The 72089-nt window shown below is 37.9% G+C and overlaps 2 protein-coding genes across 5 annotated transcripts; both read right to left on the reverse strand.

Annotated features, from left to right (window-relative positions):
• Positions 1 to 4197: 4197 nt before the first annotated feature.
• LOC103453063 (uncharacterized) lies at positions 4198 to 6905 on the reverse strand. Of its 2 annotated transcripts, none has more exons than XM_008392596.4 (6): positions 6555 to 6905; positions 5772 to 6008; positions 5470 to 5581; positions 5213 to 5387; positions 4883 to 5120; positions 4198 to 4742 (listed from the first exon to the last, which is right to left on the reverse strand). In XM_008392596.4, the coding sequence occupies exons 1-6, from the start codon at positions 6727 to 6729 to the stop codon at positions 4444 to 4446; spliced, it is 1236 nt and encodes a 411-aa protein (XP_008390818.3). In that variant the 5' UTR covers positions 6730 to 6905; the 3' UTR covers positions 4198 to 4443. The 2 variants fall into 2 exon arrangements, with proteins under 2 accessions (XP_008390818.3, XP_070666670.1); XM_070810569.1 differs by having other exon boundaries at positions 6499 to 6827.
• A 21390-nt stretch (positions 6906 to 28295) lies between these two features.
• On the reverse strand, positions 28296 to 32766 carry LOC103453064 (DUF21 domain-containing protein At4g14240-like). 3 transcript variants are annotated; one of them, XR_531816.3, is made up of 14 exons: positions 32265 to 32766; positions 32075 to 32151; positions 31775 to 31858; positions 31551 to 31664; positions 31333 to 31416; positions 31121 to 31192; positions 30634 to 30701; positions 30215 to 30302; positions 29990 to 30063; positions 29512 to 29893; positions 29363 to 29409; positions 29179 to 29275; positions 28609 to 28757; positions 28296 to 28510 (listed from the first exon to the last, which is right to left on the reverse strand). XR_531816.3 is itself a non-coding variant. In XM_008392598.4 (13 exons), exons 1-13 carry the CDS (start codon positions 32503 to 32505, stop codon positions 28742 to 28744), a joined length of 1440 nt encoding a protein of 479 aa, XP_008390820.1. In that variant the 5' UTR covers positions 32506 to 32766; the 3' UTR covers positions 28296 to 28741. The 3 variants fall into 3 exon arrangements, 2 of the variants coding, with proteins under 2 accessions (XP_008390820.1, XP_008390819.1); XM_008392598.4 differs by having other exon boundaries at positions 28296 to 28753; XM_008392597.4 differs by having other exon boundaries at positions 28296 to 28757.
• Between the last annotated feature and the right edge of the window lie 39323 nt (positions 32767 to 72089).

Here is a 72089-nt window from a genome sequence, read left to right on the forward strand (position 1 = left end):
AAGCTCTCACCAGCTGTTGCAGATGGAGACAACGATGTAGTTGTAGACGACAAGTCTTATTTATGAGGTTTGAGTGAGGAAAAATAGGTAAATCCGAATTTTATACCCAAAATCGTTGTGGGTTTTTGTCAAACAATCGTTTTAGTTTAGCTAATTTGAATCAATCACGATTCTGTGCGGATTTATTGAATTTTTTTCTTCTTCTGATTATCATTCGATTTTAGTTTGAAACGTATCCGAAAAGTAGGATACTCGTATCTCAACATTATCATACGCATATCTCATCAAAAAACAATGTATCCCTTCACTTCGATACGTATCCATGCATATCCTCTGCATATCTGTATCCATGCGTGTCAGATATGGATACGTTGGCTTTCCCCCGTGTCCATGCATTGTAGATAATAGGTAATCCAATCATCCTCACACCCTTTAGTTTCTTCTTGGTAGAACAAGGAATATGCCAATGCGGTGGACCTCGACTAGATGGCCTGGGCCTGAAGGACATGCCTTGTGGCTTATTTAGTCAGACATGAAATAGAATCGACTAGAGCGCGTGATTCTGCTTCTGAGCCACTTTTACTGTAAAAAAAAAAAGACCCGAAAATGTTGTATAAGTGTTTCTATCGCCGTCCACTATTTTTGCCACAAGTACAAGAACAAGAAAGATTATGACTTACTTATTCGGGGATAACTCTTTAAAGAAAAGTTCTAGTTCGATCCACTATACTCCTGTCAGCAGGATCCGCCTGTGATCCCGTGTGTTAGGTTTCCTCAGTACAGATTAGTGGAAGAATACGGTGAGTGATTAGTCGGTGAGACGGAGTTCAATGGAAAAAATAATGATGGGTTGTTATGGTTTCAATTCCATGACTCAACAGAAGGAAATCTTCAAACCTAAAGAACTCGGCAAGGTCGGAATGTACGTCTGCAGTATCACTACCTATGCCCTAAGTTGTCTTGGCCACGCTTGAGAGGCCGTCAGTTTTGGCATCCTGTTTGTACCTAAAATCAAACTATTGGCCCATGCAATTAGGTTCATAGAGTGAGCATAGCTCCGCATCGTCGGATGGATAGGTGAATTCAAGTTATTTCCAATCGAAAACAATAACAACAAAGTTCAAATTAACTTGGGTTTGCTGGCAGTGGACGTGTAGGTTGAAACAGCTTGGAGTAGGATATCAGCACGTGGGATTTGATGATCACCTAAAGGAAAATAATGGTCTTGGATAATGATGAGATAAGAAACCTAGGTAGGCTAGGCTTTTTTGCATGGTGATGGATGTTGTCAAATGGGTTTGAAGTGATAAGAATTGATGATGGGGTGGGGTCACAATGCATGTCGTGTGAAAGGGTACTTTGAGATTTCAAAGTTCTCTTGTAAAAGTCTATGGGCATAAGGAGACTAGGGAGATTTTTGCCGAAATATGTCAAAGATAATATTAGTTATTTTGATATTGTTTTTCGGAGTATATTTGGAGAAGGTCTCCATTGGATTGGCAATCAAGGAGACTCGACTATAAATACAAAGTTGCAAACAATGTGAAAAGCTCTCCAAATCAACACACAAAATTGTCATGCGCAAACTCTTACTTTATGTGAAACTTTTTAAACATTTTGAGATTTTTATTTTCTTTTTTTCCCGCCTACATACCTTTAGTTTGGATAAACAGCATTGTTTGGCGACTGACTGATTATCTATCCAAGTCTCATTCAGCAAGGATGGTCATCTATCTATCCAAGTCTCGATCAGCGAGGATGGTCATCTCATTAGCCTTCTCAACAAAGTGAGGTGTTACCAGGTTATGACATTCGGCACATTGAAAGCCGAATTTGATATTGAATTTCGCAGAACTAGCAGCTTTGTCTTCAGGCTCTAGAACCCAAAGGCTGAGACGTGTTCACTCCCGATGCCACATTAACATTCATTCACTCCTGACCGAAGAACGTAGTTAGCTTATTCACGTAGGCTAATTAGTTTTTAGGGTTAACACATCTTCAACGCATACTTAGCATTTGGGTAACAAGGTTACATAGGTTTGAAATTTCACTTATGTCGATGACAAGATAATTTGCGAAGCGAATAAACTCGGGGAGGATCCATTGATTTTAAGTAGTCGTTATTGCCAAGAATATCTTAATGACATGTATAATCTGTAGTGCCTCCTATTGAGACATCTAAACTAGTCACTAGTTTGTTATAACAGTAAATAGTTAGTTGTGGTAATTATGTAATTAGTTGTAGAATATAAGGGTATTGATGTAATGAGTCTGTGGCTATATATATACCTGTGTACTATCATAATTATTCATTCAATGAAAATATCTTTTCAACAGAAAGAATTACAGTTTCTATGTGGTAATTTGTTCTCAAAAGTCATACTCCTGTCATGGTGCTTGTGTATGTTGATGACATATTAGTTATTGACCCTGATTCTTCCCTTTGTACTCTATTCATCCAAAAACTCAGTGCTGTTTTTCCAGTCAAAGATTTGAGTCCATTGCACTACTTCTTGGGATTAGAGATTCAATTCCACATGTATCTTCCTACATCAAACCAAGTATTTACTGGATCTTCTCAGAAAAACCAATATGGATGGTGCTAAGCCTTGTTGCACTCCATTTGGCTTTAAGAAACTAGATCACACAGGTCATCTTTTGTCCAATCCAACTAAGTATCAGTCTATTGTTGGTGGTTTACAATATTTGATATGGATGCACCCAGATCTTTCTTTTGCAGTGAATCAAATCCGTTAGTTCATGCATGCTCCTCGAGACCAACACATGCAAGCTGCAAAACGGGTTCTTCGTTATCTCAAGGGCACTGTGTCTGAAGAACTATGGTTCAAAAAGGGTGCTACTAATCTCACAGCTTTCTCAAACGCTGACTGGGCTAGCTGTCCTTTTGATCGACGTTCCACTAGTGGTTACAATGTATTTCTGGGATCTAATATTATTAGTTGGAGTGCCAAGAAACAATCCAATGTGGCACAGTCATCCATTGAAGCAGAATACCGTTCTCTAGCACACACTGTAGCTGAACTGACTTGGATATGCAAAATCTTTTGTGACATTGGTTTCCCACTCTCTCAGGTTCCTACCCTATGGTGCGACAACATTTCAGCAATCTCCCTTGCTTCCAATCCGGTGTTTCATGCTAGAACCAAACATGTGGAGATATATTATCATTATATTCGAGAATTGGTCTAGGCCAATCTCATCAAGTTTAACTTTGTTTGCAGTCAAGATCAATTAGCTGACATTTACACCAAATCTCTTTCCAAAAGTCGATTCAGCTATCTCAAATCCAAGCTTCCTCTTGGTTCCTCAATTGATCCCAAGCTCAGTTTGAGGGGGTGTATTGAGACATCTAAACCAGTCACTAGTTTGTTATAACACTAAATAGTTAGTTGTGGTAATTGTGTAATTAGTTGTAGAAGATAAGGGTACTGATGTAATGAGACTGGCTATATATATACCTGTGTACGGTCATAATTATTCATTCGATGAAAATATCTTTTCAACAGAAAGAATTACAGTTTCTATACCTCCGACCACCGCATCAACCGCACGTTTCCCGTCACATAGAACAGATCAAGGATATGACCGCAAAGATAATCTGGGTTTGGAGTTCCATATCCATGGAGGTAGTATCGAGTTATTTGAAGGGACTCGAGCAGCAGCAGAAGCAGAAGCAGAGGCAACAATATTTATCGTCGTCGATTCAGTCACTTCTGGAAATAAAGATTGTAGTTAAGCTTGTTCTGACTTCTGAGCATTGTGGGTTTGCTATCGTCCCATACTTACTCTGAGAAGGTGAAGGCGTTGAAGAGAGCGGGGCTGGCAGAAGACGATTGCTGAGCCAGATTAAAGAGAGAACAGAAGCAAGGAAAGGAGGAAATTTTGCAAAAGGTGATAAGATCAGAGCTGAATTGGCTGAAAAGGGCATCGCACTCATGGGCTTGGGGATGGGGACAACCACCTGGAGGCCTTTTGATCCAGTAAAAACAACAGAAGCAGCAGTTGGTGCTTCCTGGGCTGCGTTGGCGCCCCCCGCCCTGCAATCTTCTCTGCAGTCGTAATCTCCTTCTTCTCCATATGGGTCGTATCTAAATAATCCAACTTCTTTTCTTTTTCACCTGATTGTCAACACATAACTCAACAGGAAATGATGTAATCATTTTAAATATATAGTGATTTACCTAAACTACTTTTAAATTTATTGAAATTTTTGTTCAAATGTGCAAAAAACATGCCTTAAATCCTGAAATTTCTATCACACATCGATCGATATTGAGCCGAGCTCAAGTTTACTGCAGACTCCCAACCATGACTATTTCTAAAAGATAATAAGGTAATTACATGATTAAATTTATACTCCACAGGCAAACACCAAAAATACTGACAGTTCTTGAAACCTCAGAAACAAAGTGAAGGAGGCACCTAGAACTCACGATCAGGGATCAGTATAGGAGCAATGAGGGACCAAACATATAGTGCAGCAGTAACCCATTCTGTGCAGATTCTGACCCAAACCGATGTCCACCCAACGTCAATGAGATCTGAGCTCTCCGATGAGCTGGTCCAACCCGAAAGCAGCATGGCTGAATACATGCTAGCCAAGGCAAATATCAGGTGGAAAAACGTATAGGAATAACCAACAGGTTTCACTTCTTTGTCATTTTTCTCTTTCCCTTCCTCCAACTCTTTGCCGTCAAGAAGAGGTGTCTTTTCAGCTGCACCTGTGCCACAACATTCAACAAGTTTGGAAGAACTTAAATACGTTATGAACAAGAAGCATGACAGTAGCTTTCATGAATTGTAAATTCATCTTTTATTACTTTTGACTGAATATAAAGGATTGCAAAAATCGATTGAGTACCTCCCCTGGGTGAAGACGGTGGTGATAGAAAATTTGTTGATGATCCAGCACGAAGGGCAGAGTACAAAACTGAAAGAACAGTCATTGCCATCCCAAGAAGAAGGGTACTCAGGGAGACTGCTTTCGAATGGTGAAGACCATTGCAAGCATAGCCATGAGGTTCACTGGAAAGAGCCGTGTAGCACACATAAGCACTATAAACAGATATCACCGAAGCAGGGAGGAGGCTGCCATTCACCTGTTTGAGATTTCCAGGCAAAATCATCATGTAGATAATTTTTAATAAAAACCTGATTGACAAACGAATGAAGTTTACCCTTTTATCCTTACCTTCGGGTGTAACGCAATAACTGCAAATCCAAATGCGAGAATCATTGTCATGACAATGAAGAAGATATTGAGGCCACAATCTTCACCAGAAGGGTTGAACCAAATGAACAGAACGCCTGAGAACGCAAATGCTGCAAGGTAGCATACAATTGATACGATAAGCAGTGCAATATACCTGAAACATACACATCCATAGAATGAGAGAACTCAAATTAAACAAGTGAAGGGGAAATTAATGTATTTCTACTTAAACCAACCATTTTTGCTCATCTTTTTCCACCCATGCATCATTCCATGAGTGAGTACAGTCTAACAATATAATGACTTGAACCAGTAAAAATAAGCCTGCCCCAAATTTTGATACGACACCTGCAAGCCCAGCGAAAAGAATAAAGTTTTACGACTAAAGCAGAGAAATGGTGGGAAGACAATCATTCTTGAGAATTCAGATTCATGAAAAACTAAGACGGGCTTGAAACATTCTTTATTGCACCAGGATAATGAAATGAAGCAGAAAATGCTAACAGCTCAAACTGAATTCTTTCAAGAAAAAACTAACCATAGATTGTAATGACAATGTCTGGCATGAAAAACATGAGAACGACAAGCAAAAGCCATACCACCATCTTGGCAATCCATCCACCATGATGCCAGGAATCTCGTCTGTCATTTTGGTCCTTTACTCCAATCATTATAAGCGCAAATGCTGCGAAAAACAAGAAATTCCCCATGCTCACACGAAGAACCGCTTCTGTTTGATACCACTCCTTGGTGTGAGTCTCAGAAGAGCTTATCCCTGTAAAGACGAAAACAAAAGGATATCAAAAATCAAATCCACAACAGTCGAAAACAATACTTTGAGAAGTTAAACAAGCTTCCTGCAGAATCTCAGTTATACACTGACTAGTCAATAAGACCATCCATAAACAAAATTAGGCTGAATTCCTATGATAGCAATTCCAATTTTCTATGCTCATGATAGAACTATTAAAAATGCAATTACGCAACCGATTACAATTAATCTAATTCAACCCAAAACGTCAAGACAATTACATAATTCACATATTTCGTATTAATTCATCATCGTAGAAAGTGATAATAACCCATCATTTCTTTACATTTGGGGCAATCAACTGCAAAATCCAAGAACTTGACAGTAACTACAACATGCAATTATGCATCCCATTACTAATCTAATAAAAAAAAAAAAAAACACAGTTCATAAATTCAGAGTCGAATTCAATTCCAACACAAAAAACTGCAAAATCTGACGATTTCTCACATACCCAATTAAATTCCGCCCCAAGAACGAAAAGGGTTGTTGGAAAAACGGAAAACTCACATGGGATCTTCTCCAAGAGAGGAGCACCAACTTCTCTGAGAATCCAAGACACGATCAGGGAAAGCCCGAAGAGACCGCAGTAAGCAAGCCTAGCCGATTTGCTGGAAATCCCAGAGGCCACAGAGCCACACAGGCCGCAGGTGGAAGCAGCGCAGCAAGACAAGCAGCACGACATCTCTCTCTGTACCGGCGTTGTTGATTATTCCGGGAAACTGGCAATCACAGGGAAGGAAGGAAGGAAGGAAGGCGTTGAAATGTTGGTGTGGGAGGAGTGACTGGTAGCTGAGAGCTCTGGTGTGATTTCTGGACCAGGCGTGACGTGTTCTGTATTTTTGCGTCGACATTGAATCACGTACTTGCATACGTAATTTGAAAGGTGAATTTACCATTTACCATTTACCATTTACCATTTACCGTTTACCAAGGTGGAAGATAGGTAAATTAGTGGAGTTGATAATTTACGTAGATTAATGAACCCTTCTGTTTTCCTCGTTTAATTTGGGCTAACAAGCCTCATTCTGCTTTTGTTAGCCCAAACTTGGTTTAGTCCAGGCCCAAAGACTTACTAAACCACATCCGGGTTGGCCCTGAAACAAGGGTAGGTGGTTTTTTTTAGATATTCTTTGGATGCGGTCCCTAATTATTAATATTCTTTGATTGAAACTTTATTAGTTTTTAATTTTTTATCGAAGTTTCTGAAATTAATGTTATAATGTATTTCTATGTAGGTTATTATATTTTTTAAAATTAAAATTTGAAATTTATAGTTGTTTGTATTAATGAGATTTTAAATAAAAAAATTTCTTAATTTGTGGATTAAAATTATTAAAATATAAATATATTGTGTGTGTGTGTGTATACATATATATATGTGTGTGTGTGTGTGTGTGTACGTATGTATGTATATAAACATGGGTACATTCATCAAAATTAACAAACAAAAAAAAATAGATATTAGGCTTAATAACATTAGTAAATTTCTTTGATTAAACTTGACATGGATACATTCTCAAATGAAGAGAAAGAATGTACCATATAAGTTTAAAAATGGATTAAAAAAAATGAATAGATTTTATATAAAAAGGGTACATTTTACTACAACAAATTGGTATATTTAAGAATGGGTATACTTTAAGATTAAAAAATTGAAAAAAATTACATGAATGGATACATATAAGATTAAAAAATTGGAAACATTTTTATAAAAAATTAAGAGGTACAAACTTTTTTTTTTTTTTTTTTTTTGAAATGTTTTGAATTGAAAATTAGCTAGGAGTTTAATAAAGGTGTGAGTATTAAAATCTTAAATCAATTATTAATTTTTTATTTTAAAAATTATATAACTGAAACGTAAATTCATTATTACATTAATGCTAGGGACCGTGATCAAAATCTAAAAACTAATAAGGTTTCAATCAAAGAACATTAGTAACTAAGGATTGGATACTAATTTTTCTTTTTTTTTATATTATTTTTGTTAGTACAAATGATATTCTGCACTAATTTATTTTAATTGGATAGAGAATGGTTTGTACCCGGGACAAAGTGACTTGCAAAGGAATGTGAGTTTCACACACCATATTTAGAGTCTCACACACTTCTTGTTTATTTTAGATGATAGGATTGAATAAATCAACCAAAATCAATAAACAAAATTAAACGGGAGTGTGCAATTTAACTATATCATTCATTTGTGTTATATGTATGTTTATTCATTTATACTATATTCTCTGATATAAAAAAAAATTACATTATAACACATAAATTAATAGCATTCCATGTTGATATGTTTATTGCGATAAAAAAAAAAAACTTCTCTTCCTTTTCCACCCCTCCTTTTGTGTAACGTGGACATGGTCGACCACTGGTGAACCAATCTCCCACTTCTATGGCTCTATCAGTCCATTAGATAGGTGGTATAGATGATGGTTGATTAAGATGGTACACAAGACCCTATACCTCACAGATGTAAAAATATTTATAATCTATTTAGTGAATGCCAAATAGGACTAAGTATGATGATTTTTGTGAATAACTCAAGTAAAATCTAAAAGCTTAATAATTACGTCCAAAAACTAGTATGAATCTATACTATGAACAAACTTATACTGTTAGGCAGCCTGAATCACTTGGAAAAGCACTTCGGACTAGCAAATGAGCTTCTCCGACTAGTATAGCAGCTTGATTCTGAATAAAAACACTTCAGTTGGGATATACAAGGTTCGAATCCACATCTTGGTTAATAATTTCGCAGACCAAATTCGCTTCGAGGTTAGAACTGTTGACTATCACTGACTAAGACGAAATGCCAACTCAGCTTAGTCTGTTGAGATATATGGTTATGCGGTTAAGATAAAAGTTTAGCTTGTAAGAAAAGAAACATCAGCTATATAAGCTGCTATTCTCTGTAATAATGGTTACGAAGTATTTTTCACTCATACAATACAAGATTACCTTTTTCCTTTGTTTTCTCTCTACCTCCATAGCCTTCTTGTTCTTTAAGCTTACTACTATAACTTTATGTATTCTTGTTCTATATTGTTAACATGGTATCAGAGCCATGGATTGATCTTTGGTGATCCTTTTCCGTTGTGGGTGAATGATTTTTCGTACAAGCTTGGATGTTCGAATGCGTTTTCTGGGTTTCAAGATTCAAGTTCTCAGGTTTTGTTTTCGATTACTAGTTTTCATTCCAGCATATCAACTGTTTTTGATAATGTCTATGTGAGAATTTTCATGGGAATTTCGGAAGTGTCAAGGCCGATAGCCGTATACTTCAGATTTGTTAAGACTTCAAGGCCGAATGCCATATTTGAGAATCTTTAAGGCCAATTGCCATTTCTCAGTTGCTATGAAATTGTTGATTGTATTTCCCTAAGGCCGATTGCCGGGATTTTATGTTGTCTTAAAGGTTGTCTGTTAATTAGGTTTTCTGTGATATTGTATCTTGTGCTCCTTCAAGGCCAAAAGCCGGAGTATAAAGTTGTTTGAAAATGGTCTTTCTTGCATGGTTGCTTTGTGACGAGTTGAATTCTTGGTGGGTGATATTTGGTTGTTTGTGAGTTTTGATTCAATTCTTGAAGTTCTTGTGATAATGGCTGAGACTACGGTAAAGATTGAAGGGTTATTAGGAATGCTAACAGTAAAGCTAGGTGATGATAATTTTGTTAAGTGGGGTTATCAGTTTCAATCAGTACTAATAGGATATGATCTATTTGATTTCTTCAATGGTGAATCTGTTTGTCCACCAAAATTTGTGATTGATACAGAATCGGGAGTTACAAAAGAAATTACTTTGGCTTATAAAGAATGGGTTAAAAAGTATTTAGCATTGCTCAGTTTATTGATTCTTACGTTAACTGATGATGCTATGGATCATGTAATTGGATGTAAAACATCTCGTGAGGCTTGGACAGTTTTGCAAGAAAGATATGGGTCAGTTTCAAGAGTTCGAATTAATCAGTTGAAAACTGAGTTTCACACTGCACAGAAAGGTAGGGAAACTGTGGATAAGTTCTTGTTAAGATTGAAAACCATAAGGAAGCAGTTGGTGTCTGCAGGAGAGAAAATTACGGACAATGATTACATAATTGCAGTGTTGACTGGTTTGCCAACTGAGTTTGAAATGATCAAAACTGTAATTTTGGCAAGGGAAACACCAATTTCTATGAAAGATTTTAGGGTACAATTGTTGAGTGCAGAAGGAACAATTGATGCAAGGATTCAATCTGTAACATCCTCTATGTCTGCAATGTATGTCAATGGTGTAAATTCTGATAATCAAAGGTTCCAAGGTGGTTTTGAACAGGGAGAAAGTTCGAATGCTTAAAGATTTCAAGAAGATCAGTTCAGTCATGGTTTTCAAGGAGGATCTGGTTTTATGGAACATGGGAATAGAGGTCTCCATCCTCAATAGAGAGCTAATAATTACAATAACAGAAAGTTTTCCGGTGGTAATAACTTTTCTGGTGGGAGTAATAACTCACAATCTTATTCTGGTGGAAATAATGTGGGAAATAGAAGTGGAGGAAATGGACGAAATTTCTCTCGCAATAATAATTACTCTACTAGAGGTCATTCTTACTCTATTGGAGGGAATTCTTCTGGTGAGAATAATAGGAATTCATTCTCTGGTAATGGTTCAAACATGGGTAAATGGAATGGCAACACTAGTTTCAAGGCTGGTGTTTCTCCTGAATGTCAGATTTGCTCTAGGAGAGGGCATACAGCTCCTAATTGCTACTATAGGTCTGAAAATGGAAATTCTCAATCATCTGGGATTACAATGTGTCAAATTTGTGGAAAAATGGGGCATATTGCTCTGGAATGCTACCATAGGAACAATTATGCATATCAAGGGAGTCCACCACCAACATCTCTTGCTGCAATGACTGCACAAACACAAATTGATCAGAATGAATGTACTTCGGTAGATAATGGTCATGGTTTTGATATCAATGATCAGTGGATAATTGACACAGGTGCAACACATCATATGACAGCCAATATCAATAATCTCAATCAAGCTATACCGTATCTTGGTAATGAACATATAACTGTTGGTAATGGTGAAGGATTAAAAGTTTCTCATATTGGTTCTAGTACACTGTCTACTTTTAAACATCCTTTGTTACTAAAGAGTGTGTTATATGTTCCTCGGATTACTGTGAATTTACTTTCTGTTAAACAGTTATGCAAAGATAATGGATGTTGGTTTATATGTGATGCTGAGGTATTTTTTATACAGGACAAGGCAACAAGGGTGATCCTGTACCAAGGCAAGAGTGATGGTGGGGGACTGTTCACTATACCAGTCAATGTCTTTTATAATTCCTTTGCTGCAAGGTTGAATAAGTGTGCTGCTTTTCTTGGAAAGAAGGTTCAAGTTTCAGCTTGGCATAAAAGATTAGGACATCCTGCAGAAGATATCCTGGCACTTATGTTGAAGAATTCACAGATTTCAATTAGTTCATATTCCTGTCCTTCTCTTTGTGTATCTTGTATTCATGGAAAAATGACTAAACAATCTTTCCCTGTAAAGCAAGTTAGGGCTACACATTTGTTTGAAAAGATTCATTCTGATATATGGGGTCCATCTCCAAAGTTGTCCATCGAAGGATGTAGGTACTACATAAGCTTTGTAAATGAATTCTTAAGGTTCTTGTGGATTTTTCCAATGAATAATAAATCAGAGGCATTTCAGATATTTGTCAAGTTTTACTCTTTTATTTTGAATTAGTTCAATGTATCTATCAAGTGCTTACAAACAGATGGAGGGGGAGAATGTATGAGTAAACAGTTGTGAGTTTCCTTGGAGATAAAGGAATTGTTCATATGGTGTCATGTCCATATACCCCTCAGTAAAATGGTCTTGCTGAGAGAAAGCACAGACATGTGGTTGAGACAGCCATAACTCTGATGTCTGATGCAAATTTAAATTCTACATTCTGGTATCATGCATGTTCACATGCTGCATTTTTAATTAACAAAATGCCATGTAGAACACTGCAAATGAAATCACCGTATCAAGTCTTATTTGGTCAAAATCCAGAGATACATCATCTAAGAGTTTTTGGATCAGCTGTATATCCATTGTTAAGGCCCTATAATGAGAGCAAACTGCAGCAGAGATCTGCTCAATGTGTTTCTTGGTTTTGTAATGGGATACAAAGGTGTAGTATGTTACAATCTGAATACAAAGAAATTGATATTGTCCACACATGTTATACACGATGAAGAGATATTTCCATGTAAAAATATGGGAATTCCAACCACAACAAGACAACAGCAATCCGGTAATGTTTCTCAAGTTCCAATTGTAATACAGTTGCCTCATATTGGCTCTGCAATTCAAAATGCAGATCTACACTCCTCAAGACATCTAAGTCATGAATTTTCTGGACACAATGACACACTATCTTCAGGAAACTCATTGAATTCTGGTAGTACAAATCCGGTTGTTTTAGCACAAAATGAATTAGTATCTGCCACTAATAATTCTATGGAATCAGTACACTCTGGAATTGCAAATCTCAGTCCCCATCAACACCATCACAATCAATTTGGTACAGAAGTTATATCACAATCACCTTTGTTTCCTGTCCATCAAAGTTCTCAATTGGAGGTAATTCTTCCTCACATCTCATCATCATCTCATCATTCATTATCTAGAAATTCTAGTGATCCTCAAACTGTGACATCAGTTCATCCAATGGTGACAAGATTAAGGAGTGGTGCTATAGAGAGGAGACATTATGTTGGTTTCTTAGCTAGTTTTCCTGAACTTCACACATTACAATTGAGTGATGAGGATTTATTTCATGGAGGATATTCTTTTATTTCAGAAGTTTCAGATGCAACTGAGCCTTCATGTTTCAGGAAAGCTGTTTCAATTCCTCAGTGGCAATGTGCAATGCAAGAGGAATATGACTCACTGAGAGCTCAAGGTACGTGGATTTTAGTTCCAGCACCTGAAGATAGATCTATTGTTGGTAGCAAGTGGGTTTACAAAGTTAAAAAGAACCCAGATGGAAGTGTGTCAAGGTACAAGGCCAGATTAGTTGCACAAGGTTTTTCTCAGGAGCATGGAGTTGATTAAACTGAAACCTTCAGTCCAGTAGTGAGGCACACCACAGTGAGAATTATACTTGCTATTGCTGCAATGAATCATTAGGAATTGAGACAATTAGATGTCAAGAACGCATTTTTGCATGGAGATTTGCAGAAGGAGGTGTATATGAAACAACCACAGGGCTTTGTTGATAGTTCTCATCCAACACATGTATGAAAATTGTTAAAGTCTCTCTATGGTTTGAAACAAGCTCCAAGAGCTTGGAATTCAAAATTTACAAGTTATCTTTTAATCATGGGACTTCTGCATCACTCTCAGATTCAAGCTTATTCATGAAAATAGAAGATGGTGAGACTATTATACTACTGTTGTATGTAGATGATATAATTCTAACTGGATCCAATTCTGTCAAAATCCAGAAAACAATTGAAGAACTCTCTGCTGTGTTTGACTTGAAGGATTTGGGAAGACTTACATATTTTTTGGGTTTACAGATTCAATATAGGCAGAATGGTGACATTTTTGTGAATCAAGCTAAGTATGTAAAGGATTTAATTCACAAGGCAGGTTTGGATTCTTGTAAATCAGCAACAACTCCTTGCAAACCTCATCATCAATTACTTGCTTCAGAAGGAACAATGTTATCAGATCCGAGTATGTACAGAAGTATTGTAGGATCACTACAATATCTGACCTTTACTAGGCCTGATATTGCTTTCTCTGTCAACTCAGTGAAGGATGATTTTGTGAAAACATGTTCATTTGAGCAACATCATATAGCATGCAATTAACAATTAAAGGCAGAATCATGCTTGCATGCACTCAAATACAAAACATTACCCATGAAATTCAAAGCCTAGTAGATTGGTGAACCAAGACTCAACTCAAAACAAAGTGAGTTGAGAAATTATACCTTTGTAGATTCCTCTTTGAATAAGCAAAGGCCAATCACCCAAAGAGAAGGCATTCATTCCTTGCATCTTAGATCTATGGATTTGGATGGATGAAATGGTTCTCCAAGTTCCCAAAATTGAGAACCTCTAAGTCTCCACACCAAGGTAAGATTGATGAAGAAATGAGTGACCTTGGAGGAGAAAGATTACTAGCTAATCCCCTCCAAGGGGGCCTCTTTAGAGAGAAAGGAGAGCTTTGTGTTCTCTCCAATTTCTTAAAAAGAAACCCTTAATGAATTTTGGCTATAAAGTTCTTTATATAGTCACTTCTTTAAGTGACCTAAAGAACCAAAAACCCTAATTCATATCAAATGGCCGGCCACAAAAGGGATTTGGGCTTTTGGGCCCTTGTGAATCTTTATTCATTAAATTGTCATACAACTTAAGTCAATGAGCTTGACGTTCGAAGCCCATTGGGCCTTAAGGTCCAAAACTATCCCGAGGTCTTTAATGAACTTGTTCGTTTGATTAATTAACATATTAATTAATCCTTGCCATAAACAATTAAACCATTTAATTATTCTTACTCATATCCATTGTTTCTTCAATCTCCACCTTACACGGTGTACGATCCATTAGGTTCCTTTTAGCAAGGCAGTGGGCGATTAAAACCATTTCAAATCGATTGTGAATTGAAACTTACTTTCAATTCTCCCTTTAGTGATTATACACGTTTAGGACTTCCACAAACCATGAGTGACACCTAGCAGCATATCATGGTTACCCAAGCTAATCAGAAGAGGTGGAGAACCTATTCAGTTTAGGATTACAAATGCAATACGGTCTTTCTCTAATACAATACTCTTGACCACATTGTTTGGTTTGATAGTTTATTCATGTCTACTATCCAATGTGATTCGTGTGCTTATATGATTACCTTGAATGTGATTTGGAACGACTTCCTAAATCTCATTCATACTCTGGCCAGAGATTCTTAATCATATCATAGAGTATTCTCCCTCAAACAGTTTGAAGGTTAGAGATCCCTTGTTGCGCATTCACTTGCCTTCATGGCTAAGTGGCTTAACCCCAACTATGCCGTGGACACCCTCCTTTTGGAGTGACTTTTGACATAATCAAAGATCAAGGACTTAACCACAAGACAACTATGATGCCTCAGGTCAAATGACTACTTTGCATTATCCCAACCATGAGTTCTCATGTGACATGAATATGAGAACTCTTCGTTGATCGTGTTCAGTGAACTCATTCTCTATTGAGCACCTACGTACTTGTCTTGATGTCACACACACCAATGACTCGAGACTAGTCACTCTCCCTGAGAGAAGACACAGCACGTACTGATCTTAACGGACTGTCAATGCCCAATTGGCAATCCTATGATCAGGAACGTTTAGGATATGTATACGAAAGAATGGTCTCATGAATCTAACTTCTTTAGATTGCATTCTCCCAATCACATATTCCTTGGACTTATCGTTTAAGCATATAACATTTATATGAGACGGCTTAAAACAATAATCTTTGCCCTTTATATTTAAACTACATTAGTTTAACTTGTGAAATGTCCGTAAAGTATCATCATATGATTGGTTTTAGGGCACATTTCCAACAATCTCCCACTTGCACTAGAGCCAATCAGCTTGGTCATCAGTGATGATACCTCTTCTGTAGTCATTTCATAAATGGTTGAATAGTAGGCCTAGACAATGGATATCTATATGTTATCCATAGAAGCAACCTTGAGAATAACGACGTCACCATTATACATGATTCTTAATCATGTGGTTCAGTCTCTCATTTGAGTTCGGATCTTGATGAGACCTTGATTCCCTGGCTTGAGCTATCACCCCATTAGTGTCGTAGTGTCGGTACACTAGAGACACTTTATGGTTGGAACCGAATTGAGAGTTCATAAATGAACTTTCCCATCCAAACAACAATGTTGTAAGCTTCTATATGGCAATATATATTTTGCATTCATAATGGAACATACTAAAGTCATTACTTTTAATGTTTCCATCCAAATATCTCTTTAGTCATAATAAAGAGATATCTGATTATCTCTTCATTCATAATGAAGAAACATCCAATGATGGATTAGATTCATAATCTAATACATTTACGCTTCCTTTACGTTACTCTAATTCTTCCTCATTCTTTGAGGAATCTATCCTTTAGTATTTCTTAAATACTTAAGGACTCACTTGACAGTTGCCATGGTTCTGATCCTGGGCTTGCACTGATATCGTCTTGTACCGTTCTAGGTACAACTCATATCAATGTTTTTCATACAATATGAAATGCATAAATCACCTTTATGCGTATGCATAAAGGATTCTATTTACGCATTATTTCTTTGGGAGTCAAAGAGTACGTTCTCTTTGAGAAGAGCAACTTCTTAGTCTCACTAGAGTTGTCCTTCTAATTGAAGTTTATCATCATATGAGAAACTTCCTAGCATCTATTGTCTATTATTAGGGATTGATATAATCCAATTATATCATGAAATATATCATTATAGATTTCCATCCCATGTATATAGACTATATCTCCCATATACATTCTATCTTCATATAATGTTTTAAAGTCATAACTTTAACGAAGAAGAATTCTTTTCATTTCCAAAATTAATATATCAAATATATATTTAAATTTTAGGAGCATGATTAACTCCCACTAATCTTTTGTAAACCTAGTAAACAAAAGATTCATTTACATCTTTATGAGAAATCAAATGATTTGATCCTTTTCTCATAAGATACTCATAGCTCCCACTAGCTTGCTTAGATTCATGATGGATGGATCTCTACAACTTACATGTCTTGTGATTCATAGTTTTAGACATATATTATTAAGACCATCTTAATAATGGTTTTGGAAACCCATATTATGTCCAAACATTGAATCACCATTTAGTTGTAGCTAGCTATCCTCGAATTAATTGAAACCAAGACTACGTCAAAGATGGTTTCTTCAAAGTCAACCATTCTTTTTTATTGTAGTTACCTTAAGCTACCAATTAGCTTATGAAGGTTTCATTATTTCGGGTCAAATGGTATTTTACCATTTCCTTGAGTATATATCATATATACACTCAATGTAGTCATAAGGATTTTCATTCTTATTTCTTCGAATTAAGAGGTGCAAATTTATGACATAGTCACAAAGTTCAAACCATTCAACTGAGACGGTTTATAAATCCTTCTTGACTACCTTGGAGCTTGTGGTATAGGAACTAGGTTGTTATATTTGTTGATTATCATCTTGTCTCTCAAAGAACCCATTCTTTGAGTTCTATCTCTCGTTCATTTGCTCTTAGGCAAATCACATTGTAGGATTACAATGAACTACCCAACAAAACAACATTTGTTAGTTGGTTTATAGAAGCGATATCCAAAAGTTAATTTAAGGATATCCCACAAGATTGTTATCAAACAAATATTGCTTATTAGCACACAACCCAAATCTTAACATGATTAAGATTTGTCTTTCTTTCCAACTACATCCTATGGAGTCATGAAAATTTTTGGAAGATCTTCTAATTGACAATCATATTGTCTTAGAAGTATATATCTTATATATGGGTAATTGATAATATCCAATGAACTAAATCTTATTCAAGTTCGTTCTTCTCCTTATGGAGAAATCCATTATCATATGATGCTTCTTTCCTTGATATCTTTCAAGAAAACTATTCTAAAGTGTTACCATTCCTTGGATCAAATCTAAGGATGTAAATACTTTAGACGTCTTACTCATCAACTTACATTTCTTGAATTCTTTGAAACCTTTTGCAAAGTATTCGGACTTGTGTTTATTCAAAATAAACTATAGTCCAACCGAGAGTGATCTTCGGTGAATGTCATACAACATGAGTAGTATTATGTTTGTAGACAAGTGCCACTAACATCTAAGTGAATTAACCTCAACAACTTTGTGATTCTTTCTTCTTTCCAAAAGAATAAAGATTCGAACATTTCGCCTCTATACAATTTTAACAAGAAGGTATTGGATCCGGATCTAACGATCCAAAGCATCCATCTATGACCAACTCGTAATTTATGTTTTAGAGGTATCACAACTCAGTTGGGATTAGTCACTACCTTGCAACCTTTTGGGTTTTAAGCATCGTTATATTCTAAACAGTTAACACTACCATATCATCTCTACTATAGAGACAATCAATTAGATTACTATAATCCAATCATTGATTTAATAAAGAACAATGTTTTGTCAAACAAAACATTCATCCATCTCTACTATAGTGACGGAATTAAGTTCCTTAAAATTGGAATGTAAAGACAATCTTTGGTTTTTCCAATTTCTTTGGTAGTTCATATGAGGAAGTAAGTACTATCTGCTTTCGCAAAGATCTATATTTTATTCACGTTCCGAATGTGAAGCACCTTTTTCTTCTCTCATATATCTTCTACTTCTTATTAGTCACACTTTTACAACGATTGTAAAACATAGTTACTAATACGGAATCAAGCATTCAAGTAGAAGAATCAACTGTTTTGAACTATTCAAGAACAATTTACAACACATTCGAAAGGTGTGTTCTTGACACTTGCAAGACATTTCTTGCAAATACCCCTTCCAATGTCCATCCTTTCATAAAGAAAGATTGTTCCCTTGGAGTTAATTTTATCTTCTTTATTTGACTTCTCCTTTGACTACAATAGTCATGGTCCCTAAACTCCCACTATCTCTCTTGAAACTTATTTCAATTGTGTTATACACATCAAACGATTTGGAGAGCGTGTGGTTATTGTTCACTATATAGTTTACAATAAACTTAGTGAACCATTTGGATAGGGACACAAAGGTGAAGTCCTTGCCTAGTTTCCGTTTCTAGAAGTGGTTTAACACTTCAACACTCAATGATTCAAAATCATCATAAGTCCATGTTGATGGACTATTTTTGTCAACCAACCATTATGTTCTAAACATAATTACAAACTTTCAAGAGTTGTTCAAGACAACTCTCATTTCTTTATACAACAATTTGTAAGTGAAGAATCATGGCATATAAAGTGTCCATGCCCTTGTGCTTACTTCTAAAGTTCCTTGTTCATTTAACAAAGAAACAAGCACTAATGTTTGCATTGACTAAGGGTTGTTCAAAGCAACTCTTATTTCTTCATACAACGATTTGTAAGTGAAGAATTATGACATTAAAAGTGTTGTCCTCCTTATGATAGACTTATCTAACATTTTCTTCCAATGGTACATTATCAATAGGAAGATTGTGAGGATGAGACTACTTAGGTATATATGCAATCCATTTAAGACAATCTTTGGGATTGTTGTATCAAGTCCGGAAACTAAAGCATTCGGCTTTTATTTGTCAAGTGTTGGATAGCGTTTGCAAATATATTGGTAAATTAATACATAACGAATATAAATCGATTGATTTTAAGCCATTTGATCTGGGTCTTTAAATCAAATAGCACCACCCACTATTTTTGGCAAATTCCATATCCCTCATTGGAATTCGAGAGTTTTGGAGGAAACTCTTAGTAGGGTATGGGAGACTCACTACTACCAAGCCCACCTCACAATGATATGATGTTGGCTAGCATTAATAATAATGAGAGAGTACGCTTACTTATTTGCATCTCTTGCAAGTACCCATCTTATTTGGCCTCTAGAGAATGTCACCTCACAATGATATGATGTTGGCTCCATTGCACTTAGTTAAGTCATTCCCACCATGCAAGTTCGGGTAGGGGTTCAAGAACAACCTCACAATGATATGATGTTGATCATTCTCGTTGCCTACGCTTCACAACATCAAGTATGCATATAGACTCCTCCTGAGTGTAAGCATGCACTTTGTACTCCCCCATGATAGGGTGAAGCCGGTGTACGAGTCACAAACGATCGGAGCCTACCACGGTGGAAGGCCACGAAAGAGTGTTCAAAGCACTCTCACGCTTATCAACTTAATAATGGTTTGGTTGAGGGTTTTTAGGTCTCATCACATATAAATATTCATTTTAATCTTTATTAAAACAATTTTGGTCCTATTACAACTATTGGTCCATTTGATTGTTTTAGTTGTATATAATACTCCCACTATGCTTATAAAACGGTTTTTAAAGCAAGAGTATATGATAGTACTAACATAAACTTTGCATTCATTTGATGGACTATATAGTTGCCTTAGGGCCTTAGGATGACTATGAACCTTTGTTTAGATTCAACACGAGCCTAGTGTTGAATCTCGGTCTAGGGATGATGATTGATTTTAGTTACGCGTTTAATCACATTAAGGCGTGTTGTTCCTAGGGGCGTTGGACCCAACTACTCTAATTTCATGCATATCAAATAAAACAAGAAAATGAGTACTTTAAAGTAAAGAAGAGCTTATGCTCTTTTACAACAATTGATCAAAATAAATTACTTTAAAGTAAAGAAGAGCTTATGCTCTTTTACAACATTTGATCAAATCAAATTACAACCAAAATCTAATCTACACATTCCCATGGTTCAAACAAATTTGAAACGGCCTTTCACATAGCTCAATTATCGTAGGCTTAGGTTCATAATCACCCTTTAATTAATTAACACTTTAACTAATTAAATTGAATGCAACATTTTCATTTGGTTTTTGTATCCATAAAATTGATTTAAATGGAGCTAAATGAAATGAAAATCCAATTCTCATTTAAAGAGACAAAACCATTTTGTTCTCAACCTAATTTGGGCCAAAATGCAATAACCTCAACCTTTGGGCTATGTTGCAAAACTTAAACTTTTGAGCTCACTTTGTAAAAACACAAAAGTTCACTACTTCATGTAATTACAACTAGAACCCAAAAATTTCAACAAATTCAAAAACTTCATTAAAGGAACAAAACAATTTGTCCTTTAATGATTTTGGGCCTTTACGTAAATACGTAAACTTTTGGGTCAAAGTGCAAAAACACAAAAGTATCAAAACTTTATGTAATTGCATAAAAGCCCCAAAATTACCCTATTTTAATAGGGTGGCCGGTTTTAGGAGAGAGGGAGGGAAAAATTGAAGCCACAAAATTTGGAAATTTTTTTTAACTAAGTCATAAAGCCTTGCAAGTGGTTTGTGACATAAATTCATGCAAGTGGTGTGTGTGTAAGAGAAGAACTTCTTACACACCCATCACCATTTCTATCACCTTACACAATTTCAATCACATTAAAACATTTGATAAAGCACAAAACAAAGACTTTATGAAATAAATCAAAACTTTGAATCAAAACACCAAACTTTTTGTTCTTGGCTAAAATGTCAAGAACAATGAAGAACATTCATGAAAAACCCATAAGAGCTCCATGAACATTTTTCATCCAAAGAAATCCCAAAACCACTCAAACTTAAGGGAAATAACATATAACCATACTAGGGTACATAGGGGTTCCAAAAGTCACTTGAAAACACTTTTAACAAGTCAAACAAGAACCCAAAAATCCACCCTTTGGATTTGGCCGAATTTTCCCAAAAGCATGGCACCAAATTTTAGCTCCAATATTCATGCTCATAAGAACTACATCTACAACATTTGAGATGGCAAATTTTCTAACAAAATTTACATTCAAAGAAACAAGAATAAAGCTTGTAACATATTACAACTTTTAAATCACAAATTATGAACTACAAAACCCAAAAGGATTCACCAACTACTAGACCTAGGCTCTGATAACACTTGAATGATGATTTTGTGAAAACATGTTCATTTGAGCAACATCATATAGCATGCAATTAACAATTAAAGGCGGAATCATGCTTGCATGCACTAAAAAACAAAACATTACCCATGAAATTTAAAGCCTAGTAGATTGGTGAACCAAGACTCAACTCAAAACAAAGTGAGTTGAGAAATTATACCTTTGTAGATTCCTCTTTGCATAAGCAAAGGCTAATCACCCAAAGAGAGGGCCTTCATTCCTTGCATCTTAGATCTATGGATTTGGATGGATGAAATGGTTCTCCAAGTTCCCAAAATTGAGAACCTCTAAGTCTCCACACCAAGGTAAGATTGATGAAGAAATGAGTGACCTTGGAGGAGAAAGATTACTAGCTAATCCCCTCCAAGGGGGCCGGCCTCTTTAGAGAGAAAGGAGAGCTTTGTGTTCTCTCCAATTTCTTAAAAAGAAACCCTTAATGAATTTTGGCTATAAAGTTCTTTATATAGTCACTTCTTTAAGTGACCTAAAGAACCAAAAACCCTAATTCATATCAAATGGCCGGCCACAAAAGGGATTTGGGCTTTTGGGCCCTTGTGAATCTTTATTCATTAAATTGTCATACAACTTAAGTCAATGGGCTTGACGTTCGAAGCCCATTGGGCCTTAAGGTCCAAAACTATCCCGAGGTCTTTAACGAACTTGTTCGTTTGATTAATTAACATATTAATTAATCCTTGCCATAAACAATTAAACCATTTAATTATTCTTACTCATATCCATTGTTTCTTCAATCTCCACCTTACACGGTGTACGATCCATTAGGTTCCTTTTAGCAAGGCAGTGGGCGATTAAAACCATTTCAAATCGATTGTGAATTGAAACTTACTTTCAATTCTCCCTTTAGTGATTATACACGTTTAGGACTTCCACAAACCATGAGTGACACCTAGCAGCATATCATGGTTACCCAAGCTAATCAGAAGAGGTGGAGAACCTATTCAGTTTAGGATTACAAATGCAATACGGTCTTTCTCTAATACAATACTCTTGACCACATTGTTTGGTTTGATAGTTTATTCATGTCTACTATCCAATGTGATTCGTGTGCTTATATGATTACCTTGAATGTGATTTGGAACGACTTCCTAAATTTCATTCATACTCTGGCCAGAGCTTAATCATATCATAGAGTATTCTCCCTCAAACAATTTGATGGTTAGAGATCCCTTGTTGCACATTCACTTGCCTCCATGGCTAAGTGGTTTAACCCCAACTATGACGTGGACACCCTCCTTTTGGAGTGACTTTTGACATAATCAAAGATCAAGGACTTAACCACAAGACAACTATGATGCCTCAGGTCAAAAGACTACTTTGCATTATCCCAACCATGAGTTCTCATGTGACATGAATATGAGAACTCTTAGTTGATCGTGTTCAGTGAACTCATTCTCTATTGAGCACTTACGTACTTGTCTTGATGTCACACACACCAATGACTCGAGACTAGTCACTCTCCCTGAGAGAAGACACAGCACGTACTGATCTTAACGGACTGTCAATGCCCAATTGGCAATCCTATGATCAAGAATGTTTAGGATATGTATACGAAAGAATGGTCTCATGAATCTAACTTCTTTAGATTGCATTCTCCCAATCACATATTCCTTGGACTTATCGTTTAAGCATATAACATTTATATGAGACGGCTTAAAACAATAATCTTTGCCCTTTATATTTAAACTACATTAGTTTAACTTGTGAAATGTCCGTAAAGTATCATCATATGATTGGTTTTAGGGCACATTTCCAACACTCAGTTTGCCAATTTATGACAGCACCAACAGATGTACACTTTGGGGCAATAAAAAGGATTTTGAGATATCTCCAAGGAACAATAAATCATGGTATCGTATATTCAGCACAGTCAGAATCCAACTTAACAGCATTTTCTGATTCAGACTGGGCTGCTGACTTGAACACCAAAAGATCTGTGACAGGTTATGTAGTGTTTATTGGGAACAATCATGTGTCTTGGCAATCAAAGAAACAGTCTTCAGTTTCAAGGAGTTCTACTGAAGCTGAATATAAAGCACTTGCTCATACTGCAGATGACATTGCTTGGGTGAGACAAATTCTAAAAGATGTCCAGTTTCATGTTCATTTTCCACCAATCATACATTGTGATAATATGTGAGCCATATCATTGAGTGCTAATCCAGTCTTTCATTCAAGGATTAAGCATCTTGATACTGACTATCACTTTGTGAGGGAGAGAGTACAAAAGGGTGATTTGGAGGTGCTTTACATACCTACTGAAGAACAGACTGCAGATGTCTTAACCAAAGGTCTACACAGCCCTTCATTTCTTCAGCATTACTTCAATCTTAAGCTGGGGAACCCCAGTTAAGATTGAGGGGGGATGTTGACTATCACTGACTAAGACGAAATGCCAACTCAGCATGCCAACTCAGCTTAGTCTGTTGAGATACATGGTTATGCGGTTAAGATAAAAGTTTAGCTTGTAAGAAAAGAAACATCAGCTATATAAGCTGCTATTCTCTCTAATAATGGTTACGAAGTATTTTTCACTCATACAATACAAGATTACCTTTTTCCTTTGTTCTCTCTACCTCCATAGCCTTCTTGTTCTTTAAGCTTACTACTATAACTTTCTATATTCTTGTTCTATATTGTTAACAAGAACAATACTTCATTTGAGCAACAAACTCCTTATCACGTTATGAGATTAGTAAACTGATAACACCATGTAGCCATATTATAGTCACTCTTATGATTACACAACCAATCTTATGATTAAACCATTAAACGCACACACAAACACAAACACACACCCCCCAAATCAGTTTATGATTTGAAACCGTTAATGGTTACCTTTGCCAAAATAGAAGCTGCTGGCTACATATGCTCCACAAACTCTCTCTCAACTCTAATTGAAAAGTCACCCAAATATGGGCTAAACCCTACCAGCTTTTGGTGTAGAAATAGAAACCGTTTTCTCTCTGACAGTCCAACGCATGCAGCTCTTTGCTCGTTATGTTTGCTGAAAGGGAATGTTGTGATTGTGGTGTCTCAGTTAGTCACAGTCTCAACTCAAAGATCAACCCACTTCACTTCACTTCCCAAACATCCCAGCAAATTAATGCAACAAAAGAAAGCACTCCCCAGTCCCCACCAACTTGGAATTTTCCAATCTTTCTAATTATCTCCTAACTAAAGTAGTTCAATGACATTTTGATAGTGTCCCAAAGTTGCTAACACGCACTCGTGCCTCATCTCTAAGCATGCACGACTCTCATTGAGCTAAGTTTATAGGGCCATTCTGATTTGTATCTATGTTAGCTGGATAACAGTGCATCATTTTCTCATAGGTCCACACGGATTTAAGTGTTTGATATAAGATCTTATCGTTTGATGCTTCCTTCATAAGATAAGGTTTGTCAACGTTTTCATTGCTAATCTTTTTCATGTCAATAAGACATGATTTGACTCGTGAAGTGGGAAATGCGATTGTGATGTTCTTGGGGGCCTTGGAAGAGAGAGCACTATATGCTACACTCTTTGAAGCCACCGCGGAGTTTCATGTCAATAATTCAATGCAATATGTATTTTGACTTTTGCAACAATAGTATATCATTAACTCAAAACACTTTGATATATATAGCATCCCAAGTTTCGTAGGAAAATCTCTCTCCTTTTGGAGAAGCCAAAACTTGGTCAGATGGAAAATTTTTGAGTGTGATGATCATACCGTACGCGTCGCATGTGATATTATTAATAAAAACGCTAATTACATAAGTGGATTGAAAACATCGCGATATTGTGAGGTTCACACAAGAACTTTCTAACAGCAAAGTAATAATGGGGTACTTAATTGCAATATGAATCTCAAGTGTTTTACCTAGAACTAGTTTAAACAAGAGGGTCAGTGATTAATGGCAGGAAAAAAAATTATCCGATGAGGACTTTTAGTGAAGAGAGAGACGGACTCCCCTACCCTCCAGCGGTCTTCGAAAAAATCTTGAATGTGACAATCACATCATACGCTTCATGTGATATGACGTGATATGACTAATTAACGTACATGTTATAATTAGTATGAATGGATGGCATAATTGATATTTCATAGACTTAAGAGTAGGATTAATAAAAACACTAATTAATCACGGTGGATTGAAAACATCGTGATGTCGTGACTTTCACGCAAACTTCTATAGCAAACTGATAACATATGGGGTCTCTAATTGCAACATGAATTCCAACTGTTGTGCTTAATTAGACAAGTTAGAACAAGATGGACAACCATTAATGGCAGGCAAAATTTATCCGATGAGGACTTTTAAGGTACATGGAGAAAGAGATACAGTGCTAGTGCACATGGCATTGAGGTGTTTTGAAGGTACAGGTGGACCCTGTGACTAAGCATTTTGGAAGGGTTTGATAGCTAGTTTATAAGAAGTAGATATTAGAATATATTACAAGACAAGTCCTTGAGATGTTATGCCAATAAATTAGGGTTTAGAATTGAAGGAAAGGTCATTGTTTGTTCTTGAAAGTAGCAAACCTGTAGAGAATGGTCATGGGGAGCATGGGCAGGAGACTTGCCAAATGGAAAAGAATGGTGAGGCAGCAAAGAGGGAAGCTCTATATTACTAGGGTTTGCATTTCTATGCTTCTTGGTTGGCACAAGTACGCTTAATCGTTCGAGCCATGCATTGCATGCAGTCCCATAATGTATGCGTAGAATTAGTAATTACGTTCTATATCGTTAGGTTTTGAAGTGAAGCAGCATGCATATTAGGTTGCGAGAGATTCTCATGTGTAATCAGGGATATATTTCAGTATTCTTATATTTCTCATCACGTGATATGATTTTTCGATGAGAGTATAGGAAGAGAAAAATAAGGGATATATCTTCGTTAGCATGGTAGAATTTCTTAATTAATAAGAGGTTTTATTGTGTCACTAACGTACTCTATGCAATGTTTATAGTGAGCTCAATCTATCAAGAATAATATTTTTGTGTAAGTGCAAATTTTAAGTGGTAATTGTTTTAAGTATGTAATTAAATTTTGTGTTTCCTAAAACAATACAAGATGGGAACATGATCTAACAAGATGAATTTTGTGGTGTTGAGCAACTATATAAAATTACAAATCATTAGAAATCCATCCGTGAAGTATTTATACATGTACCTACTCAAGCAAGCCGTCCTATATATTCTTATTTATATACATGTATAAATCTTGTAAATAAATTTTAAGGAATCATCCAAAAGCTCCCTGAAATTCTGGAAGAGAAATTAGATTAATTTGTTAGGCCATCTATATCCTTCGTACAGCGGGACAAATTGATTACAGCTCTATGATAATGGCGACAGAGGTGGCCTTGAGATTAGGATAAAAAAGCTCCAATCCTTGTCAAGTTTTTCAGGTGATTGAACAGGGAGACAAAGCTGATGTGTCTGCTTTGTCAACTTTGTATTCACTGGGACCCCACTCCATGTAAACCCATTTAACGGCCGACACTTGGCACCCTACCATGTACTGATTCACCAGATCTTTTCTGCGTGCCTCTCTATAAAATGCAAAGCTATGGCTGGCTCAACTTAGTCCATGCTACAACCTTGAAAATATTCATATCAGCCAAAACACAAGCATTCCTCTCTTTCTCTCGCTCTCTTTGCCTGAAATAGTCTCTACAGTTGTCGTCTAACATGAAAGGAGAGTTGGGCGGCTCCGCTCGAATGCCGAAGCACCGGCCGTGGGAGAAATGCTTAAGGTTGATGAGGGAGCGGCGGACGCGGTTTTATATCATGTGGAGGTGCACTGTCATACTTCTATGCTGGGACGAGTGACTGAGAAGAGACCGTTTTTAATATGAAGGGGTTAAGGTGTAGATAGTTGAGGGACGTTAATGAAGTTGTGTTCTTGTGATATGTTGAATTTTCTATTGAAATTCGATCCAAACGGTTAACAAGAAAATGTATAGTTACTTGTGGCTGGGATGAGTTTAGATACGATACCCAGTAAATAAACGATAATGCCACTTGCAAAATTAAATGATAATGCTACATGTACCGTGTTTACTAAACGCTTTTAGACTACACATATTTAGTAGATGTGACATTTCCTTTATCTGCAAACATTCCTAAAATATCATGTCAAGAATAGCTTAATTATTGTGAACGTAACTCCACTGATGCAATCTTTAAGATCACCGACTCTTCTTTGACTTATCGTTTGACTTGGGAGTCAAATGTTAATTGTTGTGCCATTAAAACTCCACTACAAATTTGATACCGAAAGAGCTTGTTTAGGATCATGGCCATTGACTGCGGACCACGCAAGCCGTAACATTATAACATTGTAAATTCAAGAGGGCAACGAGAATTTATTACTACGCTTGAAGTCTCGTGTTCGATTCCCCTCTCCCTCAATATCGCTTGTGTAAAAAAATATTGAATGAATCCTCGGCTAGCATGCATGTTCGTTCTTTGTCTTCAAATAATCTTTTCGTTTAAGGTCAAACTAGAACACAATAGAAACTGAAAGTCGAGAATCGAACAAACTGTCTTCACTCATTTACTTCTTATTGTACAGACTTGAATATTTCTGTAAACTAGCAAAGTAGAAAGAATCCTGCGTACAAAACCTAGTATAATTAACACTTGGAAAACAGCACTTGTTATTGACTATTTTCCATATACCGTCGTTTACGAAACAAAAAGAAGTGCCAGCCAAAGAGACAGCTCGAACCTATCGATATAACATGAACTGAAAAACGAGTTTAAATAATTAAAAAGGTACCAAACTTATAATCATATCCTCCTATCCAATCTAATGGAGAACAAAATGAAAAACAAATAGATAACCTTTGTAGATGCAAGTCAAAGCCACTTCCCTGAGGAGCAACCGGATCAGGAAATAACAAATGAGCTAGATGAATCATCTCTTATTTTCAACAAGTGCCGACCATCAGCAGACTTCTTCAGGGTTAGTCCTTGCTTACTTTTTGGCCTACCTAGGGCATCATCACAATAAGAACGAGAATACATTAGTCAGCTTCGACAACTAGACATAAATTGAACATTAAAAAAAGACTGAATGTTAAGAGGTAAATCAACCTCCCAAGCCCAGTCGTTTGAAACAATCACCAAAGTTAGCAGTCCATAACAAGCAAACATTCCAACGAGGATACAAGCCAGCCACCAAGCGAAATTATAAACAGGAAGCTTTTTCGTGTTATATCCCCAGACATAAATGCGGCAGCTACTAATATATCGTATACGTAAGTTTTTTGTTCCCAATACTTCCTTGTGGAATTAATTGCAGCACTATTATCATATTATCAAAGAAAGAATTCTAAAGTTTTAGCAATTTGGTTGCACAATACCCCCCTTCCTAGACCCCTTTGAAAATAACAGATTGAACAGGGGAAATACATTTTGTCCAGTGGCAGGTCCCTTGTTCACATTTAACCTCCGAAGCGATGGAGCCCGTGCCACTGATGAAGCAGCTGCAGCTGCAGCGACACGTATTCTGCAAAGAAGAAGATCAATCCACTTTTAAATAAGCACTTTTGTACATAATGGCAACCATCTATTTGCTTTTGTCACTCTATGATACCTTTTATGTACATCAACATATTCATCTGTTTCATCCACAATCTCCTCCTGCATTTTTCAAGAAAATCATCACTACAGTATCAAGTCTGCTGCCAAATGAACAATTTTCATTAACTGAAAGCACAAGAATATCAATTGCGTGTACATTACCTGCAGGAGTTCTTCAAATACATCTTCCAGAGTGATAATCCCAATGACTTCACCCTCCTCAATATCCTCTGATACCTGGGGCAATCCATTTGTTGCTCCATCACTATGGGATGAAAAAGTTTCCTTGTGTCTATGACTATGGGGCCTCGGAAGCCTGGGTATATCAACAACAACACCGTCCGGCTTTCCATCCTGCTTGGATAGCAAAGGAGTAGTCAGTTGGGAGTCTGTGCCAGTGTCTCCGTTCCCTTCATCTTTCTTGCCGTCAATGGTTGGTAGAGGAGCCTTACTTTTCGTTTTAGGCTTCACCACAGCAGCCATATGACTGCTGCCCTTTTGAAACTCGTTCAGTATATCATACAGTGGCATATCTGCAGGAACTCTGGGAATATGACCCACACATGAAAACCGAATATACCATACTCAGTACTGGAATTGAAGAATAAATAATAGCATATTTAAGGAAGTTGAATCACACCGTGGAATTCTACGAATGGAAACAGCACTAACTGGGGTCTCCGTTTCAGGTCGTACAGTGAGAAGACTTTTCACCTAATCCCCAAATGAACGTCAAGATTTTTTTTTTTGGGGGGGGGGGGGTTTAAATAAAAACATGAGAACTACCAGTTACAGATGTGGTGAATTTGAAAGCCAGAACGGATGCATAATATGAAACTCCAAAGATTTAAGTTCTAAAACCCACCAGCAGAAGTCCAATAATATTCTTTGGGTTCCCAGAATAGACAGGAACTCGACTATGTCCCCGAGCAAGAACTTTCCCCATTGCTTCCCTGAGAGGGAAGAATGAAAATATAATTAGATACACTAGACACTTACAATCTACAATTTTTGCTGCAAATAAATTTACAAAATAACAAGATAGTAGAAAGAGAACAATGGTTGATGGGTTATCTTTCTGAAAGTTAATAGAACATCATGAAAAGTTCTTAGTTGGAAGGTTGGCTTCTAATTCTATTCATTTAGTACACTCCTTAGTTAAGATGATTTTAATTGTTCTTGACCAAGGATGTTGGCCGCATAACATAAATGTGATTCTTACAAGAACCAAAGGGACAGTTAATTGAGAAGGCGAAACATGAATTTTTAAGGACCGAAGCTTACCAGTCCAATTTTGAATTGACATCTAAGGAAAATGTTGATTCAATAGGCGTCATAGCCTCCTCAGCTGTCTGTTGATAAATGAGAACAAAAAAAAAAAAAAAAAAAAGGTTGAATTTGATTTCTCATTGCACGATATCTTTCAAGATTTATATCAATTAAGAGCAAGAATGAAATAGAAAAACAAAATACAAAGCAAGCTCCTAAAAATTTTCTGCTGAAGACCATCAACACTCCAATATCATGAGTTTTATCTACATGATTAAGATTTTACTAATTGCTACTTGTTCTACTCAAATTAAGGGTAAACTTAACATTGTCAGCTTATATTAGAAAATTCATAAGCAAGTACAGATAACAATAAACATCTCAGTAGCAAATCCTATTCATTTTGTATACATTGAAGGGGTAATATTCTAGAAATCACAATAACAAGGAAACCACAACAGTTGAGCATCCAAAAGAAAGGCAGTTTCACTACGATGTGTACCTTTTCAGTTAAATCAAGTGCTCCACTAATTATCGTCGTCTCATCATGTGTAAGCTCACCTCCCTTGCCCTCCTATACGTGAGATTAACAGAAGGCAACTTTTTAAAAGAGCAAATCAAGAATAATATTACCATATATTACTGTTTTGGTTTCCTTGCACAATCAAATAGTTTTACCCAAGTTACATATTGATTCTGAATTATTCACTTTACCTCCTGGCTGTGGATGTTAACAAGGGCTTTTAACTGAGCTCGCCTAAATAATGCTTCATTATGCCCAAGAACACAGTCCAAGATCTGGAACACGTAAGTTTCTTAGTGTCAACAAGTAGATGCCATATCAAGGTGCATCACCGATAATTTGCTATGTACATGACAAGGTGCAGAAATGATATTAAAAAGAACTTTCAATTTCTAGCCAGAGACTGTACCTTGCCAATTGGATAAGCAATTGGATAGCAAACCACCATTAAAATCCTCACAAGCCACACAAAGTTCGAACCTACAGCAAGTCCGTATCTAGTACATATTGCTTGTGGAATAACCTGTAAGATCATAATAAACAACCAAATCAATTCCAATTCAAGCTAATCATGCCGAGTGTAAATGTCAAAACCAAAGAGCTAAATCATCGGAAAATTAGGATACAACACACCTCTCCGAAAAACAGGACAAAGGTCACAGAGAGAATTATAGCAACATACTGATTGAAAAGTTTATCCAAATATATCGGAAGCGCCTGCAGATTGCAAACATCAAAGTTAATAGCTGACATTGAATGTTCAAACTTTAAATGCTAAATGAGAACTTTCAATTGGATACACATTCGGCATTGAATAACACCGATATTCTTACACCAGATTCAATTTAATTTTCGCAAAACCAAATCCGATATGAAAGAAAACGCATTGACAACGAAAACCGCTGCAATTCTTAAAATTGGAGTGCCACTCACCTCCATAGCAGCCGCATTACACAGTAGCAAAGTGACGAGAAGCTGATGCTGCTTCTGAACCACCGGTAATATAACAGCTGAAAGAAAAAACACAAAAATTTCAGAAAAATACAGAAAAATTCGGCGAACTACGAGCTAGACGAAACAGAAATTCAGGAATCGGCGAGAACCGATATGGAGGCGAACGAACCTGCTTGTTTCTTCTCGGTGGGGGAGCCGCTGCGCTGCAGAATCTCGAGCTCGACGAGGCCGAGGGACATGAGGCCTAGGGTTAGGCCGGACATTATACCGGCGAAGATGACGAAGAAACAGGAGAGGCCGGCGTAAATGAACCACCAGGCGGATCCGAAGGGGATGGCGCCCATCCCCGATTCGAGGCCCGAGTTGCGAGTCAGCATCCGAGTCATCATGATCGCATTTATCGGATGCATCGCTGCTGCTGCTTATGCTTCTTCTTCTTCGTGATCGTGGAAGTCAAGTCAGCGTCTTCCAGAACGATAGAAGCTGAGTCTGAGAGGTTGTCGGAGGAGCTGCGGAGTGTCGTACTTTATTTGAGTGAACACGTGGTAGAATCATCTGAGGATTTTGCTAGAATCCGTGTCCGGGAACAGATTTTCTGTACTTTTATTAGTAAAAGGGTTTTTTGTGCTTCTTTTTAATTTACAAATCCGGATCCTCGCCAGATCCTCGAGGATCCTCAAGAGCTGTAAATGATATTTATTTATCGTATATTGTACGATTAAAAATTATTTTAAATACTTTTAGATAAAATTAAAAACAAATAATATTTGATAAAAATTGATCGCACGATGTACGATAAATAGATACGATTCACGAATTCTCAAAATTCTCACAAACCAGATCCGGATAGGATCATGTTGGATAATTTACCACCTTCTTACCCTTTTTACCTTTTTGAGTTCTTTTTTTTTATTATTTTATATCAGCTCTTATCTTTATTGTATGGATAACGGTAAGGAAATTAAATTTATAAATCAAATGATGTGACGGTAGATGATTAAATTATTAACTAAGTGTTGATTAATGTGTTTGTGATCTTATTGGTGACATATCATTTAATTTACAAATTTTGTTCAAAAATTTGATATTCTTAGCATTATCCTTATTTTATTAGGTGAGTTTTGATTTGAAGAAAAGCAAGCAAATATTAGAAATTAAAAAAGTGTCTAAAAATAAAATAGAATGTGTGGAAATTAATATTTCGAATATAAGAAAGAAGTGAAAATTAACCTTTTTACATCGTGAATAAAAGTAGCAAGGTTTTGGTGTCCTTAACAAAATTTCACTCCTCCTAAAAAAAACACAATTTCACTCCAACTGTGACATGTGAATTTGTATTTTAAATAATATATCCAAAAAATTGTGCATATCGACCTTTTAGTCCACTCTTATTGTACATTAACGTAAAATAATAAAACACATAACTTGTATTTTCAATAACCCTAAAAAAATTTCTCCAATACCATCTCCCATTTTATTTATCATTTTAATTATTGTTGGAATGAAGGAAAGAGAGAGATGGGATTGGCCACCACTACGATTAATCCCTATGCGTTTAAAAAAAAAAATGATGTTTAGACTTGTCTAGACACCCACCTAGGCACTCGCCTAGGTCGCGACTTTCATTTGGGCAGAAAATAAATAACTTCCATTTTGCATTTTATTTTTTCAATAAATTATAAGAGACTTAATAGATACCTAGATGAATACTAATTATATGCTTATTTTTAACATTTTCAATATGTTCTAGTACTTTATAATTTATATATCATTTTATTTTGCAACTTGTGTATCTGAATACAGTTATTTATAAGTATACATTTATTTAATGTTCTATAATAAATTTAAAACTTAAAAACCTCCTAAACTCCCTCCCAGACCCCGGTTAGACAACTAGGCGTTAAATCTTTGTTTGCTTTCTAACTAGCGCCTAACACATTTTAGAACTTTGTGTAACGGTAAGTTTCACCCATGATTTTTTGCCATAGTTAGTCTAGATCCAATTAGGTTTTACCTCCACTTATTTCTTTAAGTCATGACTGCAAGAGCCTGGCAGGAATCATGTTAATTCTAGCCCCAAGCTCAAATTAATCCTTAGCGCTTACGTTAATTGTAAGGGAGAGTGGCATGACAGATTTTTTGCGACTGGGGTCTGCCACAACCGTCTTTCAACGACTAGTCCAACGGACAAATTACAGGTGGATATATAAATCTTGGTGATTTGGCAGCTCAATGGGCTCTTTCTATTATAATAATTATTATGTTAGCAGCTCAGCAGGATATGCAGGTGATTTGGATGAAGTTATATATACTGAAAATGAGAGTTTTCCCCTCAAAACTTATTTTCTCTCACATAAAATCCATCCCTTTTTTTTTTAAAGACTTAAACCCCATTTACTAGAGTCCAACTAAGCAAATTTCCTTGACAAGCTTGGTATGTCAGTTTTTATAATTCTCGTGGTCTTAAAATACTCATAGAGTGTAACGTGAGTTAGGTTTAACTTAGGATTAATAATAAATTTCGCATTTTATTTTTTCAATGCAATTAAATGTCAATTAACCTATTATTTGATTAGGCTTTCTTTTCTCAAATTTTTTTACCAACAATTGTTTTATCATGAAACTAACTTACCTTATTAGCATGCAATATATAATATAAATTAAATCTTATTATCAAGGGAGTTGTAGTGGACAATATATGTCTTTTATGTAGTTCCTCTTTGGAGTCAACGCTACATGTTTTCAATGATTGTCCATTTGCTCTTGCGGTGTATGTTGCATCTCAATTAAATCTTGGGGTAAGGCTTCCGGTGAATGCTTCTATGTGTGATTGGTTGTCATTATGTGTGGATCAATTATCCTTAAGTCAGTTAGCTTTGCTGTTCATGGTTATGCATGGTATCTAGTGTGCTAGGAACACTCTGCTTTGGGAGAACAAAGTGGTGAACCCGGCCTTAGTTTCTCACCTCTCGAAGCTGTAGTTGACGGAGTTTGTTAAAGCCAAACCTGTCTAGCTTCCCGTCCACCTCAGGTGCTGTCGAATTGGAATCCCCCTCCGGCTGGGTGGGTAAAGATCAACATTGATGGCTTTTTTCTTCCTGGGTCTAATGTGGGACGTGTTAGAGGGGTATTTCATGACGAAGCCAGTAGCTATGCTGGAGATTTCATTCGCCAAATTCCCTCTGCATCGAGTCCTACCATGGTGGAGTTTCTGGCAGTTCGCGAGGGGATTCGTTGGGCTACGGAAAGGAACTTGGATCGAGTTATCGTGGAGTATGATTCATCGCAGGTGGTTCAAGCTGTTGGGAGCCGATTCCAGGGGTCTTCTTCCATGGATCTTCTGGTGGATGATATATGTGCTAGTTTGCAAGCCTTTGTGGATTGCCAAATTGAGTTTTGTTGGTTTGAGGAGCCTCCAGATTCGATTGTGGAGGCTTTCGTCGATGTTGATTGACTCATGATTATTCAATAAATGCTGTCATTTTTCTTCAAAAAAAAAATTATGGTGTTTTACGTTGAAACATGGACAAATAATTTGTGTCAAAAAAATTATACAAAATAATCGTTATATTTTTTTTATGGAAAATAATTTACCTATCTATATGTTAATACCCACTTGGAATATAAGTACTGTAAAATTAATTTATCTACCCCATAGGCGTGATATTGTAAAGAAAAAAGGTATATGATTACTTTGAATATTATAAGTAATTATATGACAGTATTATTTGTATAGGTAAATTAATAAGCAGATCAATGAATTAGTATGTACTACAAAAATGCAGATAAATTAGCTTGTAACAAAAGAATGTAGTTAAATTAGTGAATTTTTAAAACATAGGTAAATAGTTTGTATCAAAAGAATGTAGGTCAATTAGTGAATTTTTAAAATATAGGTAAATAGTTTGTAATGCGTGGTTTTAAAATAGGAGCTCCTTGCTCATTGCTAGCATAATTGAAGGTGAGTAATAATAATATTTATGACATATTTAGGTCATTGTGGCATAAGTTGTAAATATTTTATAGGGAACTTTAACGAAAAGCATCCGGTACTGTTCACTTTAACGAAAAATCACATTTTTACACTAAAAAGTCAATCCTGCTACTATTCACTTTACCCTTTATTTTGTCCTTATCATTAAAACTCAAAGTTTTCAAACCCTTTTCATTAGTTTTCCTTATTTTATAAGGATAGGTCATTTATTTGCCAACATGGCGGACTATTTGATTTTTGGGTTTTATTTGGATGTTTAATATGAGGTGGATTTTTGTCTAGACAATATATGACTCAACCAGAAGGTATTGTCAAAGCAAGAAAAGAAAATATGGTTTATAGATTAAAAAAGTTTTCATGGGCTAAAGCATTCTCCTAGGCAGTGGTACAGGCGTTTCGACTCATACATGAAGATTAATTTTAGAAGATGCTTATATGATTACAACGTTTACTACCATGTGTTCAAGGATTGTATACGTATACTGGTGCTACTTTATGTAAATGACATGTTGATTGCATGTGACGATATGTCTAGAATCAAGAGTTAAAGATGCAATTGAGTAAGAAATTTTACGTGAAGGATCTAGAAGCTGCTTAAAAGATCCTTGGAATGCAAATTAAAAAGGATAGAGATGTTAGACTTAATAATATTAAAACACCATATAACTAACCTTGAGAAGACATCCAAGAACACAAACTGCAGCAAGCATGCAAAGAACACCTTGGAACTTGATGTAGGTCTTCTACACACTCACCACAACTGTACTACTTAAACCTATGGGGAGTTCCCTAAGTATATGTTTCGGTGGTGCATGCAGGGACCTTCCCTTGGTATTTATACTACTACAACGTTAGTACACATTCCCATCATCATGCCATTAGAATCCCTTATTGTACAAGGATACAATCTACCAAATCTCAGTCTTAATAGGATAGTATCAAGAGTCCTTATTCTCCAATTATAACTGGAATATATGCTTTACTTGGAGTCCAAATTATATCTTATAACTAAACCTTAATCGTACTTACATTTCACATCAATCCTTATTAACTATGTTGACGTATTAGCCATTGGATTAGAGTCTAACATCCAACATTCTCTCACTAGGTCAAATAGTTAATTCAAGAAAGAACTTTAATGAATCTGTAAGCATGATTCTTTATTGGCCAATGGATTCAGTTAAGCTATTAAGCTTCTTGCTTGCTTCTGTCAAGCAAAGGTTACTTACTCAGATCTATTGAAGACTATGAACAAGAAAAGTGTCCATGAGCTCTTATAATCACTTAATAAGCTCCTCACTTACATGGAGCAATTAATCACAGACTTGGTACAGAAGTCCATAACAAACCACAAGCCAAACACATTGATTCCATCACTTTTAGGTCCACTTAATCAGTCTTAAACCTGACTGCCTAATGCTTCCTATGAACTATGAGAACATCTCAAATATCCTTACGTGAAAACTCAGTTTATATGTCAAGCAACCTTATGACATAACCAATTGCAACTAATAACCTTTTGTTGCTGCATTATTCCATCGAAAAACACATCAGTTGCTTATAACCTTTCAGCAACATTTATTTCCAACAAAAAATATGAATTAAAACTATTTTAGAACATTGTAATGAATTACTGAAAAAACATCTCTTTATTAAACCTTCAATTCAACCAAGTGCAGTAACTAATGAATACAAAAATCAATCCTCAATACTAACTATCTTGATACTAACTACCATGGATAATTAAACTACATATTGTTATTACTCCCACTAGTTCAACAAATCTAGGGTTGCAGTCACTCCCATATTGACTGCATGCTTATGAAAAATTGCATTAGGCAATACCTTAGTGAGTGGATCAGCAAGCATTGCATGAGTGTTGATTTCTCGAGCCTTTACTTTCTTTCTAGGCAAAGTATACTTGGTGTTCAAGTGCTTAGTTCCAGGAGACCTATTATTATTCTTGGAATAAAAGACAACAGCTTTATTGTCACACCAAATTTGAATAGGTTTTGTTATGAAATCCATAATCTTGAGACTGCTGATAAAAATTTTCAGCCATACAGCTTGTGAAGTAGCTTCATAACAAGCTACAAACTCAACTTACATGGTAGAAGTGGCAACAATATCTTATTTTACACTTTTCCATGACATTGCCATATTTGCCAACGTGAATATATAACCTGAAGTTGACTTAAGTGAATCAAGGTAGCCTGTAAAATTTAAGTCACTATAGCCTATTAGCTAGAGTCTTGAACCCCTTTTGTATACGAGCTAATACTCTTTAGTCCTATGCAGGTGTGGAGCCTACAATAATCCCAAAAATTCTAGAGGCGACACGTGGACTTTTATTCAAGAAAGACAAGATTGCCCTCAATAAATGGGTAGGTTTCTCAGATGCTCACATGCGCAGCTCATATCCTTAGAGGTCTCAGCAGCTAAATACGACTGCCCACAACTCACTTACCCTTGGCAAGGAATTAAAGATAAGGATTAATTACCCAAATCCTATCTTTAATACATTCCCAATTGAAGATTGACTCCAATCAAGTAAGTAATCCTAATTTAAATAAATCAGGGATAATTATACCATTATCTCAAGATATTATTTCCTATTTAATATCTTGGGAATATTTAGAAAATATCTCTCCATTAAACACTATGACCGACCTTATCCCTATAAATACCCCATATTCTACCAATTTTTCAAAGCTTTGGCAACCCTAAAAAAAACCCTAAACACTTTACTCTCTCAAAGAAACTAACTTAGGCATCGGAGATTTGTTGACCTAACCCCCCCCAACCTTTTGGGCGCGTGAAGCTTAGGTCTCTAATCAAAGATGTTGATTGTTTTGCAGGTGCATTTTTGTCAAGACTGAAGACGACGGAAATTTGCATCGACAAATTGGTGCTTTCATTGAGAGCTGATTCAAAACACTCGAAGAAGCCTCTTGCATTTATTTCTTGAATTTTCTGTTACGTTGAATTTCTCACACGTCGTATCAATTAATTTTTCCTAGAAAAGTTTCTTGATCAATCCCTGGAGAAAGGATACAATGGTAGGAAATCTAAAAACTACGACAAACAGAACCATGTACGTGCAAAGATTTAGACTGGAGAGTGGAGACGAGGACATAGCCCCACGACAGAGGTCATTAAGGCTTAACGTGATGGCAGAAGGAGCCCCACCACCGCGGAGCCGCGCCACCACCATCACCAACGTGACCCAGTAGCCACGGTAAGGTCACCAAGCCACAACACCACTCCCACCGTTGCTGCCCTTGCAGTGTTGCACCCAGCCAAACCCTAGATAGGAGGCCCAGGTTCATTTCCAAGCCCATGGGTAGAAGGCCCAAAACTTGGCAGCTGCCACAACCGGCCCAAGGCAGGAGACCCAGCTTATTGCAACGGCAAGTCTAACTGCACAGCAAGCTTAAACCCGAGCCCAGAACGTCACAGCTGCTGCCAGCCAGGCAGCTTAACGGGCTCAAGCCCAAGCCACTCAGCCAACATGCCATGATGTGGCAGCCCAACAGCCAAGAGAGCCCATAGCCACTCAAGCCCAGGATGAGCAAGCACCGGTTCAACACGTCCTGCGACCTGCTCTGACGACCCTGCCTACCACCTAATCTATTCCAAGGCCACCTCTAGTGATCCAGACTCCGACCACTGGACCCGCGATCGATTTAAGATTACTTACACCCCACTTTTCTGCAGGAATGCCTGCTTTGGGGATCAAGTTTTGTACCTGCAGTCCATTATACTTCCACTAAGCATGAAGATGCCCATTATCCAAACTCTTCCAATCTAAATGGCAAGCACCACCTACCTTAGCAGGTCGCTAATTTAACGAACGCCCTCGCGCAGCAGACCATCTTAGTGAACCAACTCCTCAAGTGCATCTAGATGCAGTGCGCCCCAGACGAGGTGTCTTGAAGCAGGATAAGGGTGGAAGAACGTGACTCATTCCAGTGACTTCCCAGCAAAAGAGCAGCTCAGCTCACCACGAACCGTGCGATCGGGTAGTGTGCACTCTCGTTTGGGTCCTCGAGGAAACGTCTTCTCCAGCCTAGATGTTCAGAGAAGCGTTCATTCGCAACTCGACTCACGAGTCAGTGTGTATTCGAGGTTGGGTCCACATTTCGACGAGCACTCATGACATTCCAGGAGAAGCGTCCACACGAGGCTAGGCCCACAAAGATATCTTCTTACGAGCCAACGAAGTAGATAGCTGCATGACTCCCACAGAATAGCACGTGAGCAGTCTATCTCAAGTTCCACTGGCAGCCTCCAGCCAAAACGACAGAAGGCAACACAAAGCAAACCACGTGCACCACGATAATGGCACAAAAGAGCAAGATATGTCGAAGAACAACTTGGACCAGCAGGTTAACACCAGGGGCAGCTCGAGGCTCCGCTGCCCCCACCAGGCGCAAATCCAGGAGAAAGTACAAAAGGTCGTAGCAGAGAAACTGTGCGGATTCCAATGCATTGACACTACCGACGATGCTCTCAGTAGAGATGTGGCTAACCTGAGCAGGTCACCATTTACAGACGAGATCGAGCAAACAGAGCCACAGCAGAAGTTCAACCCGCTACATTTCACCTTGTTCAAGGGAGATAAAGATCCGGACAGGCACATGATGCACTACCGAAGCGCTATGACCCTCTATGCCAACAATGACGCTCTCGTGTACAAAATATTTGCCACTACACTCCAAGACAAGGTGCAAGACTAGTTCCACACCTTACCGCCAAATTCAATCCGAAGCTTCAACGAACTTTCCTTTGTTTTCACTAAGGAATATTCGTCTTACCGCTTAATCAAGAAAAAGTCTGACCATCTCTTTAGCATGAAGAGAACCCGAAGAAGTCACTCCGCACTTATGTCAAGAGATTCAAGGCGGAGAAGGTAAAGATTGTTGGATGCGATGACAGCATCGCATGCTTAGCTTTCCAAAAGGGGTTCCCAGCAGATCACCTACTTGTTGGAGAATTGATTATGGGTGAGAACCTGTCCTTGGCAAACTTTTATGTTTTGGCAAAAAAGCACTCCCTCTGGGATGAGGAAAATCACTCCCAGAAGCTACCTAAGCAGTTGCGCAAAGACACAGAGCCGACTTAGAAGAAGGCTAGCGATAAACCGCTCAACAACAAAAACAAGCCAAGAGATAGACACAAGGATCGGTCCTCAGCAAAGGAAGACATAATGCCCAAAACGTACACGAAGTTCTCAGTCCCGATCAACCATATCCTTCGCAACCTCAAGGATAAGCCATGGTTCAAGCCGCCGCCACCTATAAAGGGCGACACTTTTAAGATGAACCTAACCAAGTACTGCGCATTCCACAGAAATCCTGGGCACACAACCAATAACTGCTCCACTTGGAAAAGGTACATTGAACAACTCGTGAAGCAGATGCCGATGCTGAACCCTCAACCAAGACAATCAGAATCAACGAAATCTTTGTCGAATCCAAGCATCTAAGGGCCACCAATAACTCCAAAAAAAGGAAGATCTAGCAGGCAAGTTCGATCTATTAGGTTCAAGCCATAAATGTTGTACTTGGACCAATCGTCGACTTCATTGAGCAAGACGCTGCGGAAGTAGACTTTCCCCACGATGATGCCATGGTGAGTTCTGTACAACTGGCCCACACCGTTGTTGATAGAATCATGGTGAACAACAGCAACTCAATCAACATCCTATAACTATCAGTCATCCAGAAGATGGGCCTAGAAAGAATGATCAAACACAAAGCAAAGGTCTTGACAAGATTCAATAGACTCACCTCAATTGCCATTGGCACTCTCACACTTAACGTAACCAGCTCACCGATTGTCTCATCGTAGGCCTTCATGACCGCTAGTAAATATTGAAGCTGTGACCTTGACTGAGTATCTGAAAATCCGATTTCGCATCTCGAGATGAGCAGTCGAAGAGATCAAAGGCAATTAGGCCATGTCCAGGCGATGCACTATACAAGTTCTTAAAGAGACGAAGGAAGAAGTCTTTCGCCCCAGTAGTAGCAGTTGAAGTGCAAAAAAGAAAAACTATAACTTCGCCATATAGCAATTACAGCAGGTAGGTCAGGAAGATGACGTTAAGTTCGACAATGCCCTGTCAGATGAATTAGGATGGAAACCCGAAGAAGAGGCCGAACATATCTTCCTTGACCCTAAGTAACGGTCAGACCACGCCGAATGCACATCCAAAGAAGATCTAAGTGATCCTGGATATAAAGTCCCCCACCACTCTAAAGGAGATCCAAGGTCTGACTTAACAAGCAGCTGCATTCAACCAATTCCTCTCACAACCTATTAACTAATGCAAGCTTTTTTCAAGACAATCAGGACACATAATGACACAAAGGGAATGATGAAGTGCGAGAAAGCATTACAAGATTTGAAGAAGTACCTGACATCACTTCCCCTACTATCCAAGCCAAAGGCAGTGGAAGATTTATGCATCTATATGGCTGTATCTGAAGCAGCAATAAACTCTACCCTCATATGAGAAGAGCTAGAGGCCTGACTACCTGTATCCCACAGTTCAAAAGCTTTCCTCGATGGGGAAGCCAGATACTCGAAAATCAAAACTTTGATTTTAACGTTAGTTGTTGCAACCCGAAAGCTCAAGTCGTACCTTCAGACGTACACAGTTATCGTTATGACGTGATATTCCGCACAGCCAGATGCATGAAGTTTAAGGCGCAAAAACTGGCGGACATTCCAACGAGCGCAACAACTCAGCCCAGAAACGCCCCAGAGGCAGCCAAGCACACCGTAGTCGCACCAGCCCTACCTGCAAGAGATTTTCAACATTTGCATGTCAATGTATCATTCAACTACCAGGGATTGAGGGCAAGAATATTTCTTACTACCTCAGACGGTTCGATGCTCGAGCATGTGATCACTCTAAGCTTCTAGGCGTCAAACAACGGAGTAGAGTATGAAGACCTACTAGCAAGTCTTCAATTGCCAAATGACCTAGCAGTGAAAAAACTCGCTATTTATTTCGATTCCCAGCTGATCACCAACCAAACTTCAGGGGAGTATGCAGCAAAGCATCCAAGGATGACCCGATACCTTGAGAAGGTACAAGAACAACTAGTGACTTTCTAGGCGTACATACTCACTTAGGTTCCACGAGCAAAAAATGTCTATGCAGACGCACTAGCAACCTAGGCTTTGTACTATACCATTAGCTTAGGTGCTCTTTCCTAGTCTAGTACTTGGAAAAACCAAGCATAGATGAAGAATCAGCAGTTGAGGTGGCACAGATCAGTACAACCCCGAGTTGGTAAGATCCCATCATCGACTACATAGTCAATGGAATACTCCCTGCAAACAGACTTGAGTCTAGGAAGCTTCAGATGAAGGCAGCACACTATTACATATGGAACAACATGCTTGTTCGAAGATTCTTTTCAGGACTGCATATTCGCTGCTTATCGCCTCTTTACGATCTCAAGATTTTTAACTCAATCCATGAATGGGTCTGTGGAAACCACTCTGGAGGCCACTCATTGGCGCAAAAAGTTCTCAACACTAGCTATTATTGGTTGACCATGCATCAAGACGCCAAGGAGTATGTACAAAAAGTACGACAGCTGCCAGCGCTTCAAGCCCCTCCACCTGCAGACGAGTTCATAGCCATTCATGCAGTGAGCGATTGACTTGGTATGACCAATACCTTCTGCTACTGGGGGGCAGAGACATAATGATCGTAGCCACCGACTACTTCACAAAATGCGACGAAGCTAAACCCATGACAACAACTACCCAGACGGACATTGAGCACTTCATATAGAAGAACATCATCTGCCGCTTTGGTATCCCACACTTCATCGTCACCGATAATGGTCCACAGTTTGTGGGCAAAGACTTGGCAAGGTTCTTAAAAAAATATAGCATCAAGCAGCATATGTCCACGCCCCGGTATCCGCAGGGCAACGGGCAGGCCGAGGCGTCCAACAAGACCATTTTCGACTGCCTTAAGAAGACCCTTTCAGACAAGAAGGGCAAGTGGCTAGACGAGCTCCCCTATGTTCTATGGGCATATCGCACTACAAAAAGATGAGAAATCGATGAAACTCCATTCTTCTTGGCGTATGGTTTTGAGGCGATCATTCTTCCCAACGTCATGAGCCAAACATCAGCATTGTACTCCCAAATTTTGAGCGAAACGAGATGGAGATGGCCACCAACTTATACTTAGCAGAGGAAGAGTACGAGAAGGTTATCACCCGCATTGCGACCTATTAGCAGCAACTCCTCTCCAGCTACAACAATAGGGTAAAAATCTGGCAATTCCAGCCAGGAGACTTAGTCCTCAGAAAAGCCTTCATCATCGACCAACGGGAAGGCTCTAAAAAGATGGCTCTCATCTGGAAAGGTCCATACAAAATCAGCCGAGTAGGCGAAAATGGCAGCTACATCCTTACCACTATGAGCGACAAAAAAAATGACAAGCAGTGGAATGCCTACAACTTGAGAAAGTACTACGTGTGACCTCCCACCACTCCTTGAACCCCATTCAAGATTAAAAAGTTCAAAGACTCAAGCAGCTCGACGAACAAAACCTAGCATGCCGAGAATTATCAGTTGTTATGCCATTACTGCATACAAGCAAAGTTAATAAAAGCCTTTATTTTCAATGAAGGTTGATGGAATTATTCACAAGCCTAGGCTAAATGCATAAACAAACGGACCAACCATATGACAAGCAAAAGATGCCCGCTACCCTGCAGACATGGCGTAAGCTCTCCAACGAGAAAAGATAAACTAATTAACCCTGTGACAAGCAGAATATGCCCCGCTGCCCTGTAGGTATAGTGTAAGCTTTCTAGCGAGAGAAGATAAACTAATCACCCCTATGACAAGCAGAAGACGCCATCTGCCCGTTCAAACATGGCGTGTGCTCTCCATACAAGAGGCTAAACTAATTCGGAATATCCAGACGTGGATGGGTGGTATGACTGCTTAGTTTCCCTTGAATAGAACGACTACTTAAACCGGACGACTTCTAGAATTGGCCACAATAGCCCTTCCCTGGAATAGACTTAGCCAACTGAAGGATTCGATTCTGTGGGATCCCGAGTCTCTAATCGGAAGAGACGTTAAGTGCAGGACCTTTGCCCATGAAAGAATTCACATGACAAGATGGTCTGTCCTCTACGTGCAAATCTTCATGGAGTGACTTGGTTTTAAAGTGTTGCAATACTAGTTAAGCAACTCTACTTTTTACACGAAGTACGTGTTCGACCATTGGCACTATAGGTTAAAAATTTCGTAATAAGCCTCGGGAGGGCTAAAGCTCACGAAGCTATCCAAAGCTGAGATACACAACTATAGTAGCTACGCAAACTCGCCTGCTTCCTTCGGAGGCAACGAGTTTGGCCGCCGGCTCTATAAGTTGGAAATATCGCATTTTTCCTCTTGCAAGTAAAGCTCTATGAGCATGAAAGCCAAAACTGAAGCCTAAAGTGACCACGCAAGTCAACTGCTCCATCAAAGTAGCCAACACAACCACTCGTCATACGAAAATTTTTTGCAAGTTGCCTCAACCAGCTTAACGTTCCAGGATAAAGTTTTGCAAGAAACACGGCGAAATAAAATGATGAAGCAAAACAAGGAAAGCTGTTTATTAAATTTCTAGCAAATTGATAAACCGGCTCAAAGGCCAACAAAGTTCAAGCAAAGCAGAACAAAAAGGGAAAAAAAACTCCTAAGTCTAAGCAAAAAGACTACCCCTTGGCAACATGCGCAACCACTGGTTCCTCAACTACCACGTCTTCAGCGATCGCATTGCTCCCAACAGCCAAAATTTCCATCAGCTCATTCTCAACCGCCTCTGCCTGGACTGCCTAACCCTCAACTACTCCACCGAAGGCTGCCTCAAACGAGAAATCAAGCAGATTAACTAAAGAAATGGAAAAGGTCTTGAAGTCTTTCTTAGAAAACTCTTAATTCGACGGCCTGTCGTGAAGATGGTCTACATAGCCAAGCTTGTAGAAATCAGCCTGACAAGAAGCAAACGCCACTTCGTGACCAACTTTCTCATTCTTCAACTACACATTCTCTTTAACAAGCCTAATGTGAGCACCTTGTAACTCATCCAGTTCCTTTTTCAAGTTCTTGCTAGCAGACAACGCACCTTACAAATCCACTTCCTTGGACTCAAGCTTACTAGCAACCTCCTTGCTAATATCCTCGTCCTTGGCAAAGCAAGAGGATCGTAGCTCAGAATTGACATACTCAAGGTCCTCATCCACTGGAGAAACACGACTAACTTCCTTCTCTGCAACTTCCAACATCGCCTGAATCGTACTAAACCTAGTCTTCATGTCAACGACCTTTTGATAAGTGATCTCTAGTTGCAAAGAAATGGGGGCAAAGACATCAGACCCCTTCAAATTCAAGTTCAGATTCAAGCTTCTCAATCTTTTCAGCAGCCGAGCGAAGTTAAGCCATCAATGCTACTTCGGCCTTCTTAGCATACTTGACAGCATTCTTATCAACGTGCATAAACTCAGTTGCTAGGATCAAAGTCTTATGCATTGTAACAATCAGGGATGACCTTCTCAAGTATGCAAGACACTTCGCAAAGGAGTCTGAGCGGATGAAAACTTTCCCAACACTATCAACAAACTTAGCGCATGCATCGATGTCCTCAAGCAGGTTAGTCTTCATCAACGCACAAACCTTTCGAAATTCTCTAGCCTCAGACTTGGTGGATCTCTCACAACTGCCCGTGCAAGCAGATTTATCCTTCTCAGCAGACGAGCCAATCGCGGTAGAAGGAAGAACAGGCCCAGGCGCCACCTTAGCAGTATAATCCATATTTTCGCTCTTTATAGCGGCAAGCCTATTAGAAGAGGAACTAAACTTAGCTCCCGACAAATGCTTTGATATAAACCCAGACACCAGAGGCGTCATCGAACCCTTTCACTGGGCAAGTCTCTCAGCAATGGATGCAATCACCTTTGTAGTAGCAGGTTTCACAGGCTCAAACTAAACTTTCTTCTTTGCCCCATTGAGGGAAGTCAAATCAACGATAAGCTTCTTGGCAGTAGACGAGCTCCCACGAGCAACAGAATAAGTTATTGGTTTTTTCTCAGCCAAAGGTTCACAAGCAGGTGAGGACGACCTTTTCTTTCTACCTTCATTGGCAACAGGCTCTATAGCAGCGATCAGGCGAGCTAACGCCTCGTCATTTATCCGCTTTATCTCTTCCTTCGGAGGCAAGCCATCTTTCTTCCCACGAAAAAGGTTGAGCAGCTAGCACCACTCATGGCACTCAGTATGAATGCCCAAGGCGACATGCACTTTTTTCATATCTGCCAAAGTCCTTGGAGTTGAGCCAAACTCCGAATTTACAAAAAGTAAGAAAAACGATCAATAAATTGAAGTCATGGAGTAGCTCAACAAGAAAATTCAAGCAAGACAAGAATGAAGCAGTTCACTTACCACTGATAAAGGTAGTATGGACATGCAGCTCAGGAGAAGAGTCAGATTCCTACTATCCGCTTACCTCTAAGGTATCTTTTGCCCACTCATGATCACTTTTGCTAGAAACATCGAGCAGCTTATGAAGAAATCTTAGCTACCTCACACCTTCCTTGTGGCTGATCTTAAAGAAGTACTAAAACTCATTTATGGTCAAACCAAGATCAAATAACCTACTTAAGTTCGAGAACCTTACCATCGCATAAACTGCATTTGGGGAGCACTGAGCAGGCGTGCATTTCGTGAAGCAGATCACCTTCTGGAAAAGACGTGGCATGGGAAAAGTAAATCCCAACACGAAGTAGTACGAATGGAATTTGATAGCTCTCTTCCTAGCAGATGCACCTTCGCCTCATGGTTCATGGCTACTATCTTTTTTCACCCACTTGACGTGAACCCCTGATGGAATCGCATGCTTGTACGCCTAAAAAAAATCCCAAAACAGCTCGTTGGAATTGATCTTGACATGTGCAGTCTTGAAGTAACCTATATTGCCAAAAGAACCACCTTGACGGTACAAAGGTGGATGATGTTCGTCACTTTTGCGGTCGAATGAAGACATCTCAAAGTTTCTGCGAAAAGTATGAGGAAAAATATTTAGAAGGAAACTCGCGATAAGAGAATAAAAAAAATTAAAAAAAAAGGAAGGACTGCAGAGCCCAATGCCCCACGGCCTAACTCATCCACACGGCCATGCCACAAAAGGCCTAGCCCACACTTCAGCTCGCCCTACATGCGGTCAAGCCGCTCAACCCAGCAGGATGGGAGGCCGGTGCCTCCTTCCTCTTCTCTTCTTCACGCGCCAAACACCTCAAGAAGTAAACCCATGCCTCTTAGCCTAGGTCACGCACGCAAGAGGGCCGGCCCACACCGGTCTTTCTCATTCTCTTCCCGCCTGCCCAAGGTCCAGCCTAGCAGCCATAAAGACTCGGCTCAAGGCCTATCCCCTCGGCCCTAGCCGAGCCATCTGCCTGGCCCATGCCAGCCAACTTCCGCGCCACATTACCCTGCTGCCCACTGTGCACAGCAACTTCGTGGCATCCTTACCACGCCACTCACACCTCATTGGCATTCGCCAACCCAATTTTTCAAGTCCCAGGACTCCCAAAAAATTCAAGAATAAGAAAATTCATTTTTTTCTTACCTTGGTGTGTCATGGAGAAGAAGAACTATGCGAGAGACGACTCTTTGCAAGGGCAAGAAAAGAAGAACGCTAGGAAGGGGGAATAAAATTTTCCTTTGGCTTCTCTTCCTTGTTGGAATAATGATTGTTCTCCAAATTTATTTAATCCCCTGCTTAAGGCAGAATTAAATAGGTATTGGGGCAATTATTTTCCTTTTTTTAGAAGAAGTCTATCTCCAAATCAAGAAAGAAGATCAAGTTCAAATTAGGAAACAATTCTACAAGCCTAAGTAGCTTAAGATTCCTACACCTACTATCATTTTCCTGCGAGCAGCATAGTAGGTGTGGGGGCATTTGTGGAGCTTAAAATAATCCCAAAAATTCTAGAGGCGACACGTGGATTTTTATTCAAGAAAGACAATATTGCCCTTAATAAATGGGCAAGCTTCTCAGATGCTCCTACGCACAGCTCATATCCCTGGAGGTCTTTGCAACTGAATACGATTGCCCATGCTCACTTGCCCATGGCAAGGAATTAAAGATAAGGATTAATTACCCAAATCCTATCTTTAATACATTCCCAATTGAAGATTGACTCCAATCAAGTGAGTAATCCTAATTTAAATAAATTAGGGATAATTACACCATTATCTCAAGATATTATTTCCTATTTAATATCTTGGGAATATTTAGAGAATATCTCTCCATTAAACACTATGGCCGGCCCTATGCCTATAAATACCCAATATTCTACCAATTTTTCAGAGCTTTGGCAACCCTAAAAAAAGCCCTAAACACTTTACTCTCTCAGAGAAACTAACTTAGGCATCAGAGATCCGTTGACCTAACCCCCCCCACCTCGTGGGCCCGTGAGGCGTAGGTCTCTGATCAAAGGTGCATTTTCGTCAAGACAAAAGATGGCAAAAATTTGCATCAACAGCAGGTATCTTAAAACTTTCTTAGCAGCTATCCAATGCGCATTGCCATGATTAAACTGAAACCTTCCTAGCATGCTAATTGCATATGCAATATCAGGTCTAGTACATACATATGTATACATAAGACTCCCAACTAGTGAAGCATAAGGCTTGCTAGCCATTTCTTTTCTCTCAAACTCAGTCTTGGGACATTGATCCTTACTAAGCTTCTCTCCCTTTGTCGTTGAAACATCATAACCATTTGAGTCTTCCATATTGAACCTTTTAAGTCCTTTTTCAATATATGCTTTCTGTGATAAACCAAGTAGCCCTTTACTTCGACCCCTTATGTTCTAAATCCCAAGAACAAAGTTGCCTCTCCCATATCTTTCATCTCAAAGTGTTTTGACAGAAACCTCTTGGTGTCACTCAGTAATGATGCATTATTGCATGCTAGTAATATATCATCTTCGTAAAGAATGAGAAAGATAAAACAGTTTCCATTCCTCTTGATATAAATGCATTCATCACTAGGGCTCTCTTCGAAACCATGTGATGAAACAACCTTATCAAACTTCAAATACCATTATCTTGAGGCCTGCTTCAATCCATAAATGGACTTGCCAAGTTTACAGACCATACTCTCTCCCCCTTCTTGAATGAAACGCTCTGGTTGCTTCATATAGATCACTTCTTCAAGATTTCCATTCACGAATGCAATCTTAACGTCCATTTGATGTAGAAATAAATCGAAGTGAGCCACTAGTGACATGATCACTCTAAAAGAGTCTTTTGTAGAGATTGGAGATAAGGTTTCATTGTAATTAATTCTTTCTTGTTAAGTATAACTCTTTGCTACAAGTCTAGCTTTGTATATTTCAATTTCACCCTTTGAGTCTCTCTTTGTCTTGTAAAGCCATTTACATCCTATTGGTTTACACCTTTGTGGAAGCTCAACTAACTCCCACACTTTGTTTTTATCCATGGAATCCAATTATGATTGCATAGCTTCTTTCCAGTGTTCATTATTTGAAATCTCAATTGCTTTCTTGAAGTTTAATGGATCTTCTTCTTGGCACTTAAACTCAGCTTCCTGTAGATACACAAGGAAGTCATATGAAATTGTAGGATTTCTTGCACGAGTGGATCTTTTGGTTTCCATTTGCATAGGTTCAATGTGCTCCTCTTGAATAGCTAGTGTGTTGTTCAATTGCATAGGTTCTTCTGCAACCATTTATTCTTCTTTAGTAGCCTATATTGGTTCTTCAATTTGTTCATTTGTATTTTGCACTACAATTGGCACAACAACTTAATCTATCAGAACATCACCTAGGTTTTCATCTTGCGGTGTTGTGGGTTTTTCATTCTAGTCAAGATTTTCTTCCTATTAATCATAATCAACTTTTTCAATGAACTTGGCTCTCCCAGTTTCAATGAATCTTAAGGTATGGTTAGGGCAATAAAACTTGTAACCCTTAGTTTTTTCTGGATACCTTACAAAGAAGCATGTGATTGTTATAGGGTCTAGCTTCTTCTCCATTAGATTGTATGCTCTTACTTCTTCTTTGCAGCCCCAAGTTCTCAAGTGATTAAGCACTAGTTTTTTGTTGGTCCACAATTCGAAAGGTGTATAAGGAACAGACTTACTAGGGACCCTATTTATCAAGCAGTTTGTAGTTTTGATTGCTTTTCCCCAAAGAAAAGTAGGTTACTTCGATTTACTCATCATGCTTCTTACCATTTCAATTAATGTCCTATTTATTCTTTCACTAACTCCATTTTTCTCAGTGGTCCTATGATTGGTGTATTGAGCAACGATTCCATGCTCTTACACAAACAATGTAAAGGGACCATGTTGTCTACCAGGCATACTAAACTTTCCATGGTACTCTCTACATCTATCAGATCTTACTATCTTGATCTTGCAGTCTAATTGATTTTCTACTTCTGCTTTATAAATTTTGAAAGTAGCAAATGCACTAGATTTCTCTCCTAACAAGTATAAATACCCAAACCTAGAAAAGTCATCAGTGAAAATGATGAAATACTTGTAACCATTGTGTGTTTGTGTTGGAAAATGACCACAAATGCCTATGTGGATTAGTTATAGCAGCCTTGTACTTCTAGTTGAACCTTTCTTTTTCTTGTTTATCATTTTTCCCTTAATGCAGTTGGTACAAATATCGAAATCACCATAATTCGGTGATGGCAAGATTTGTTCTCTAGCCAATTTTTGCATTCTCTCCCTAGAAATATGCCCTAATCTTTTGTGCCATAACTTGGATGAGGTATCGTTTGTCAGTGTTCGTTTATGCCCTACTGTGTTAACCACATTAATTGGAATTTTGCATTTAAGTTCGAACATGTCACAATTAACCTTCCATCTCCAATCAATTTAGAACTTTGAAATATTGAAAAACCAATTTTCATTAGTATCAAACTTGAATTTTGATTTAACAAGCCTACTAATTGAAACTAAACTCCTTCTCATATAAGGTATATAAGCAACATCAACTAAATCTGTCATGCCCCAACTGGCAAATAAAGACTATTCATGAGTTAGGGTGTGAGTCATATCTTAGTTATAGGAATAAATTCTGCAACCAATATATGGTGGAAAAATTAAAATAATTTGGCATGATTACACAATACATCATATAACAAATCTTACATAATAAGCTTGAGTTTACCACATATAATTTATTGAATACGTAGCGCAAATAAAATATTATTATACACAATTAATTCATAACAAATGTACCAACTAAAATAATAATTGAAATGAGTAGCTCTTGTCAATACATAAAATGTATGCAATGAGATGCATGAATGCACTCACTCCCTTCTAATCCCGCTAACACATACCTAAGGCATCCAAGCCTGCACATCCCATACCATGCTTATACCACTTGGCTCCAAATACCTTAGAATATGAGTTAACTTAAACCTAATTTTTGTAATTAAATTCTCAGTTTCCACTTTATTATACAGGCACTTCCCCCGACGCCCAATTGTATATTCAAGCCCTTCCCCCAACGCCTGATATATACAAGATTTAATTATTTTATAACCAATCGGTTGTATACTCATGCCTTTCCCCCAACGCCTGACGTATACAAGGTTCATTATTTTATATTCAAGGCAAACTTCAACCCTTGAATATTTTCACAACTCAAACATTTTACACAAGTGAGCACTTGACACAACACAACTCCTTTTTTTTTCTTTGCAATGCATATGTATATGTACTGCACATAAAGATCAATAATTAGGTACTCACCATATATAAATATGAACATAGATTAAACTAACTAGTAACCAATGTAATATTTGATGCCATCATTTAAAATATTTATCATTTATCACTCTATAGAATTACCATCATCTTTTTCACTTTCGTCTTGCCAGTACCTGCTATTAGTTTGCCTCTGTAAACATGAACAAAATCATAAGAGTAAAATGTATACATGTCTCCAAAGAAACAAGGCATGAAACCATGACTCAATTTTCCCCCTCCAACCTCATCTTTCCAAATTCACTCATTTTTCTCTAATTTTAGTACGTACACCATTAGACTCATTTTATGTTTTCTTTGTGTTGATCCAACCACTCTATTCTTCCATCCCACTCATCTTTTATTTTTATTTCAACCCACCACTAATCTTCTCATACAATTTTTCCCAGAATTTCTCCCAAAGAACTATCTCTACCATCTTTCTTTTTAATTGGTACTCCCACTTGCTACAACCCAACCTCTCTCTCTCTCTCTCTCTCTCTCTCTCTCTCTCTCTCTCTTTCTCTCTCTCTCTTCACTCATATGTTGCTTCCCACTCTTTTCCTTTCTTTCATTTCCTCTCACAACTCTCCATTTTCACTCATCACAAAACACCTCATCTCTTTCTCACCATTTCAGTCTGTCAAATAATCATAACCAAGGGTGGTGATAGTTGGCGGGGATGGATGAGGCACATGGAGTGACTCTCATGAGAGCATAGCCACAACGTCATCCATCATCTCGTTCATCGTGGTTGCTATTGATGAGTGTGACTGGCCAAGCGTAGCAGTTGTTGCGTGAAAGGTGAGGTTGAGTTGATGATAAAGATATAAGGACTTGGGTTGGCAATGTCGAGCTTGACGTGATGATGACCAAAAGAATCCATTTTTGGTTCCTTGGCTTTCTAATGTTGTTTTCTTCCATTCATTTGTAGTCACGTTAATTCGTCTTACACAATTAACTATTTTTTATTGATTGGTGATGTGTTTTCATAGCTCTTACTAGGAGAGTAAAGAAGAAGAGAGTAAGATCTTGTAATAACAGAGTCACGCACCGGATTTAAGTGGTTCGCCAATTCGGCTACGTTCACTAAAGGTGTATATATATATTTGTATTTCACTATGTATGAAAGATTTGCAAAATACAATGGAAATGGCTTCAAGCCTTGACATAATATGAAAGAAATGGATAGTGAATGAGGGAGTGGTCTGAGAAAGAAGACATCTTTCTTGCTTGTGTGGTGGTCTTGATGTTCCCCCCTTCCCTTCGTTTTTCTCCTTCATTTATAGAGAGTAAATCCGATCAAAGAAGCTGTGCTACTGGATGTTAAAGATCTTCACTTACGTCTACTCTTGCATTTCAAATCCACTTATGGTTATCTCATTGGAGCATTTGGAATGATAGATTGAAGCATTGAAGAGAGAATATAGACAAATAATTGAAATTCCCCTAGGCTAGTGAGTAAGCACTCTAAAACAACAACATATTGCCACTTGCAAGCCAATAGATACACGTACCTAGTCTATGGCCCTATATAGACTCACATCTCTCCAATGTTTAGGGGTGAATAATCACACTACATTAACTCAACTTGCCACCTCACCATTTGTTAAAAAATATCACACCAATTCTAGTTAGATAATCCCCACTTCAAACTCTCAGCTCTTTGTTCCTGGTTGTGCGTCAAATTAAAGATCAATGAAGCTAGCAAATGGTGATTTTCCATCAACAAGTAAAAAGAATAAGTTTAAGGCCTAACAAAATAATATTATCCATACATATATATAACCATTTTTTTAAATAAGGGGTATTACAAAATCTAGCAAAAAAAACCAAAAAATAATTCAAGCCTAACTACTCCAATGAACTCTACTGCAACTTTAGCTCCATTGCCCACGAACACTGACACCTAGTCCTTGTTTGGCACCCTCTTACTAATGTACCTGCAATGAATTTGTCACATGAATTGTAGCCCCAGTATCAAGCCACCATGTGTCATAAGATATCTTAACTAAATTTGATTGAAAACAAACTGAAATTCTATGTACTATACCTTTGTTTTTCTTGCACTCCTTGTTTTCCTTCCAACGTTTATACCTGGTGCACTCCTTCTTCTGATGTCCAACCTTCTTGTAGAAGAAACACTTTATTCCAATAACCCTATTAACCCTTCCAGCACCCCTATTGTTATTTCTTTGTGGAAGATTAACTCTCTGCACTACATTGACTAGCTTCTTGTTCTTATCTTTCATATATTTTGCTCTTCATGCACATAGATGGCAATTAGCTCATTTAAGTCCCATTTTTCTTATACAGCTATGTATGTGCTCTTCAACTAAGAGTACTTAGGAGGTAGGGAGTTAAGGGCAAGATGAACTAAGAAAGGATCATCTATCTTAATGTTGAGTGAATTAAGCTTAGCAGATGTATCAACCATTGAGAAAATGTGCTCTCTCACATCACCACCAACATACTTAATGGTTATCACGGTGTTCATAAGGGTACTAGTTTCAGCCTTCTCGGATTCCTTGAACTTGACTTTAATGGAGTCAAGGTATGTCTTAGCATTATCTAACTCAATGATGGTTCTTCAAACTCGGTCAGACATCAACCTTTTGATCACCAACAACACCATTATGTTAGCCTTAACCCATCTCTCATATTCATTCTTCTTATCTGCAGGTGCATCATCAACAGGCTTAGCTAGTTCTTGCTCTCTTAGAGCTAAATCGAAATCCATAAGTCCTAGAGCTACTTCAATATCTCGCCTCACTTCTTTTGGTTGGTTCCATTGAGTGTTTGAATTGAATTTAGGGAGCAAATTATTGAATTTTTCAAAAACAAGATAAACATTCAAGACTATATTTTTTATAACTGAAATAACTCAACCTTTGTTTGGCATTCAAGTTTAATTAGTATCGGTGCAAAGTACATATGTTGCATAAGTAATAGAATAACATGAAAGCCATCCACCTTTGTTTGCATTCAAGTTTAATCAGTATCGGTGCAAAGTACATAAGTTGCATAAGTAATAGAATAACATGAAAGCCATCCACCTTTGTTTGGCAATTAACTTTCCCAGCTCATCCATCTTATGTTCTTCCACTGAGTTATCAGTAACCTAACCAATATCAATTAGTCACACCTTTATTTGGGGATATAACCTAATTGTTATGGCTACTTATACAAGTTGATCAATTAATCCTTAATTTTTTAGCAGTTCGAATGACTGAAATGAATTTGTTATGTTCCATTCATCCAATTACATCTCAAAAAACATTGATCTTGTTGTAACTTTCAGCATGCTATGAACCTCTAAAACTTTAGGTCATTGACATGCTTGACAAATAAGATTTTTAAGCAATCAATTTTTAGTTTTATTTAGTCCAGAATTAATTCTTATACTAGTTATGCATAGTAGGGTTTTCCATCTTCATACAGTTCTAGGGTTTCCTTGAGAAGATATGCATAACACAAGAAGTAGTTGGTTTAAATTATGAGCTGATGTGTAACTTAGTTCTTATAACAGTCGACGTTTACATAAATATGCAGGAATAGCATCTTTAAAACATACATATGCATGCAGTCATTAAATATAGCAGTGGAAAAATCAGGATCAAATTGAAGAAATATCAGTTCATCCATGCGCTTTTAGACTTGCATGCATGATTTCATGTATGTTAATCACATAAACGTTGGCTCTAATACTAACTATTAGACTTAATATGTTCATGCAATATTAAAACACCATATAACTAACCTTGAGAAGACATCATTGAGAGCACAACAAGAACACGAACTGCAACAAGCACGCCAAGAACACCTTGGAACTCGAGCTACAACTGTATTACTCGAATCAATGGGGAGTTCTCTGAGTATATGTTTTGGTGGTGCATGCAGGGACCTTCCTTTGGTAATTATACTACTACAACCCTAGTGCACATTCCCATAATAATGCCACTAGAATTCCTTATTGTACAAGGATACAATCTACCAAATCTCAGTCCTAATAGGATAGTATCAAGAGCCTTTATTTTCCAATTATAACCAGAATATATACTTTACTTGGAGTCCAAGTTATAGCTTATAACTAAACCCTAATCGTACTTACATTCCACATCAATCCTTATTAACTTTATTGACCTATTAGCCGTTGGATTAGAGTCTAGCATCCAATAAGAGAATCCGGCAAGATATGGCTTTCACAGGAAAAAAATGGACATAATATATAGAGCGTTTCAATATGGATGGAGTGAAGCCCGCCTATTCGATTGTCAGTTCACTATCGGTTGAGTGCAGCAATGTCCTACTACAGAAAATGAATTAGAAGAGATGAGAAAAATTCCTTATGCAAGCGCAGTAGGATGTCTCATGAATGCAATAGTTTGCACAGGACCTGACCTAGCTCAAGCATTAAGTGTTGTTTTAAAGTATATAGCGAATCCAGAAAATGAGCATTGATCTGCGGTTAAATGGTTTGTTACTTGAAAGGTACAAAGAGTCCAGGAATCTTGTTTGAAAAACAAGAAGATGAAGCATGTGTGCTGGGTTATGTAGATGCTAACTATGCAGAAGACATAGCCAAAAGAAGATCCACTACAGGTTACCTTTACGTTTATGGTGAATGACCGATTAGCTGGAGAGCTACTCTATAGTCAATTACAGCTTGCCTACTACTGAAGCGGAGTATATTGCACTAGGTTTCCAATAGGTGTAGGGGAAAGGAGAAAAGAAACGTGCACATGTAATTTCCCTTAAGAATTGGAAACTGGGTTTTTCTTTATGTTTATACCATACTTAGGGCCTCCGTATTTAGATCTCGTACAAATACTCGGAGAACTTAAAATGTAATTATGTAATAAAGGAAGGGGCAAATGTGTAATAAGTGAGGAGCCCTTATTCTATAAAAGGACTCCCCACCCTCACAATGAGGGGAGGCCAATTCCTAAGGCTCCTCACCCCTCTCAAAGCTCTCACTCTCAGAGCTCTCTCTCCCTCAAATAAATACATAATCAGTGTGGACGTAGCCCAAACCTTGGGGTGAACCACGATACATCTTGTGTTATTTATATTACTTGCAGATTCACGGTCGGATTTACGTTGTTCTAAGACTTCCGATTTGTGCATCAACATTTGGCGTCGTCTGTGGGAAACGACATGAAAAGTTATGTCTGTTCTCTCTCAATTTTTCTCCTTCGCCGTGAATCTGCAGAAACCCAGGAACCAAAGTCACTGCAAAAAACTCATCTCTAAAAAATGCAAAGAGGAAGACTCATTCTCTAGCTCTTCCAATCTCTGTCTTTCTCTCTCTAAACTCTCTCTTTCTCTCTCCTCAAATTCCTGTCTTTTTCAACCTCCGCAAAATCTGCAAAAGCTATTGTATTTCTCAAAAAGATTCCCCTGTCACCCAAAAACCCTACTCTCAGACTACGGAAACATCAATACATTATTTCCATGCGGGACCCTCTTATCAAGATTGCAAACCGGCATCAACGGATACCCTTGGGCATACCAGTCGAATTTCTCCTCCTGGGTCGGGTTTTCGAGTGATGGGTCAGGTGGATTTGTAGGCTCGGTCGAAACAGAAGGTTGCACAGCGGTGAACGTCTTGAATGTTGATGATGCGGTTCCGCGATCGTCGTCACGAGGAAAGCTCGAGTGGTCCGACTCGAATTTCATCCTCAAATCCGCCAGAAGCTCATTCTCTCTCACCCTCAAAGAATGCCAGGATCGCCAGCCCAGATCTAAAGCTTTATCAAAGAAATTAGACCGGCCAAGACCCGCCTCGTTGGACTTGAACAACTATGCCTTTATCCTCACCGAGATTAGGCGCGATAAAGAAGGGTTCAATGGCGTCTCGAAAATCGGATAACTTCCCTAGTCCCGGCACACAAATCTCGAAGTTTAAAATCACCGGAGCTCCGTCGCTGAACAGGCTGAAAAATGCTCCAAATCGGAGGATTCTACAACCTTCACCGCCCACTGGATCTCCGAGTCTGTCGACAGCGGATCTCTGCGCCACGTGGCCTCACTACCAATCCACCGACTGAAGAAGACCGAGTTCTAGCACTTCTTGCAGTCTAACAAGACTAACAACAACGAACACCAGACTGTGTTAAGGCTTATGATTTTGGAAACGGCACCGTAGAGCTCGAAGAAAAGCAGGGCAAGGGAGACGACAACAGTGATGGATTCCAGAGACACTCCGTTAGTGGGCTCATCTTAAGAGTGCAGATGGGGGACAACGCAAAAACCCTAAACCTATGATAAGTAGTTGTCTTCTCCAAATGGGAGTCAAGTGTAAACACTCTCTCCCTACAAATACTCTCCATTTTAACCAAATATTATGCTCGCATTTGTCTCTAAGAAACTAATAAACCGTGACTGCAAGCTACAAAAATGGTGAGACTATATGCAGTGAAGGGAAAATGAGGGCTACCCAATTGAGCTCGATGGTATTCCATTGGCCCCAGCAGAGATTAACCCCAAGAGTGGACCTGGTGCTATATTTATCCTTGAGAAAGCTTCTCTGGAAGTTGCCAAAGTTGGAAAGACTTATCAGCTATTGAATTATGACGACCACTCGAATTTCCTGTGGAAGAACAAAAAGGATCCTGCTCTTTACATGCCCGATATCGTTCATCAGGTTAGCAAACTCTGGTGCGCTTGGATCATTCATGCTCTTGCTGACTTTGCAAGTCATCAAGGAGTAGCCAAGGGATCTAAAAAGATGGTCCAGCAAGCACCTCCAAAGTCTCAGATAAGATTGTGCAGTCATGGAGGGCTTCAATTTCTCGTAACACCGATTGGTAGCCGTGGATGTCACGGATATGGCGGGTCTCTGTGAAGTAGGTTTGTAGTATCGAGGATCTGGAAACATATAGCGAGATTCTTAATCAAGAGGCTGAAAGGGATGGTTATGGGATGCTTTGGTGGTGGTCGGCGTTCAGTGGGAGAGATTCAAAGTCATGCCCAGGAGTACTTCTTAAAAGTTTAAAAGAGCGGGACAATAACACACATGCCTCCTTCGCGGCCAAAGCGCAAGGCTGCTTATCCTTACCCGCAGAAGGCCTCAAAAAATGGTGCCATCCCCTCCTCCGACCACAACCACATTTAAATGAAAGCCTTGAACGGCACTCAGGCTTAGCTAGCATCCACAGAAGCAACAAAGGTGCATGGGGAAACAGAGAACTTGAGTGCCATCTGCACTCTGCAAAGTAAAAGCAAAAGCTAAAAGAGAAAAATTATATTTTTGCTTTTGTCGACGGACACATGTTCCTATTTTCTAAAAGCCAGAGAAAAGCAAATGGGCGAGAGAAAGCAAAAGAGAAAGCAAAAGCAGAAAGCAAAAGAGAAAAGCAAAAGCAAGGAATAAACACCCGCAAAAGCAATGAATAAACACCCTACTAGAATGATGTGATTTACTTTTCTTGTTTTTGTATGATGTGATTTATTTTTCTTAGCTTTCGGAGAAATCTGTATAAACCCCATCAGAGGGTAGTAATACCAAAAAAAAAAAAAAACCGCAAAGCCTAAAATAAATGGGCTGGAAAGTTGTGTAGAAGGTGAAGGCCCATAAGCCCAAAATAGCTCCAACCAGGTGATCAAAAGTACGCCCAGTACTCCACAATTATTCAGTAACCTGCTACTATTACCACCAACCAAGTGATCAAAAAGTACGCCCAGTACTCCACAATTATTCGACAACCTGCCGTTATTAGCACCAACCAGGTGATCAAAAGTACGCCCTTCAAAATTATTCGGCAACCCGCCGCTATTACGACTAACCATGTGATGAAATGTACAACCCGTACTCTAATATCATTTGGCAACTAGCCATTCATGCCACTAACCAGGTGATGGTACAATCTGTACTCTTCTTCATGCCACCAACCAGGTGATCAAAAGTACGGCCAATACTCCAAATTATACATAAGCATTACTCATGTCATTCATACATAAACATTCATGAGCATCACTCATGACAATCATACATAAACAATTCATGACCATCATTCATGTCAACATTCATGACCATCATTCATGTCAACATTCATGAGCATCACTCATGTTAACATTCATGAGCATCACTCATGACAATATCCATGAGCATCACTCATACCAATCAAACATTCATAAGCATCACTCATGTCAATCAGCTTCAAAAGCTTCATTTACAAAAGCTCTAGCTTTGAAAACTTCATTTACAGAGCTACAGCTTCAAAAGCTTCATTTACAAAAGCTTTAGCTTCAAAAGCTTCATTTCCAAAGCTCCAGCTTCAAAGCTTCACTTACAAAGCTTCAGTGCAGGGTATACAAATAGCGCCTCCGAACAACCGCCACTTCGGCCCATATATGGATTCAATTTAAAGTCTCCAGCCAACAGACTCTATTGACCGAAGACTTGGGGGACTACATTATGTACCATATATTGGGCCTTAACTAGGCCTCATGAAAAATACTTGGGGGACTCTAGCCCATCATTCATGTATTGAGGAGCGAGCCCTTATTCTATAAAAGGGACTCCCTCACCACTATTAGAGAGCATCAACTCTAGCCCGTATTTATGTATTGAGGAGTGAGCCCTTATTCTATAAAAGGAACTCCCTCACCATCATTAGAGAGCATCGCCACCTACTGAGCAACCGCCTCGCCAGGAGCATCAACTCTAGCCCATATTTATGTATTGAGGAGCGAGCCCTTATTTTATAAAATGGACTCTCACACCATCATTAAGAGAGCATCAACTCAGCCCATCATTCATGTATTGAGGAGCGAGCCCTTATTCTATAAAAGGGACTCCCTCACCTTCAACGCCACAAACCGAGCCAACCAAGGCAACATAAGCCACGAGCCGAGCAGCCTCGCAGCATGTGCTACTTCTAGTTGAGCATCATTTCAAATTGAGCACCGCCTCATATCGAGCATTAGTTCAAGACAACAGCTAGTTACTTCGGCCCACACATAGACTGAATTTCAAGTCTCCAGTCAAAAGACTCTTTTGACTGAAGACTTGGGGGACTACTGTTTATACCATACTTAGGGCCTCCGTATTTAGATCTCGTACAAATACTCTGAGGACTTAAATGTAATTATGTAATAAAGGAATGGGCAAATGTGTAATAAGTGAGGAGCCATTATTCTATAAAACGACTCCTCACCCTCACAATGAGGGGAGGCCAATTCCTAAGGCTCCTCACCCCTCTCAAAGCTCTCACTCTCAGAGCTCTCTCTCCCTCAGATAAATACATAATCAGTGTGGACGTAGCCCAAACCTTGGGATGAACCACGATACATCTTGTGTTATTTACATTACTTGCAGATTCACGGTCGGATTTACCTTGTTCTAAGACCTCCGGTTTTGTGCATCAACACTTTATAATTCCAATCAGTTTAGGATTAGAAAATAAGTTAGTTTTCCCTATTCTAAAAGAATTTAGGAATTCTATATTTGTAAGGTATGTAACCACTGGTTTATGCACTTTAAATAAGCTTGTTGGGGGCTGATTTATTCTCACAAACATTAGAGAGAATACAAGGATAGAGAGCCAAGAGTGATAGAGAGATCTAACGCAAGGTTTTGTGGTTTAGCATAAGGGTTTAATAAGTTCTTGTTTAACTGAGTTGTTATTCTCCGTATTGCTGGTGATTTCCCAAGAGAGATCACCCGAGGAGTAGGTAAATTTCGCCGAACCTCGCCAAATTCTTTGTGTTTGTTTATGGCATGTTTACTTTACTGTTCATATATTCGAATAACATCATCTTATAAATTTGCATAACATCTAGACTATCGATAAACAAAGTCAACTAAAGAAGAGTAAAATCAACACCAAATACTTTGTCTAGCCATTAGTCAGTTCATATGCTGTTAAGATAGCTTAAATCCTAATATTTGCAAGGAGAGTATAATTCCTAATCTTTGTATGAGAGTATAAACAGTAAATACTCTTCTCTCGATTCATTTTGTAACTAACGAAATAATAAAAGTTGTTATTTCTTCTCTATTAAGAAATACAAAGCTTTGTTTCTTTCATTTCTGCATTTCAACTTCTTCGTTTCTAGAGATCTTTCTTTGATTTCTTTTTTCATGGTACACAACAGCAGATTGTTTGGCTTAAAATTCGCTACACATGAGGGTGTGTAAGAGGATGTGAAGATAAAAGATTCTCACATCAATGAAAAGAGAAATCTTGCAATGACTTATAACTTGTTGAACTATTCCTCATATTGCTAATTAATTTTATAATAGAACATCAACTTTCTTCACTTGTAATGTAAAGTAAAATAATAAATCGCTTGTATTTAAAATATATATACAATATATATATAAGTGAAAATTAGTGACTTGCACTATTTGTTATTTGACCCAACAATTTATGGTACCAAAACTGCAGGAATTGAAGTTTATTAATTGTTGAATGATATCACAGAGAAGATTATCATATTCTTTGAGTGAATTTTTTGAGGTCAAATACGATATTTATCAAAGAAAAGGGAATACATGCAAATAATGAGAATAGGGTGCTAATAATGAGCCTTGATAAAAAAAAAACTTTATCGAAAATTTCAATTCGGATGAAGGGAGAGAGAGCATCCTGCACCTAACAAATTAGATTGTATTTTAAAGGATGATAAGATTGTTCTTTTTACGTCTATAGGCCATGTATATACATGCACCAATTAAAACCCTCAAGCCACGAAAGCTCTCGTGTAAAATAAGTCATGTAAACATGTACATGATAGATGATACATGTTAGTTTCTTAAATATTTCTGAGAAGTACATACCCAATCCCTAAAATACCCACCTTTCTATTCTTATATAACTTGCTCAGCCAATGAGCAACCATGTATATACGCAAACCAAGGAGTAAGCCACTTCCCATGTTTATTTTTCTCCTGATTGTAACGATTTTCTGCATGCATTTCTCGTCAACGTCGTGCATGTAATTTAATTCATGTAGACACGTACGTGATACATGTTAGGGTTTTCGGTAACCATAAATATGTGAACGTAGCTAGACAAAGTGAGAGATATTTTAGCACACGTATCTTTAGGTGGACCGGATTGTACAAATATATTTTAACTCGGACTGCCGATGAAGGCTCAAAGTCAAGATTATTTGGGCCTAATTGACATGTTAGTAAAGTTAAAAACAAATTGTGGATTGCATTATGGTTGTCGGGGCGGCCTGGCTTTGTTACATGTCTATTAGCACCAAGAAAACCAAGTCAGGAATATGGCTTGGGCTTTTGATTTTCCACGCGAGTAATGTTAAAACTTACAATGTATAAATTGATATTGATGACTTGCACCATAAGTTACTACCAAAAAGAGATTATAACTTGTATAAACAGAGGAAACGATGTTGTTGTCATTTAAAAAAAAAGTTACTTTATGTTTTTATAAATGTATATATTTTTTTCTAGCCTAAACTGAGTCATATGTGACGAGAGTCATAGGTAAAGGGAAAATAATATACACTTCGGAGTAAGTGAGTTTCTCAACGTAAGTATCTGATAAATAGATTATAATGAGCAAAAATGCTCACACTCTATTGCAGGGAGAGCCATAAGTATGATATTGCAACATCTGATTTATTTTGCTATTCCTATTCCTTTTTGGCATCACGTGCAAAAAATGTAAACTCCAAGCAAGAGATTAACTTCGATGCATAATTGTTAAAATGAGTATAAAACTAACTTGTAATTACATCAACAATCCATATTACAAATCAAAGATAAACACTGATTAAAACGCATTCATACTTGCATACAAAAAGAAAGCACAGAAACAGTTTGCAGTAAAGCACAATCCATAGCCAACAAAAATAGGTATGTTGTAGTAGCATATATTTTAAGAAAGGTCATCCAACGTTTTGTGTATAGGACATTACTCATTTAATAATATAAGGCTAAATAGCCAAAATAGTCCTTGAGATTTGCATAATCAATAGAAATGGTCCATGAGATTGAAATTCAATATAAATGTCCCTAATAAGATTGTCCACCATCCATGATTTTGGTCATTCCGTTAAAAACTCTTTGGGCAATTTTCAAAGCTTCATAACTCAATCGGTTCTTAACTAAATTTGACCCATAATATATCAAAATGAAGATAGGAAGTGTAGAACAAGATTATACCTATTTGGAAGCCCAATGGTTGCCGAAGATGGCCGGAAAATAGCCTGGACGTTGACTGGTCTGCAGGAAAACTAGAAAACTTGCTAGAAACTAAGTAAACTTTAAACGTTTATAACTTCTTTAATACTCAACGAAATCGAGTTATTCAAAAACAAAAATCATACTTCTCGACGAGACAAATGGACTGGTACCTTTCTCGACGGCTAACTTGTCGTGGTTTGGCTAAAAAATAGCTCAAAAGTGGCTAACAAGCAAAATTTCAAGATACAAAACTCTGACAGTAGAAAGGACATGATGAATGATGATAAACACGTTATATCATAAAAGAAAACTCCCTCAACAGGCCATCCAACCACCACAAATACATCTTCAAAGGTTGGTAGTGTTAAACTGCCTATTGTTAGAAAATAATGTATATACATAAGTTCTAAAACATTGGCAGTGTTCAATTGCTCGATAGAGGCGCTACGAAAGCTAGATTTATACACATATGTCCATAGTTATCATAAAGTAAGAACATACACCTCTCTAGTCAAAGGATGGTAAGGCTACAACAGATGCAGTCTTAGTTATCCTCGAAAGAACTTTTGTACACAGCCACTCTATTTCTTCTAGTTCCCTCCCTCTTTCCCTTTACCTTTCAGAAATCTCGCCTAATTTTGCGCTTCATTTGTTTTGAAATATTTCCAACATTAATTTATTTTCTAGATTATTCTTAAGGAGTTTGTGGAGGAACCTGTTGCCAAGGAGGTTACGAAGTTAAATGATGAAGTCATCATCTTCCTCAAAGATGTCACCTCTCTTAATGTTGGGATCAGTTCATCCACCTTAATCTACAACTTTTGCAGCACCCCTTCAATCCATTATGTTTTCAATCATAACAGAATTTCCAGTGAAACATGCACCCTAATATAATCCATTAGAATTATGTACTCCTCCACTGTCCAAAGACCTTTCTTATACTACTCATTCCAACCTTCCATTCTTCCAGATATTGTAAAACAACAAGAAGGCAAGCAAGACTCTTTTAGAAAAAGAGAGAGATAATTAGAGCTTTAGTTGGAAATCTACTAAATGTGCTGCCTAATCGGACACACATACTTCGAACTTTTGTCTAGATTCCCCAAATTATTGTAGCATGCATAGTTATAGACCTTGTCGCATTCCTTCAGCTCTCTTATATCACTATATTCTCTCAAGTTATCGAACTCTTCTTCTCTAAATTTCTTTAATGGCCCTGGTGTATTACCTAAAAGATAAGTCTGCACAAAATACATAAATCAATCTTTGTTGATCACATTACCGAGAATGAAAGCAATTGAAATGATGGTTGGCAAGAGGTGTGGGACGCCAGCTGTAGCCGAGACGACACTCAGAAAGTTGGGGCGGGAAAGGATACCCAGTCAAAACCACCATCGTCGTTGAAACACCACCACAGCCCATAAACCTACATAAGACATATTAGCACCAAAACCCACGAAAATTTCTGCCAACCAGCGTGGGTCACAATTGTAGTCAAATTAGCGATAAACAACAGGGATGACAGAGAGGTTGCTAGGCCAAAACCACCGACTATGCTACACCGCCAAATCCCACCACCACAACTAACCTAAATAGGGCTAAAACGATAGTTCCAAGGGCAAAGCCCTCAGAAAGTCCAAATCACTGAGAGAAATTCCAACAGTAAATCTGCACGCCAAATATAGGCACCCAGGAAGCCACCATTAAGAACACTCCACATCTAACTTTACCCATGATACATAAACATCACAAATTCGAAAAAAAAAAATGAAAAAACCTCTGAAGGGCATGACTCCATCGCATAACCCCTCGCCATCGGCAACTTAATTGCAGGGCGGTGCCACCACAACACAGACGAAAAGAGCCACAAAATCGAAATAGTGCACCATAGAAGGATGGTCTGACCCATCAATCAACCAAACAAACACTAACCCAAGCCCACAGATCTATCCCTAGACACGGGATGAATCCTTGTACAACAATGAATCTCGAGAATCCGTTGGAGGACTTCAACAAAGTTGGGAAAATTTCGTTGCCCACAGAAGATTGGGGGAAGAAGGTGCTGGGCAGCACCAAATACCAAAGAGAAAGTGATAAGGGGGAGGGGTTTCGTAAGAATAGTGAGGGAAAATAAAGGTCATGGGAGGAGTGGACGGGGATAAGGTTAAAGGGTTAAGGAGCGATGAGAGGCTAGGAGAAGGGGATGCTAGAGGGAGACGTGAGAGGCTGCTGCCGGCCCTAAGCCAAAGCAAGGGATCGGCGGCTGGGTTTTGCAGAGGTTGGGTTTGTGGTTTCCAATAGGCGAAGGTAGAGAGGAGATTTGTTGATTTATTTGTTTAGTTAGTGAAGTGATCATAAAACATTTGATGGGCAACGTTTTGATTTTTCAAAGATTTTAAGTGACAAAAAATATTCAACGGGCAAAGTAACCTTCATACAGCAAAATTTTCACCCCAAGGAAAAATTTGGCCTATATTATGCGACATTTTGCTCGACAAAAATTTGGTTCGTCAGCATGGGTAACTATGCCCGATGAGCCATTTCATTGAATATAATTGTCGTGTAAATTAAATTAATTTAAAGAGATGTGTCAAATTAATATAATTAAACTTAATTTAAAACTAAAAAAAAAATTAGTTGCACAATGAACCTTCTAAATTTCGGCAAAAGAAGGTATATTTTAGGGTTTAGATTTACACTTCGTCGGGCAAAAGTGAGGGACATTTTCGCATATTTAATTCCCTCAATGAGTTACGCCGTCTGCGAAGTTAATTCAGCAATCCAACCATTAATGTAATTGATATATACTCTGAGATGTCATATGCCACAAATACCCAAATGAAAGTTTCAGGGATTAAGTAACAAGACGAAATCCTTCGACGGTTAGAAATGTATCATTATGATTTAATGGTTTTTTTAGCTCCGATTTTGATTATTTTTTAACAACTACACTCATTGACCCTAGAAGAATACAATGAAGGGACTCAAACATCAATTTAAAATATTCATAGTGGTTCCCACAAAACTTTATAGAATAAACTTTAAGTATTTGTTGAATCTATTGTTTTGACAGGATACGCAGTCTGCGAAACTAATTTTCATGATCTAACCTTCAAACTTGCTTGAATATAGCACGAGATCGCATATGCAAAAAATCACTGAAAATAACTTTCCAAGATTAGGTAACGAAACGAAATCTTTTGACGGTTAGAAATGTAACATGATCTAACATTTATTTTAGCTCTTATTTGATAATTTTTGACAACTACACTCATTGGCCTGAGAAGATTACAATAAACAGACCCAATCATCAACTTAAAGTATTTACACTAGTGGTTACACCGAAATCTTACATTTTACTTAATAAAAGTATAGAATAAACTCTAAGTGTTTGTTAAATCTATTGTTTTGATGGAATCCATAGTTTGCAAAACTAATTTTCGTGATCTAGCTATCAAACTTGTTTGAATATGGTATGAGATCACCTATGACAAAAATCACCAAAAACAAAATTTTAGGGATTAGGTAACAGGATAAAAGGTTCCACGGTTATAAACGTATAATTATTATTTAACGGCTATATCACCTTTGATTTTGATGATTTTTTGTAAGGATACTAATTGAGGGTAAAATCACACACTGAGTTGTCTTAATCATCAAATTTGATGATCTTTGAACCGTTTGAAAATAAAATAGAAAAATAGGGAAAATTTGATGTTTTGGTGTTTACTCAACGAAATGGGTAAATTTCATTGGGCCAACTAACATATTTCGTTGTGAAACAATACTAAATTCTTCAGGCAAACATTTAAATTCCCTCCACTTTTTTCCCAAAAAATCAATGTTTTCCCCAGATTAAAAGGTTTGCCCAATGAAATACTATAAAATTTGTCGGCAAAGATACTTGCTCACCAATTTTTTTGCTAAAGAATTAAATTGGGCGGACATTTCTGTGCAACCTTTGCCCGATGAATAGGTCATTTGGCTTGATGAATAAAGTAGGTCGCATTTTAAACGTTTGTTCGATGAATGGAGTTAGGGTTTGCCCGACAAATTTAGCAAGTCATAATACACGTGTTACATTTTAAATGTTTGGATCAAGAATAAGTTTGTAGGGCAAAGGTCTAATATTTCATATACATGCCTAGAGCCTTCTTCTTCCTCTGTGCCGTTTCTCAGTTTTCTCTCTGTCATCTCTCTATCTCCCTCTCTCTCACTCTCGAGCTCGAAGAAAGGTTTGTTATATTAGAAATTTTTAACTCCTAGAAATAAAAATGTGAGCTTCATTGTTTGTATAATTTGGGTCTAATTAGGGGGACGGCGTGGGAGAGTTTGGGTCTAATTTGGGGGGTTGGGGGTGGTTGGGTTTAGAGTAAGTTTTTTAATTATTTTTTTTATGAATTTTATGAAACAATGTTATATTAGAAAATTTTAATTCCTAGAAGTAATAGAAATTTTTAGGAAATATTAAATTTCTTTGTAATATTAGAATTGTTTTTTGTAGTTTTGTATGAGTTTTATTAAAAATGTTAATTAATAAAAAATTTGGAAATTACAGTGATTTATTAGAAATAATGTCAATTTTTGTAAATAAGTATTTCTTTATTGTGATTTTTTTTTCCAACGGATATCATCGCGGTTGATCATTAGTGGTCACCGCTCTACCTCTGCTTCGAGTCAGAATAACTCAACGGTAAAGATGGTAGATATTCCACTGATGGAGACCACCAATACCCAAGTGGTCACCGTCTATGGCGGTCGAGCCTAGTGCATCAACTTCATCAGTCTGGGTGCAAGGATATGCCTTGCATATTCTCATCCAGGAATAGAACAGCGATGTGCCAGCCCTCACTAGTTACGCTGCAGAGGTCAATGTCGATTTGGCGACCATGCACCCAACAGGAGAGGAGAACTCTAACCAAGGTAGGTAGAAAGTGAAAGTGCAAATGATATATAAAGGCTTGCTCTCGAACCAGATTACCGAATAACGCAAGTCAGGATCATGGTCATTTACGACCTATGACATTGGCGAGCGGATGTTAAAGTCAACAACCTGTTGACTCACGACATAAGAGCCATCATCTGTACTAAGAGCAACTCAACGGTTGCTTATTTCCGTAGGGTAGACAATCCAATTCATTATCCTCTTCTCCAAGGCACTCTAGCCCACTCGGGCAATTGGACCCAAGGCGAGCCCAACAGAGAAGTCAGGCAATAATCGCCTAGCCAGTGCCCCCTAGAAAATTTAAAATATATGAAAATGTAGAAAAAATTATCGATAAGTGAAAAATGCCCCTCGTTGATTAAAACATAATTTTACGAGGATGTATTTTATCCTTATATATTTTATCATATTTCTTGACATATAGGGATAGAGTTCGATCCTATGAGCGCGTAGGCGAAAACCACTCACGAAACAGAATTATAACGAGGAAGTTATAAACGAAAGAAGTTAAGGCCAAAATAGTCACTTTGCTATTTATTTTGGAAGGCTTCAGAAAATCTGGAGCAATGGGAGTGCCATGTGTATGGCTGAGATGGAACAGGAATGAGAGAAAGGAGAGTGGGAGTGATGGTGGTTGCCCAATGAGAAATGAAGGAATGGAGGGAAAGAAGGGAAGGGAGAAGACGGAGAGAGAATCAGATCCCCTTGACCCGTTGACCCGACCCGGTCCTATCTCCCTATTCTGGCCACCGTTGATGTCGAGGCTGGTGCCAAAATGCTCATCTCTTTGAACCCAGTTGATTCCTCCCCTTAATTTCACTTATGGGTTACTAGGATTAACAGAGAAAGCCCGAGAACCCCCGTGGTTTCGCTGAAACCCTATAACTGGTACCTCCAACTCCGGCGCACGACCTGGGTTTGGTAGCTCTCCCTTGCAGGAGTAAAACCCAACAAAAACCACGGTCATCAGACCTTCGATGGAGGAGCAGCAAGGCTCGAAAGATTCCGGCCACGCCGCACTTTCGTGTGATTTTCAGGCCACTTCCCGCCTAATTAGACTTCGACCCATGTATGAAAATTGGTCCCCTCGTTGAGATCTTCATTTCTTTAAATTTTAAGAATTTTTAGAAATAGTTGAAATTTTCAGGTGAGTCGAGGCGGTTGACCACCATCCACAGTGCCGCGTGGCCAAAGGGCCTTCAATGTTATTTTTAGGCTAAATTTGATTCCTAAATTTAGTTTTGATATTCGTATGACGTAGGTTGATCGTTTGAACTTAAATTCACTTCGATACCTTACTTGATCAATTTGTGAATTGACGATCCGACCGTTGGATTGTCACCAAACTTTGAGACCTTATCGTACAAAATATTTGAGGACCTTAGGAACTTATGGATCGGGAATCCGACGTACGGATCTTCCCAAATTGGATTTGCAAGTTTGTAAAATAAAGCGTTGACTGCCACTTGATTTCGTGATTGGCGGTGATCCGACCATTAGATCGGAATGAAATTTTAGTATGTTATTCTAGAAGTGTAAGGTGAACTATGAATGGCTTTATTATTTCGTTTAGGGTACGTAGGCAGTCTAACCAGAATGTTAGATGCAGCCATAAATTAAACAAAATGATTATATATTTTTTTTAGTGTGGTTAGTTAGAATTATAATTAACCATTATTTTATTGTGGCCTACCTATGTGTTTGGCTTCCGAATTAAAAATTTCGGGTCGTTACACTCACCATGACGTCAACCACAATATAAATTATTAAAAAAATTAAAAAATTATAGAAATTATTAGGAATTATAAAAAAAAAATTATAAAAAAGCTAGTTAAAAACATAAAAAGTTATACTTTTTTTTCTCTATAAATACCTAACCATGTTCTTCCACTTTATCCTACATTTCAATATTTTCATATACTTTCAACAAATATTTTATTATTATCAAAAATTAAAAATAAGCTATCTTTTATTATTTCATAAAATAAAAAATACTAATATTTTAATATGAATTGCCTATGCTATTCAGTTTAGGGGTGAAGATGCACTTGGGTAGTTACTTTTCAT

The sequence above is a fragment of the Malus domestica genome, chromosome 13 (assembly GCF_042453785.1).
Source record: "Malus domestica chromosome 13, GDT2T_hap1".
In the NCBI taxonomy this organism is placed as follows: domain Eukaryota; kingdom Viridiplantae; phylum Streptophyta; class Magnoliopsida; order Rosales; family Rosaceae; genus Malus; species Malus domestica.

Excerpts from the sequence above, each read along its gene's own strand:
- LOC103453063 (XM_008392596.4), bottom strand. The coding sequence starts at position 6,729 with ATGTCGTGCTGCTTGTCTTGCTGCGCTGCTTCCACCTGCGGCCTGTGT. Across the intron at positions 6,009-6,554 it reads TCTCTTGGAGAAGATCCCAT|GGATAAGCTCTTCTGAGACT; the intron begins GTGAGTTTTCCG and ends TCGTCTTTACAG. Across the intron at positions 5,388-5,469 it reads GAAAAAGATGAGCAAAAATG|GTATATTGCACTGCTTATCG; the intron begins GTTGGTTTAAGT and ends TGTATGTTTCAG.
- LOC103453064 (XM_008392597.4), bottom strand. The coding sequence starts at position 32,505 with ATGCATCCGATAAATGCGATCATGATGACTCGGATGCTGACTCGCAAC. Across the intron at positions 29,894-29,989 it reads TCCATTCGTAGAATTCCACG|AGTTCCTGCAGATATGCCAC; the intron begins GTGTGATTCAAC and ends TCATATTCCCAG. Across the intron at positions 29,276-29,362 it reads TATGTTGATGTACATAAAAG|AATACGTGTCGCTGCAGCTG; the intron begins GTATCATAGAGT and ends TCTTCTTTGCAG.